A 69535-nucleotide genomic window follows, 5' to 3' on the forward strand; every position below is an offset into this window, starting at 1 on the left:
AACACCATCTGAATGCAGGAGCTGCAGTTCCATTTCTGCCTCGGTGTTTAGGTGAGAACAGATGCGGCGATTTATAAGTGTAGATGCACCTATGGACATGCAGCTTTGCACCATGTACAGGTGATAAAAGTAACAGCCCCTGTAAGTTTAAACACTTTGTGACACCTGCAGGCAATGAATTATACAGCTGAACTTTTTTTTCTTTTTTATATAGCTGCTGGTGTAGTTAGTTATTTTTATATACGTCCAAGAGTTTCTGCTAATGCAAGGACATGAGCTCCTGAATCCTGGGAAGAATTCAGAGGTAATAGTCATGTTTTTGTCATTTGTATTTTAATATACTACATTTTATTCTGCATCTACGTATACAGCAACACGCACGTTAACCCCTTTTCGATAATATTTAAATCTTGAGATAGAATGGCCATAGAATGACTCGTGATCTGAAGTTATGGTCTTTTCAGTTCATCCTGTTGCTGTGCAGGATATTTGCATGCATTGTCTGAATTTAGTTGCGAATACACACAAACAGAAAAAAAAAAAAAGACTAATAAAACATCTGAAATATAGTCAAGCCACAAAATGGTTATGGCCTCCACTGATGGCTTTGTTTTAATCTGCAGAATCCAGCAACAAAAACATTTTTCTGTTACTCATCAAATTTCACTTATTTTCTAAAATGCAAAGCACTTTTTAAGTGGCCAAATGGTGCTGATATTGATGACATAATTCACCAAGCCTCTGTGCTGCAGTCACTCCATGGGAAAGGCATAATGAGCAGAAAGGGGAGGAGGGGGAGCGCTGACAAATTTGCATGCCGTGCTCTCTGGTGTCGTAGGTGGGTAAATATTACAGTCTTTAGTTTGAACTTGGATGAGAAACAAAGTCTCCAGCGCTGACAGCTAAAACGGTGAAAAGTAGCAAGTGTTCCTGTGACTGTGATGACATGTGGTGACTCTCACTGCCATCGCTTCCTAAACAAAAGGAGTTGTCATGAGCTAAATTTTGACTTAGCGGGAGTTTCGCTTGAGCAGTCCAACCTGTGGCCCGTGCGTTGCTGACCCCTGACGACTACACTGTCAGCGTGCAAGCAGAGGTGGTCTACATTCTGTCAGCTGGGTCTTTTTAACAACGCTGGCCAGCTGACACAGGGGACGGCAGATTTTGACTGTGGCACAGCCAGAAGCTGTGTGCAGCTGAGAAGCCTTTTAACATCAATAAATGTCCCATTCATATTCTGGATGCATTATCCTGTGTGATTATGATGGATGCACAGGCGATGTGGAGCCAAAGGTCTGCGGTGTCGTTTGTGATTGGATGGTTTTTGGACCTGTTTCGTGCAGTCCCATGAGATCTTTCATCAGGAGGCCGTTAATTATCCAGACCATGTAGTGTTCACAGGCGAACACAGCAGCACAAAACCTCTCCTCCCCTGTACTGTGCTAAATGCACACTTTTTGTGTGTTTTTGGAAACCGCCTGCATTGACTGAGCAGAATGTAAAATTTAGCTGTGCCTTGTTTGAAGTCTGTGTGAATCATATTTCCACAAGCTTTTAAAGGAAAATAGGAGCTTTTAAGTTTCCTGTTGTCTTGAGTGCCCTTTTTAAAACCTGTATTTAATTAAAGTATGTCTGTGCATTAAGAGGACAATTCCATGCTGTGTTTTTGCCTCAAGGTCGCAGCCTAAGTGCTCCGTGTTCCCCTGTGGTTAGCTCAGGTACCATTCTGTTGTGACACAGAGTTAATTGACCTCTTAAGATCTTCAGTACTCTGCAGGTCCTAAAATGACCCCCCCCCCAACCTTTTGGTTTTTAGAAGGTCTACATTTCCTGCCACATTTTTTGCTCTTTATATTCTAAATGAGTTTATGCAGTTTTACCAGACTGCCAGCAAAGACTGTCAGTGGGTTTATATTCTGTTTCTATGCCTGTGTACTGACTACAGTACAGTACGATAGATCTAGGCAAAATTATGTGATGTAATCAATATCCATCCATCCATTATCTATACCCACTTAGTCCTAACCAGGGCTACAGGGACCTGCTGGAGCCTATCCCAGCTCTCTTTGGGTGAAAGGCAGGAGTCACATCCCTGGACAGGTCCCCAGTCCATCACAGGGCCACATAGAGACAAACAACCTCACACACTCACACTCACTCCTATGGGCAATTTAGAGTCACCAATCAACCTGACATACATGTTTTTGGACTGTGGGAGGAAACCAGAGTACCTGGAGAAAACCCACACAAGCACAGGGAGAACATGCAAACTCCACACAGAAAGGCCCCTGATGGGTTTCAAACCAGGAACCTTCTTGCTGTGAGGCAACAGTGCTAACCACTCATCCACTGTGCTGCCCTACATCATGCCAAAATTTATTTTAACAATTTTAGCCCCTAACCAAACTTAGACTAGCCTTATGAAAACTAAATTGGACTATAATCTCGCTTGTATTTGTTGCAAGATTCTACTTGAATCCTAAACCTGTATGTAATGGGGTGAATGTTTTTCTCCCATCTTACACAAACTGTTCCCAAATGTTTTATTACCTTATAATCACTGCAATATTCCAGCAAACAAAGCTGATATTTTTGCCATCAGTTTTCCTATTGCAATGTGATTTTAATGATCAAATTTATGGTGGCACATTGTCACAAAACCCAGATTTGGCTGGAGGAACATACAGTATTTCTCCGACTATAACTGTCTTTACTTCAGGTAACTGAGGTGAAAGTGATCTTGACTTGTGAATTATTTTCCTTTCTTGGTGCTGCAGCTTGTGTCATTACAGCAAGTCCTCTTGCTGTTCTCCCTAATGAGTTAATATTAGTGGCATGAATGCATCCCTCTCTGTAATTAATACCTTTTGACAACCACAGAGATTCTATCACCTGGATCATCAGAGTCCAGTTGCACAGGGGTGGACGGCAGACATATATTAAAGCTCCGTGTGTGGGAGAGAGGCTGGTCTCTGAATTAGCTTGACATCTCCAGCACCTCAATGCTTGACAAAGCAGGAGATGCTGAAGTTACCTCCTCTCTGCAGACAGAAGCATATTAATATCCATCAGAAATGTCACACGGTGAAGATGCAAATTTATGGTAATTAAACTGGCAGTGTTCCAGCTTCATTTAACAGAGAAATTATTGACTCACATTAAATTTCTAAACCTCAAATTATGTTGCTTTTTGCATCAAAGCAGCCCATTGACCAGGCTCAACATCTCATATCCATTGATTCACTTCTACTTTCTACCATTTGACAGTCAGAGCTTACAGTGGGTGCTGTTGGAGTCAGTGATAGAAGAAACAAATGGTAATAATGCAATAAAAATGCAAGATTTTAATTCAGGTAAAATGAAAGATAAACATACCTCAGGAAAAGACCAGTAGTTTCATTTTTACGTTGTTTGTTACTAAAATATCAGTATCAATTAAAATCTAACAGTAACTCAAACTCTTGACATTACAGTGACCCCCTAGTATTGGGTTGGATTGTTGTAGTTCAGAAGTGAGAGAAACCAAACCTCTGTCAGCCAAAACTGACAGCTCAAACAATTTAAAGGAACATTTAATAAACCCTAAAGTGTATCCAGAGTTAATGGAAAGGTAAAATATATGCCTGTTTCCCAGCATGCCCTGTCTATGATTAATTTCCCAACTTTTAGACGTCAGATTAGTCTACATGGCAGGGGCATTGTTACAAAGGCTTTTAACTCTCTGTGAAACAAAACTTCCTTTTTTCATTTTTGTAGTCCACATTAATAGTCTCAAATCTGTTGCCCTTCATAACAGCATATAGAGCAGGACGCAGGTAAGACACATAAAAGACATTATTTATACCACTTATGTTGTAAAGGGTCATGGGGGGGCTGGAGCTGATCCCAGCAGATATTGGGTGAGGAGACGACCCACACAGGCACAGAGACAACATGCAAACTCCACACAGAACATTTTTGCTGTGAGGCTAAACACTGCTGATCACTGCTCCACTGTGCCACCAAAAAAAAGACATCAAATAAAATATAAATATAAGGTGCATTTGTTTAAATCTGTAACTTAAAAAAAAGAGAAGCCTGGTGAATAAAATGTTCAATATGAACGGATTCATTTTGTGTAACCACAGTTTATAAAGTAGGTGCAAAAAGTAAAAAGAAAAAAAAACAAACAAAAGAAGAAAAAAACCATGAAAAAAACTAAACACTGATTCATTATTGTCTTTACAAACCATCGGACATAAATACTCAAACATTCAGAAAGTGCATTTCTCCCCACACCCAATAAAACCATTTTCATACCAACTTTATGAAAAGTACAATGTGCCATCTAACATCTCAACAGAACAGAAGACCGACATAAAGTCATCATTTTAGGATTTACATCATTAGATATTTATAATTGATTTACTGACACTGTGGACACATAAATTCAACACAGTTTTTGTCCATCTTTATAGAGTCTTTACAAAAACACAACCACAGAAGAAAAAAGGGAACAAGACAAACTAAGACACAACATGAGTGTCTCTTTCTGTTTGTATCTTTGTGTCTTGTTGAGCCACTACTCAAGTTCGGTCTGTAGGGTAAAGCACAGAGGCTTGACAAGGCAACTCTGTCTCTGTCCACTTCCTCAGCTCTAACGCTGCCGTGTGAGCAGCAGCTCGACCCGCCACCTAAATAAAATATTCCTTCTGGTTCTCACTCGGGCCGTTGTGTGTCTGGCTGCTGAACGGCAGCTCCGGGGTGTCTTCACGTTGTACTGTTTTTACATCCTGGCTCTGACACATCCCTTTCCTCCTGTAGAGGACTCTGGCCGTTATGGCTAATGCAGCCACGGTCACAAAAATAACCAGCGCTATCATACCTGCAAAGCAAGGAAACAGTGAAAGTAACAATGATTGAGCAGTGAAAATGTGAGCCTGTTACTGTCATATTCAAGAGTAAGTTTTCTTTGTGGATTAATAGTTTAGTCTAAGTCTTAGTCTAAGAGCAAATGTAGTACTGATCTCTCTACGGACTATTTCATATTTTGTTGTTTAAAAGAGAAGAAATATATAAATTGAGCTGAATAAAAGGATAAATTCACAACTATTTCTACCAATAATGAAACGTATCATTTTGATATTTCGGCTTTAATGACACAGCTGATTGACTCGCTTAGTGCTAAATTTAAACACTTGTAAACTGTGTCTAATATGGTAAAAGCATCTATATTGTGTCAGTTACACTAACTTACAATAAACAATATAGACAGTGTGAAATATGATCCCAATTTGGTTCATTTTAAATGTGAAATAATAAATGTGAATAACATGCAGCAGCAGATTGCAGTGCTCTGTGACTTCACAAGTTTTGTGCCCAGGCTTCCCTCAGCTATTAGAAGGTCTCTGCCCTGATGTTAGCAATAAAAAATGGACTGTCATTGTACTGGGGGTGTAAAGTCAGTTGTATCCTAATTAGTTGTGGTTTCCTTTGTGAACTCAGCCTCACTCATGCTTTCATTTGCTCAGCATGCAACCAGTTTTAAACATAATTTCACTGTCAGTTCTTCTGCACTGAGGTGTAAAAAAAAAAAGATTTGAATTTGTTAGGTGCATAAGTATTGAACTGTATCTTGTATGTTATTATTCCTGCTTGTTTTGCAGACAGTTTCTGTCTCATGAGGTGTGACAGAGAAACAGATTTCTGTTGCTGTACCTCCAATTAGAGCTGAATCACTTCTGATGGCATTGACTAAAGGCTGACCTGTTCCCACCGATCCAGACTGGCCTGCAGTGCAGTGAAATGAAAGAAACAGACGAAATAAACAGCACAAACGAATGTGTGGGGAGGAAAGGGGGGAAAAAAAACAGAGGACATGTTTACAGGAAGGATCACAGGAAAATATAAAGAGAAAGAAGAAATTAATTTGAACAGATGTGAACGGAAGAAAAGAAGAGAGGAGCAAGGAGGTCGTTAGTGACATGAAAAATAATAAACTGAGGCACTGCAGAGACATGCTCAGCAGACACGTGGAGGGAAACAGGAATCATATACAGTCGTACCATCAGTCAGAGCAGACAAGGCATATTGGAAACCACAGCACACTAACGATTATCTGTATGAGTGACCACAGGGGGAACATATAGCAAAAGAAACTCTTCCTTGGTCTGAATTAATTGCCTCTTCACTTGCTTTAACTGCCAGTGTCATAACCCAAAGTTTCCATCATGGAGTCTGAGAAGCACCCACACAGAAAGCTCAACAGTACTGCCTACAGTAACCTAAACAATGTTTATTAATTTAACCCCTTTGGACCTGTGAGCGCACTAATGAGAGATTAGGGTACGATTATATTTTCTGCAGAAACATTGCCAATCCCGAAGTTTGGGTTTCCAACTCTCAGGCCACTTTTTTCTATTATAGAAATTCCAAGTTTGAGATAAAATTAGACGCTTACTATAACAAGCTGTACCCACCACAGCTGAGACATGCCTGATAAGCAAACATACCTTCAAACACACCCCTCACACTTTTCTTTCATTCTTATCTTTGTCCATAAAGGACCATACTGATGGTTCTCTATGCTTTAGCCCATCAACTGCAAATGTATACATTTTATCTGGAGATTGATTGCCTGTCGTCCAAAGACATTGTGTTTTCCATGATGTCTGTGTTTGTCTTTCATTCCTCTACTGTGAAAATCAATGTGCAGGGACTTGAAACTCAGCCAAGCTATTGTCGGTAATCCATCACTGTGGATTTACACAATATGTGTGTGTTTTTTATGTATGGTTTAACACTGTTTGTTTTAGATTTGAGCGTATGCAGAGGAACAGCTCTGCATCCATGAAACCACTTTAGTTGACGGGCTAAACTTGGAAAACTTTTATGGTCCTTTGGATGTTGTTTCAGCAGTTTAGCAACTTCCACCATTTTTCACAGTTAACAAACAGCTTGAGTTGCATCACCTGTATGCAGCCCAGTAAAACAAAGACAGTATCAGGTTTGTGATCTGGCCAATTGAGGCGTGTCTTACAAAGTTTATTCAATTGCATCTGGATTTTTTCTAGTCAAAGGGCGCTTGAAATGTCCAGTGTAATGGGGCCTGAGGTGACAAGGGCAATGAAGAATGCAGAAAAATCGGACTCACCTGATAGGTGGTGAGTGGTTTCTGCTGCGTAGGGATTAGCTGAAGTGGAGCCACAAATGGACTGGGCCAGTTTTCCTGTGACAGTGACAGGGCTGGTGTCTGGGTGGAGTAGAGCAGCTTTCAGAGGGCTAATGGAGTTAAAGAGGACAGCAGACAGGCAGCCTGTGAAACCCAGAGAGCTGAGCCGGGCCAGCTCTGGATCCAGCTCACCAGAGTCTGAAGTGAAAGAAACACAGAGCATGGTGTTGATCCGAAGGCTGAAACGTCTTTGGATGTTTGATAGAGAAACACACACAGATTTCAGTGGAAAGATCATGTATCACATGAAACACTTTTTATTAAACTGATTTTATCTCAAAACCCTAAACCTTGTATATCAATGGCTGAATCAAAATATGCTGGTAAGGACACACAACAGGTGTTATAGTGGGTCTGCAGTGACTGTGCTGCACCTAAGGAAATCCCACAGCCTCTCACCCTATTAACAACCTATTTCTTAGTCTATTTGTGAAGACACCAAAGGAATATAACCAGGTCATGACAAAGTAGATTACAGCGGTCCTCGGCCTCTGGGACATGTCTGATCAGTTTAACAGGGACACCACAGGCGGAAGAAAATAAGGCTTTTATGCTGAAAAAGGAAAGTGTGCAGGTCATGCTGCTGATTTAGATGGATTTCATTTACTGTCTTAAAGATTTTATCAGAGGAACCTACAGTGGGTTTTTCTCCATGTCTACTCAGCACTGCAGTAAGCCTGTATACTGCAATGCACTCATTAGATCTAAGAGGTACCACACTATTAGTCCAATGATGATGCAATATGTATAAGGTGAAAGAGTCATGGGTGTCACTGAAGCACACATAACATCGTAAGAGAACACCCAGACATTAAAACTTTCATGCACCTAACTGTTATGAGTGCCCTGAAAAGTTGTTGTGCACAAACCGTATACAAACATCTAGAAAACATCTTGCTGAGCTGGCAAAGTTACCAGCGATGTTGTGGCTATTCATCGTAGCAATAAGGAAAGCTCGCTTTCTTTATTTGCACCTAAAGAAACTTTTATTCTATACTGAATAAATTCCTGCACTGACTGCTAAGTAGCAGCCCTGTGTTTTTGTTTGTCACATAGAGTCCTAAAAGCCTGGCGTAAGTGAAATGAAATGTGGAGTCCAATGCCTGGTAGACCATTATAAAGTAAAAAGGAGTCACAGCAGGAGTCACATGGTCACAGCAGGAATACTTCTAAAAGCCACGCTGGAGTGCAAGCTGAAGCCAAATCAATGAAAGCCAGATGCACAGTCACAACATAAACAACATCTTTTGTAAGTCAGGCGAGCACCATGGCTCTGTGAAAGGCTCTGTCAGTTTGGTATCCTGCTCACCAAACTCAGCAACTACTGGACAGATTGACATGACACGGATTAAATATGGACAAACTGTAACTGTAATAACAGATTATTTTGCCAACAGGTCATGTCACCAGTACCTCTTCTCTTTCAAAGTATGAACTTTCGTCTTTTCGTCATGAAAATCAAGATATATTTAGTGACAAAGCTAATATATAATTTGACTTGTTGAGTAGGTTGTATCTGAATTTTCAGTCTCTCTCATGTAAAATTGCTTCTCCTCTATCTAAGAAAATTATTTCACAGTCCATCAAAAAATGTGTAATTTATTTATTTATACATTTTGTTTGGTTATTTTCCTTGTTGAAAAACCATTGTAATGTTGTATTGCTTTATCCTAGATTTATGCTTTTCCAGACATCATGATGAAAGTTTCGTAAAGCGTCATTGTCTGATACAGTAAGGCAGAAAATGTCTGAAATTAGCCTGAGTGCTCTGCAGCTTGAAAGGCTTTGTCTGGGCTTTTGCAGCTGCCTCACTTACTGTGCACTCTGCCAAGAACCAGGAGCTTGATGGCATTGAATTCTACATCAGATGTGAGGTTAAACTCTTCTTTGCTGTTCTGGTCAACCTGAAAGACAATGAAACATCTGACTTCAAAATTACTTTTCCAAAACAAAAACACCTGAACATCACTGATCACTGATGTTCAGGTAGATGAGGGACTGCTCGAATGATTACACAACACAAAATGTTAGTCATCTGCAAAGAACTTTGCACACTTTGCAAAGAAGATGTCCCAGTTTTGTGTTCTTCATAACTGAACATTTGGGTATTTGGATATCTAAACACAAAAAACACTTTAAGGGGTGCAGTGTGTGTTTTTTTTATGTGTTACCTGCACAAAGACAGCTTCCGCCAGTCTGCTGATGGTAATAGTATGTAGCTGTCCGTTCGCGAGGTTCCTCACTTTACTCTTCAGGATCTCAGCATCTTTGCTGCTGTCCAGTCTGTATCTCACCTCCAGCATGTCTGTGCAGAAAAACAAAACAACTCACTGGCAGATTCACTGGTTGACGCAAATACAGAAAAAAACAGAAGTCCAAATATAAATACAGCAAAGCCGTCAGCCTTATATATATATATATATATATCCAAAGAGGGGATTTATGCACACAGCAGCTTTACTAACAATATGTTGACTGATTCATATGAGAATATTTTATATAATAATTGTGAAGTTTTTCTTGTGAGGCCATGATGCTAGAAAAAGTTTCATCTACATATACAGGAGAGAGAAAAAGAAAGGAAGAGTGAAAGCAGCAGACAAAAATAGTTTTTCTGAATTCTCAAATTATGCATGTTATAATAATATAACATATAATATCTAATCCCTGCCTTTTGTGTGGTCGTGAGAGGAAAGTGAGACGCAGTGTTACAGTGTGTTCACACTGTAGTGAGCACAATTAACAGGTTGCAGGAGGTGAGTGCACACTAAGAAAGAGACTGTCAGCAAGTTTGCAGAAAAATGTTGGTGATGGGTGAACTTTTCACCTTTCAATAACTGATAACATTTGAGATCCATGTTTGTGTTTTCAGTGAGAGGGACTTTCTCAGAACGGTCTTGTTTCATGTAACTTTCACAACAGAATAAGAGGAGCAAGATGTTGCTGTTCACCTTGATGGATTACTACACCGTGCTTCACTTCCCATAACAAACAAAAAAGGATCAACCGAGATGCAGTTTGAAGTTAAAACCTTCAAATGAGGCTAAAACCACCAGAATGATTCTTCAAAAAACAAGGATGGAAATAATTTTTTTTATAGTACACAAATCGTATAAAAACACCAAAATCAACAAAGTGTGTCTCTCAAATGTTTCCACAGGCTGTGCGTGGCATTGAAGCCCACTGATGTAAAGCTCTATATCAGACTTAAACCATGGACTGTTGTGTAGTTGATTTAAAATCTTTCCATAGGATTTATTGAGAATAACAAACTACAGAATTTCAACAGATATATCTTTTGAAAATATGGAAGAAAATACCAAATAAGAGAACAGCACATTTTCCTGCGTCTTGTGTTACATTACACCAACCCAGCTGTCCGACGTGTGTAATGGCCAAGAGAAACCTCTTCCAAGGCTTTAATGGTGTGCATCACTTTTAATGCAGCTACCTACCGACTACCTGATCACCATGGTAACGCTAATGACCTGCTGGCTGTCAGCTTCCTTCAGTCTAGGTTATTAAAGCAGCCTATTCACAGTCTATTTACAGCTAATCTAAGTGGAATCCTGTCTATAATAGGTTTATCAGCTTCCTTTGTCCTTTCCAATTCAAATGACCCCACTTTACACTCTGACTGAACTCATGTTATGGTAATTAAACACAGGAGTCAATGGCGGAGAGGAAAACTGAATGAAACACTAAAAAGAGCGGAGGGAGAACAGAAAGAAGTTGGGCGAGGAGGGTGACCAGCTACAACATCCTGACTGTGCACACACCAGTGTCTTTGGTGTATAGTAATGAATAATAATGTAATATAACTGCTTTCACCGTTGAAATATGGTAATTTAAAGGTTTTTTGTTACTGATGAAATACTGGATCATTCAGGCCGGTCCAGTGAGATTCAGTGTTTAACGGGGAAATCAAAAGAAGAGACAGGAAGAAAGAGATGATGCCACAAAGGTTAAATCAGATGCTTAAATAAAACATAACTACAACACACAAAAATACACAGTCCTTTTTAAAAACACGAGCCAAGTGCTCACCATCCCTGTTGAGCAGCAGAGCCAGGTACTCTCTGTGGTAGGAGCTGACATAGAGGAGCAGGGCAGGACTCTGGCTGGTTCTGAAGCTCAGGGAGATGTTTTCTGCTCTCAGGGTCATGTCAGAGTATATGGAGGATGGCACAACACTGCTGCTCCTGTTCAGCTCATTTACCACCTGCTCTTTGAAGGTGTAGCTGACAGATGTTCCCAACTTGAAGCTGGCTGAAATCTCTGCAGGTAGGGAGATGATGCCAAAGGTTTAATTACAAAGAGGAAATACAGCAGCTTTGTCGTCTGCAGCTGCATGGCAGGCAGTTATGTTGTGCATGTGGAGTGCATTTACAAGTTTAGCTAACAAAAGTTGAGTTTGAGTAAAGTGAAAGTTTGGTTTACACCTGCACTTCCTTTCTCCACTATTTTAATCTGTGTTTTGACTGGAAAGCCTCATTACTGCATCCAGTGCATACACTCACTTAACACTGCACTTTATCACGTCAACATTATTTCTCAGAGACAATATGAATGTGATTTGCATTTAAAGCCACACGAGCGAATACAATAAGTCTTCACATTCAATCTAAGTAACAACTTATCTCACGGGGGGTCCATTTGAAGGACTCATAAACTCTCTGTAAAGCACCTTGGCACCACTGACAACACCTAATTAGTGAGCTGGTGAACAGGCAGTCACAGAAAACCAGGGTGACAAGAACAATGTGAATTTTTGCTGCTAATTATAACATAGTGGTGCAGCTCAGTAGATATTTCTGTATTAGATATACCTGTGGAGCCCTGACAGCAACACCGCAGAACTTGTTAATTACTGAATACACCAGGCTGCATTAGTGTGTTGACGTGATGACTCAGTGGTCCTGTGATAACTTGAAAAACAAGAAACCAAGGTGTGTAGTCTTGATAAAAAGACAGTGTTTCCATCAGGATGTCCAATCAGGGTTAGGGTACTCCTTTAAAAACAATAAACTGTTGCTGGAAATGTGGAAAAAAATAACAGCATCTTAATTTAAAGCTTGCACACTACTTTTTGCATGTTAGTATTTTTTTTTGTTATTTAGTCATTATTTGCATATACAGGAGCAAATGCTGCAGTAATGTGTCTCCCTGATGCTCCCAGGTGCTGCTGGGAGACTGGTGCCAAAGCCTCAGTACCTCTGTCGCAGAAAGCTCCAGCGTAAGCGGACGGGGCACAGTCACAGGAAAAGCTGCTGGATCTCTCTACACAGCGGCCCTGGTTCTGGCAGAGGGAGCCGTAGCTGCTGCAGTGGCCTGGACATCCTGCCTGAACCCCAGGGGTGATCTTGGCTCTCTCTTCCAGGTCCAGGGTAATGCCATTCAGCTGCAGAGCCCGAATACAACCCCGAAATCCCTTCTGCCTGGACGCTGTGCCTCCTGAAGACACACATAAGGAACAGACTTGAACTGTTATATTGTTTTCTTTCATTCCCTCTTCCTGCATCCAGGCTACACACATAATCTATGGTTTAGTCTGGTTCATAGTTTTTGATTTCTCCATCACAGAGATTCAAACGCAGATTGAATGAGGTAGTGACACTGACTGATAACTGATTTCATTAACTGAACATACATGCATCCCTAGAAACAATGATTTGTTACCACCCGTGTCCTGAATCTTTTCACTGATTTAATGATGAAATACAGTGAAACACAAACCGTCAGGTGAAAAATACAACAAGTTGACATTTTACTGGCAATCTGTCTGCCAGCTGAGCACCATGCTGTTTGTTGATATGTTGAAAGTTGGTGAGCTGTCAATCTCTGACAGTCTGCTTGTCCTGCCTGGCTGGGTGACTGTGACAAGAAAACAGTTTTTTTTCTTCTCTTGCAGAATTTAAACTCCAAAAGTTATTGTTTTCCCAATTCTCACATTACAACCTCCAGCTATCCCCAGAGTTCACGCACTGCAACATTATAATTGTCTTGGAGTGCCCAAACTGGCAACCTCAAGACTCTCATGATGAGATAAACAGCTTTCCAGGACTGCAGTGTTGATGAGGTTCATATCTTGGCCTGGAGTTTCATCAGGAGCTGTCAGGAAAGGGCCAAATTAACTAATGGACTGGATTCAAACACTGTACCAAGGTTACTGCAAGGAAACTGACCACTACAAATCAACGTTCTCACTGCATCATCCAGAGGGTATATTGTATAAGTTTGTGGAAATGAAGTGTATACATAAATATTACTTCAATAAAGTGGGATTGTATTAGACAAGTATTAGACAAGTTTTTTGCTTAATATTGTATTTTCTTGGTTGATGAGGTTAAAAATCAAATCATCTTTAAATTGTTTAACTCCGTGCAGTAGTCCTATGACAAACACATTTGGCATTAAGAGAATGCACTCCTCCTCACTCTATCCTCACCTAAACCTAAACCCTGTCCTTACAACAGTGGTACAGAACAAAACTTTGTCCACACAAACACATCAAGACATGTACACACAGACACACACACACACACACCTATAAATAACTGGCTGTTCAGCTGTAAGTGGATGTGCCCATCAGCAGGAGCCTCCTGAGCAGCAGCAGGGAGCTCATCCAGGCGAAGCGACGCCTCTTTCACGTTCCGCTCGACTTGAACATGATGCCACCTGTTGTCATTCAGGGGGAAGGCAGCCTTCACACGAACCTCCAATGGACCATTACCCACGTCAAAGGAGAAGAGGACCTCAGTAAAAGCTGCATCAAGAAGCGATAAAATTGAGAAGTAGTCAGCAAGTACCTTTCTGTGCACCCATCATCATCAGTGTGTCCGTACAGCCTCTTGACTTGTAGCTATGGACAGGCTGCATGTAGGCCAGCACTCTCTCTCTCTCTCTCTTACAAGTATAAAGTATATTTATATGAACTATATTGTAAAGTAAAACCTAAGACATTCATTTAGCTCTACTGTACACTTTTCTCTTATTTGCATTTGTAAGGAAATTGTCACCACAAAGCACATGGCCCCGCTGTGCTTTGTGCTGTCTTTATTAATAGCTAAACCATAAGGGACCTTTTACCTTCATGAATCTTTTTTCCCTCCACATGTTACCCATTCACCAAGGACCAGGCTCACTCTAAAGCCCTTATTCCCTGTAAGAGTTTCACCACGTGTGCACGGAAGATGAAGTGATTTGGGCAGTAGCAGCAAAGTGCTGGAGTGCTGAGCCGGCTGACGTGTTAACATGAGCACTGCTGCAACACTGATAAGAAAATATATTCAGACTAAAGTAAGATTTCACTAAAGTGATGCAAACATAAACCTTTGTTCGTCAGGATGTCACACTAAAGAGCCGTCGTCATAGAAACCAGTTTCAATGACCCATGGACAGCTAAACCGCTGTAACTGTGACAAGCAACTACAAGCAGGAAGCTCAGCTTAAGGTAGTTTTCACCAAACAGCAGCAAAGACACAAAGCTGTCCGATTTAATGACAAACCACTTCACTGTGTTTAGGTGATTACAGTCTAAGTGACAACTGCTAGTTCTTAACCCCACAGCATCACTTCTGTCGGAGAATAAGTGCAGTTTCATTTGTTGATGATCTGTATATGTTTACATAAGCGAAAGGTCTTAAAGCTGCGGTGTCACACAGCAAACCTAAAATATATCACCGTTAGTTTAAAGGCTAGGAGGGATCGGACAGTCAGCTGCACCACAAACCGGATTCCTTGTGTGAATATATATCGTTTCTATCATGACTAGTACAATGGATGATTAGTTTCCTTTATTGAGAGCTGTTAAAGTACAACTTCAGTAGCACATACTATTTCAACTACTATAAAGCATTACAGTGCAAGGATATTTCAACACCAGTGCACTACGAAAGGCCCAAAAACAGTTGTAGTTACAAAGGAAATGCACTGCGGTGAGCTGGAACAATGACACTGCAATGATTTCCCAGAAGAGGAAAATTAAATGGTGGGGTTGTTGGAAAAGTGTGTATTTTTAAGGTTTAGAGGGACTGAGGTGCAGTCAGTTCCACACAGGACCGTCACAGAGTTCAATCCAGAGGAAACTTTAACTCTCAGGATGATCCTTCCTGCTCAGCTTGTACTCACATCTAAGTGCAGTCCGGATTAGACATGTGACCTGAAAGCTTTTACGTACAGCTGAGTTCGATCCGAATGAAGTCTTTGATGCCCAGGTTTTCCAGGAAGACACCAGAGGATGAAGTGGTTTTGAAGAGGAAGGAGATGTCTGCGCTCAGCTCTCCGTGGAATGTGGGAAAATGGAGGTACGACGTCTCCTTGTCAAAAAATGCAGCATTCCAGACATTTTCTACAAAATAAATGAAAATATCATAATCATTAAAACTGCTGACAATATCCGAGCCCATGACTTTACAATTCCATTAATACAACATTACAATTCTTCACTATTGAAATATTGCTAGTGTTTGGTGAGTATTGCACTGAAACACAACATGACTTCGTGTACAACGGGACACGGACAGCTCTGGATGGGACTTACTGTCTCCATGGCAACGAAGAGGTCCTACCCTGTAGGCGCTTTCTGAGCCAGGCCTGTGAAGATCACCCAGCACCAGAGATCTAACAGGGAGGGTCTCCTTATGGGTCAACAGGCCGGAGTCATTAGCCCTGGATGGTAGGGAGAGGGGAAAAGGAAGAAGAAGAAGCAGCAGCAACTTTTATCTCCAGTGGAGAAAAAGACAAAATCACTAACAAAAAAAAAAAAAAAAGGAAAAAGACAGAGCATTAAAAAGTTTGACTGTCATTATCCTCAGAGGGAGCAATACAGTGTTAAAGTGAAACAAAGAGAATAAGCATCAAGCCATATGTTGATAAATGTTTACAGAGTGTACTGAGCACTGTAACTATGGTGATCAGTAATGATGACCTGCCACACTTCATTTAATTTGCTAATCTGAGTATTGTTATAGGTGAAATCAGTTAGGCTTCTACCATTCAATGCGATCTGCGTCACAGTTGCAGGGGTGTTTTGGGTCCACACAGCTCCCCTGCAGGCTGCAGGCACACTGATGGCTGCCTGGTGGAGCACCGCCCCAGTAGGTCTGCACCTGTCCTGTCCCTGGACCCCCCACCCACCAGCTGAGTGGAGAACCATCTGAAACACAAAGACACTGGATTTGTCACACCAGGAACTTAAGTTAAGACTAATCCTTAACACGACATTGACATACGCCTAAATGGTTAACACTGACTGTTTCTCATCAAACCACATACTCACTTCCAAACAGTCTCTCCCAGCATCTATCCAAATTCAGCAGTGACAGAATATTAACAAACTTACCTGGTGTGTGGAGAAGACGTGACCTCCTGCAGTGGTAGGTCACTTCCTGTTCGCAGTGCTCTGATTGGCTGACTATGGCCGCCAGCTGTGCCTCTTCAGACGTGTATTCAAAGTGAACCGAGTGCTGGTTCTGTCCCGGCGACAGTCGAACTCTGGTCAGCTCTGTGTTGTTGTGTTGGATCACAGTCCACGTCTTGTCCTCTGGTGGTGAGAGGACAGAAGGAAAGAAACGGATCATTTCTGCGTGCGTCTGGACAATTCACCTTCAAGATGTCTTAGTCACAGGAATGGCAAAGAGAGGCAGGATGAAAGAGAGAGGGAGAGATGGGTACGACTCTGCTTGCATGGTTTGCTTTGATGTGTGCGTCACTTACCTGTCATGTTGCAGTATATTAGCTGTGGTCCGATGGGCCCGCTGCCATCCACATCAATGTAATAATAGCCTGACGTGTTGCCTTTGTGTTTGTATGCCTCACAGGACTGCTCGTATATCGCTGAGGAGAGACATATCATCGTGGTCATTTAAGGACGTTTTTATAAGCCCTTTATTGTCTCATGGACTTATCTCCAGATGTTACATTTCTTCTGTCCCACAAAGCCTGTAACATCTGCCCTGCTCAGCATTTTGAGGATTAACTGCACAGTGTTGCTATTTCAGCTTCAGTGTTTTGTTCACAGAGTAGATGAAAACTTTTTCAAATATTTCTCCAATAACAGACAGTGATGGAAGAAGTAAGCAGATACCACTGTGTAATAATATTCAGTTACAAGTAAATGTCATTGCACTCAAATGTACTCAGTGGCACATCTCACATTAATGGATTTTATATTATTGGATCACATTTATTGATGTATTATTGTGTTCATCACTTGACTGTTGCAGCTGGTAAGGATGGAGCTAATTTAACCTCGCCTTCTCCTGATAGGAACAGTGAGGAAACCTGTACTCTCAGTTTCCTCAGTCAACTCTTAGAGAGTAATAATCACACCTCCTAAAATGTTAAAGTCTTCCTACAGCATTTAATTAATGCAGAATCTCTGGTTTTCAGTCCCTGTGATCCGTCTAATAAAGCTGATGTACACATACCTACAAACAGTCATTCTTTGCTCAAAAGAGCTGGATGCCAAAGAAGCAAATAGCATCTTTTTCTAAAGAATCTGCTTTTTTCACTGTGAGTGCAGCGCTAATGAAAAGCCTCTTTTACAGCAGAGCTACAGTATGGAAGATTATTCTTTATTTGCATAGTTCTTTTCATCCACCTCCATCATCTTCATGTTCCTCTACATCTCTCTCTCTCTGTCTGTGTTGTCTTGTTTCCTCTTGGACTGAGACTTGTCAGCGCTCAGGAAAGAGGTTTGCTCTCAACTGCGATCTTAAGCTAGAAGCAGCAGGTTATCTCATTACTGGGAACACGTGAGCAGGAGTGCAAACACACAGGTGCACACAAGTATTGGAACAACAATAAGCAACATGGTGTCAGGCCCTCACAGCTATGACAGGTGGCTCCACTGTATCCAGTCCCGGAGCAGTTGCAGTGGAAGGTGCTCCATGATTGACTGCAGCTGCCTCCGTGTTCACAGTGACTGGGAGAACACCTGAGAAAGAAAAGCAATGATTAGCACACTTTACTCCCTTTAACCTCCCCCCTCGTGGTAGAGCCACCCCATTTAGCAGAGTTATGGTCCATGATGTGTTATTGACGAGGTGTTGTAGGCAGCTCTTGATGCCCAGTGTGCTGTGAAAACTGACCATTTTGACAGCATCCAAGCACCTCAACAAACACTTGAGAACTAAATGCAAAATCTAAAACAAAGATTCAATTAAGTTTCACAGATTATAAAATAAAAACTTAAACTAAATGTTTTCTACTTTAGCTGCAACCTGAACCCAGATCCCTAAAGATAAGACTAAACGTGTTTGTTAATCCACCGTCCCAACCTCAACACTAACGCTGTTCTCGGTAATCAAGACTGCAACTTTAATAACAGTGTTTGTGTGTGTGTTTACGTTTTCTTGTCCTGCATGGGCTTCAGAGTGGTTGTTATCCTGTTCATCAGTTCAGTGTTTCGCTGATTGGAAAAATGATCCTGCTGTTATTATCGTGTCGTCTAGCTTTGCAGCTTATAGCATGGGTCCATCCTAAAATACTGTCCACACAACAGGCAACTTTGCTGCTAACTGAGACTGTTTTCTTTTCCAATGCCAGCCCTGTGTAAGGACAGAGCTGGCAAAGGAGGAGGGAAAGAAAATAGCGAGAGAGAGGAAAGAGGAAAAAAAAAAAAAGAAATTCAGTAGAGAGAGAATTAAGATTAAGAGAGGGGCCGAAAAAGAGGACGGGGGTTAGGATGAATGGAGCTCAGCACTGACTGGGTAAACATGGGGGAAAATGAGGTCAGCAAATTGTGACTTTACAGAGAGACAAAAAGAGAAAGAGAGAGGGAGAGCAGCATGTATTTTTAATCTTTTAGAAGGTGGGAAATTCACTGCCTTAGTCAGCAGTCTTGTCAGATGCTAAAGTTTGGTTTTTAGGAGCAATTTCTCTGCCTGCCTTTTATCTAAAGTTGGTGTGTAGCCAGGTGCAGCACTTCATGCCAACACCGTGTGCTTTTAAATATATGTATTATAAATCCAGGCAGTGCATTGTTGGCCTGTTTATCTGAAAACATGCATATCTCACAAAACTAATGTCTTTTTCATGAGCAACCAATAAATTCACATACACATGATCAGTCAAGCAGCACATATTTCAAGAGATCATGGTGTAGGTTGGAAGGGGAGGGGTGGAAGAGTGTAAATCAATTTTTCAACTTGACATTTTATTGAAACAAAAGCTGCTCAGTGGATAAGATGTATGCCATTTACCAGTGAGCACTAATGATTTGGAAAAAGGTCTAATGTCATGTTGTGAGAGCAATGTGTTACTGCTCACACACAACCCAACATTAAACTGACACACTGGAGCTTGACTTGACATTTTCCACAGCAGAAAGAAAAAGAGACATATTAGAGGCTCCTGGTTCTGGTATTTAATAAAACAGAAATGTCTAGAATATTGATTCTGTCGATCCCATAACCAATAATGGCAGTAATGGATTTTTCAGTGCACAGTGTCTGTGTTAGTGCTCAGCGTGTGTATATTTGTATGTATAACAGTCTTATAAAATATAGTATTAATAGAGGCATGGGACTAGTCATTTTTTATAAATTATGTTTAATGTTAGTTAAACTGCACTTGCCATTAAGCTGCATTTATCACTGTGTTTATGTAAAACAAGCAAGCTCAAAAATTCTAATACACCAAATGCTTCTTCTGTTGAGGCATTTTTCATTTACTTATCCATTTTTCCATTTAGGGTGTATGAATTAAACTGATACACTGTGAATTATGCTTCATTCACAGTAGCATTAACTCTTAATCATACTGATTTTTTGTGTATATAGTCTGTCCAGAACAGACAGACTAACCGAAAAGACAGTAATTATAATGATGATCATCATCCAGTAGCAACAATTTGAAACAACAGATGTAGAAAGAAAGAAAAAAAAAAACCTTTACCAAACCTCCCAAAATCCATTATCCTCTGACAGTAACCAAGAAATAAAACCTCTCAGAATTTGTCCAACCACAATCACAAACTGAGACACAGAGTAATTCCGGACCAAGCAGATAAAACTCTGGCAGTGCAATCAGCAGAAAAGAAAAAATGTTTTGTTGAACTGTGCTCATTTCGCTCGGCTCCCAGCTGAACAATAACTCTAAATATTGTGTGTGTGCAAGTGGGTCTCCTGGATAGTGTTTTCTCTACATAACAGCTCGTACAGTATCACTGCTTCTCACAAACAACTCACACTTTCAAGACAAAGACAAAGAAAACCCAAGCTATGGCCTGCATGCTGAGAAGACACTCCACCTCAGGAGACGCTAGTTGACAAAAAAATAAAATAAAAAACAGGAGTCAGAAAGAAAAACACCATGAATGAACATGAACATTTGCTCCAGTTCCCTCTGTGCACCACCCACCAGTCTAATGATCTATATGTAAACCCATTTTACAGGAAACCAGTCACAGAACATCCAAAACATTAGTGCACATTTCTTACACTACAATCAATTAAATTTCACATTTAGTTAGTCTCCCCTTGATAAATATCAAATGGTGTTTTAATATCTGACCTGTCGATGATGCCACACATGTCAATCTGTACATGAGTGTAGTTTCCCAGCAGCCTCTGCTGCACCATGATCAGGTCCACCCGTTGGTTGTCCACAGTCAGCAGACGCATGCAGCCCTGGAAAGCTTTGAAGGGGTTCGTGCACTCCTGGCTGCGCCCTTCAGCAGGGCATCCTACATGGGAGAGGAAACAGTCAACAAAACCACACAGCGCAAACCACAATGTCCAACCCCAGCCTGTCAAAATAAAAGTCTTATATTTCTCAAATTACTGCAAGTTTATAATTCTTCAACTATTACACATTACTGTGACATCTCAAGAGAATACCCATACTAACTACTGAACAAAAAAGCATGGCGGTTTGTTTATCTCTGTCTTACCACCAAAGAAAAGTTGACCCCCTACAGTAAAAGAAAATGACGGACTGGTCTGAACAGTGGCTCCTTCTTCTCCATCCACTGTGAGGGTCAAACGCACTCGTCCGAAGGTCAGCTCCACAGAGTGCCACTGACCATCATTCAGAACAGCACCTGCAGTATGGACACACACAGATATACATACTTTGACTGTCTTTTCATGTCAGTTGCGTTTTAGCACTGACTCTGGGTCAGATACTTGACTAGCAGTCTTTTTGCTGGATGATAAGGGCGAAGTTTAGGCTAAACAGCCATCTGACCTTGATGTGGAGGTCACAGTAATTTGTACATCCTCTGATCCTCTGAATACTGGGTTACTGCTAGAAAGACTGCTTTTCACGTGTGATATGACACTGTGAATGATTGTGAGATTTAAGAGCACAGAAAACAGAAACTCTCGGGGTGCGTACTGTACTGCAGTACTGTGGGTACTGGGCAATGAAAGGTGAAGCTGGGGGTTGGTCTGACCTGTGGTGAGCTCCAGCGGTGCCCTGCCAGACTTGTGAATCAGTAAATGGAGCCTGGCTTTGCTCAGATACAGCCAGACTGCACCCCCCTGGTTTGGGAGAGCAAAGGTCAGCAGCAGCCCCGCCTTGTTCCACGTCCGAAACTGCAGCCCCACGGACGCGCCCACAGATGACAGCTCTGTCACCCTTGGCAACCAGAGGAAGCTCTGGGGGCTGGTGAACGTCATGGCAACAAAAACAGGTTCAGCACAAGAAAAGGTCACATTGCCCTGAGATAGATGGAGAGGAGGAGTGGAGAAAAGATATGAAGAGAGAGAAATTATTACAGCAAAAGAGAGAAAACACGATAACGCATGAATATGAATTAATTTCCGAGGCTGTGTGGCGGCGCCCTGATGCACAGAGATCTCATCAGCAAGTCTCCTTAAAGAGCTTGAGAGTATTACCATAATGATAATAGCCAGGCTTAAAATAAGCACCAGCAGACCAAACTGAACGCACCAATGTCACCCAACAGCTTTCTAAGGTCACGGAGCAAGTGCAAAGGAAGAGAACGAGCGAGAGACGAGAAAAGAGAGGAAGAGTGAGTGAGAAATAAGATGATGCTTAAATGACTGGGAGCAGTTGTTCATATCAGCGTTCAGACCAATACTTTGAAGATCTGGTAATTATAGTAAGTCCATTGCTGGGGCAGTAACAGTGATAAGTTACATTCCAGGCTTCCTTTTGGGAATACTGGGTTTCTATTTTCAGTGGAGTATGCAACACACAGACACTTGATCAAATCTAAAAGCTCTTAGTGGGGTAGTTAAAGAGATATACTGTACAGTAATGCAGACCAAAGAAGGAGAGTGCCTTAGAGATTCACGTAGCTGGACCCAGTATGTACGCAGACAGACACACGCCTTCTAATTATGAGCATTTACAGTAAAAGGGATGAAAGCAAAGAGGTGTATTCTTCGCCTCTTAAATATTTAATACGTGCACTTGACCAATTGCATTTTTACTTTTTCACAAAGTAAAATCCCAAGATGTTTGTTATGCAATTTAACAGTTTTTGCATTTAACTTTAACTATTTCCCCCTTTTATCATCATTTTTATTTATTTTAATAAAATTTATTTTATTTCATTTATTTTAATGACTTTCCAGCACAGACACACGTAAAGGATGTATGACATTTAAAAACAGTGGCAGTGATATTTAAAATAAAAGAGCCATATTTTTTAGTAAATATGTTTTTATCCATTTATGCAGCATCAAGCATAAGTATTGTTGCTATGGTTACCAGCAACTTCATATACAGTACCTTGTGCCATGATGTTGGAGTGGGGTTAAACTTTTGACTGGATGTTTGGGGTATGTCTGTACTTATTTGATATCTAAATTTACTTTGCAGGTAGAGACTGTGAATATAAAATAGCACCAATAAATAGTGCTAAAAGTGTCATTTTTGTTTGTGTACTGAAGATGTAGAGTAGAAGTTACCAGGCAGTATGTACAGTAAAATCTTTTCCATATTCTTCATATTTTGTAATTGGAAGTAATTTTGATTATGGTACTTTAGGAAAATATTAGATATAAAGTGCTAATTAAAGTAAAATATCTGAGTACTTCTCTTAATATTCTCAATAATTCACACTGTGCACCTTACAACATTTGTTAATATAAAATGTGTCATAGTTATTGCAGCTGGACTGAAGTTGGACCAGAATCTGTAAAAATTTCATTTCTGACTAAAAGGCCCTCCAACTGGAGGCACTACCAAAACCATTATATCTAGTGTGGCGACACTACACACAGACAGACACACACACACACACTTATCAGTAGCACATTGTAAGGCAGTGTACCTTCACAGTAACCCTTTGGTCTTTCTGTTTGGCGAGGTCTACCAGATTCAATCCGTTGTAAAGAAGGTTTTCCAAACAGCCGTAGAAATTTCTGTGTGACCCAACTGACCTGCTGGAGCCAAGGCCCTGGTCTGCTCCCACGCTCATCTGTACAGGCAAAACATGAGCATACAGACAAACCCAAACCAATTTTTTTTTTTTTTTTAAAGGAGTAGTTGTGAATGCAGGTGGGTGTTTTTCTGCACACGTACAAACACACCTGGTCATGGTCCCAGTAAATTAATCTTGGTGGGATCTGCACCCACAGTGTGCTTTTGTCCACAGTGAGGTTGAGGTGATTGCTGTGATGCTCCACTGCAACATGGTGCCAGTGCTGGTCGTCCAACAGGCTGCCCAGATACACAAGATGACGGCCGTCGGGAGACGAGCTCCTGCCTGGAGCACAAGAGGAAGATGAAACGATGAAGATGTGGTGATGGCAGATAAAAAGAGGACGAACTAAAACATCTCAAGCCACTTTTTAAATTATTATTTTTGAGGTTGACTTCACTGAATTTTCTTTTTTCTGGTTGGAAGAAGGAAGATAAAAATGCATCTTCTATTAATTTTTGAAGAGCTTTTCTAGTTTTTTTCTGTTCTAATATCTTTGTATTTTCAACAGCTCTGAAAGAAATGCAGCTCAGTCTCCTCCACTCTCTGGGAATAAACAGGCACAAACTATGGTTTCAAGGTCTCTGAACTGGTACAGTCACAAGCTTCATCACATCTCCGCACCAAAACCAAATCTAAAACCAACCAGAAAATCTATGTGATCGCTGAAGGGAAATGCCTCTGGTTCTTTGCACTCACTGTGTGTTAAAGCTCGTGTTGATACAAGGAAAGTGAAGATGGATCTAAATGTACTCAGCCATTAAATATGAATTAGATATTGTTTGAAAAGAGACCATGTCGTCTCTGTGGGAAAAGAAAAAATGAGAGAGGAGAAAGGGACAGACTGAGCGAATCTATCATCGTTGATCTGTCAGACAGGTACTTGGCATAGCAGAGGGAGAGACTAGAGAGAGGAGAGACAGCCAAAAAGAGTGAAGAGCACTTAATCCTCATTGATCAGCAGACTGGTGTTTCTACACCAACATAAAAGCAAAGTGTAATTACTTGTTACTGACAAAAGATGCTTATATTCTATTCATTTGTAAAACAATTTGCAGGAAAATGTATTTGCTGCCTGGATTTTGTTCTGTAGCAACATTTTCACATCTCATGCTTCTTGATTTGCAGGGAATACACACACACACACACACACACTTTACTGGTTCAGTCTCTGGTGTGGGCGTGTACCAGTGGTGTGGCAGTAAACAGAACAGAGCGTCACTACGTGGTGGAGTTATTGACCAGTGGTTTCACACACTGATCTATGGGTGGGGCAGTAATGTGCCAGATCATGCAACACCTGGTCATCTAGTAAATCTAGAAAACATGGATGAAGTTTTCACACTGTTCAGGGAACCAGCTTTTTTTTATGTTTTATGATGAAGGAATTGATTCTTTACATCTGATGAATCAAATAAATATGCAGTTGATATGAGTTTAATATGAGTTTTGTTTGTTTTCTAGGGAAACTTTGCACTTTTTGCCCCAACCCTCAAATATGACACAGAGGAGTGTCTTATGAAAGGCACAAAAACAACTTTTGGGTTAAAATAAGAACATTATTATGGTTAGAGGACCTTTGTTGTCATGGTTACAATAATAAACACAATAATGCTACGGTTTCAAATGGGCTCCTGTGTGAAAGTGCTGTGTTTTGTAAGCCCATCTATCCACTATTCCTCTGTAAATGGACTTTGTTGGTCTCCCAGTCATCTGATTTCCTCCTTTGCTCCTCCTCTGTCACTAGCAGCCCCTACAAGTAATAACCTGCATCCACAGATGATCTATAGGGTTGTTTTGTTAGAGGAGGACAGTCTCTTTAGGAAGGTTGAGGTCATAAAAATAAGGTGATTTTAATAAAGTTCAGAATATTATTTTATACCCTGCAGAAAAAGCTCTCTCACTCTCACTCTCTCTTTTTTTTTTTTTCTTCACCAGTACGCTATAGAAGATTTCTCTTCCTGTCTGAAGAAACTTTTGGGACTTGCCCTGTGTAACGTCCAGCGTCACTACTGGTTCACACTGAGGTCATCTAAATTTCAGTGACTATCCTTGAAATTCAAGCAGGTCCCCTCTTCAAAGAACTCTCTCAATAGCTCTTTTTGTTATGACCCTAGAAGTAGAAATAGTCCCTCCAAGCCTTTTAACTTTTTGCAGTGTAGTCTCCTGTGTTATATCATTCCAGACAGTTCCCCAAGGCAATATCACCTAATCATCTTCTGTCTGCTTCTGCATTATGGCTCTTCGCTGCAACTCTAAATCTAATTTTGTTGGAAGACAATGACAGGCCCTATCAGATGACAGAACACTGTAATTGTTTCAACATTTTCATTTTATTCCATTCAGCTTAAATGATTGAGATGGTAGACACAATCAGTCAACACAGGTGTTGGCACATCTGAAGCTGCTCTGGGAGGACCTTTCTAAAATCTTCATTTAAGGAGTTTTTTTTTTTAAAGTCTGCCTGAAAAACAGAAGAAAAACAAACAAAAACACAGATGGTCTTTTAAAAACTGAAAAATTAGTAAACTGCCTCCAGGACACTGCCTGTCCACAAAATCAGCCAAGTCATTCTGCACATTTAAACTTGTTTGTATCTGCATATTATCCATATACACTTGGACTTGAGTTATAGGTAGAACACGTAGCTAAATGCAGGACCAGTCACCCCTGTGTTACTAGACTGAGTCAGCTGTGAGCACAACTGGCTCTGATTGAGATGAGCTGTGTTGCTTCTAGGATGAAGACTAAGCTGTTACAACTTCACAAGACTGAAAACAATATTGTAATTGAGCAAGACCAGATCAACATGATGGTACAGTTGTTTGTACTGCCAAAAAGCAAGAAGCTTCTGGGTTTGAACCTCACTGACCTGGGCCCACAACCTGGTTCTCCCTGTGCCTGTGAGAGTTTTCTTTTACTAAAGTCCAAACATGCAGGTTAGGTTGACTGGTGACTGAAATGGTGGATATTTGTCTGTCGCTGTGTGTCAGACCTGTAACAGACAGGTGACCTGTCCAGGGTGGACCCCGTCTCTCGTGTGATACGGCTGTGATCGGCTCCAATGACCTTCTCTCTCATCAACTTCAACCTGAAACCCTGAGCTTCACTGGCACCAACTCTCAGCTCCTTTAGGGAAGGATGGGAGTCCTTTCCTTCAGGTCATACTTTAAACATGTGGATTCAACCTTCACATTCAAACTGCATCCCTTTGTGCAAACAAACTTCCTATTTGAGAGTAAATTAGCCTGCAATCAGAGTTTAAACAGAGTAGCATGCTGAACATCAGCAGAGCATCCCTGCACTTCAGCAAACGGCAAGATTTCATTTATATTGCTGTTCAAACTTTATATCTGGCAGGTTGTGCTTTTTGTTTTATTGGGTGAAGACACTAACTCTCATCCTCTCTGCCTTCATCACAGCTTTTTCCAACCAAAGTGCCCCCTGAATGCACATGAGATTTTACTTTCATAAAATATTCTGGTGGTTCAATAATGAACTATTGTGATACAGAACTGGAGTATAAACTGACATTTTGACGACTGTGTAGCGACACTGAAACTGGATGCTTCATTTAAAAAAGCAGGTTTACTCATTTAAACAGCTTGAACATTTTGAGGCCAACAGAGCAGAACTAAGTGTCTTCTGTTAAGTGTGGTTGAAGGCTGTTTAGTGGATAAAAGATCAAGATCCTCATAAATGGTTGTTGTGGTGTTGGCCACATTCATACACTGCGAGAATGTAGCCTAATTCAAGCTAATGTGCAAATTGGGTTGCACTGATGTTGGCCCTTCAGTCGTCATCACAGAAGAAACAACTGAGGCTCTATAACTAAACTCGGGACTTATCAGTGTGCAAGGAACCAGTTACACAGGGAAACACAAGCAACAACCAAATGTGGTTCAGGCCACGACGCAAACAAATCACAGAGCGCTGCTTCTAACAACAAGGCCCCCAGACTGAGCAGCCCAGGATGATGCCTGTTTTCTGTGCAGCAGCAACAAAAGAAGAGATAATGCCACACAAATACCTTTATTGTTACTCTTTACCGAACTACGTGAAGTTCACACTTTAATTTTACTACCCTCACCCAGCAGTTTGCATAGCAAACACAGAAACTGGTTAACACTTTATTTTCCTAAATTGTTGGGACACACACATGCAAATATTTAGAAATTTGTTTAATCAAATCATTGAGCAAATAGTTTTCCAATAGTTTTGCTGTTTTCCTGCCAGTCAGTGATCTGTAATGCGAGTTGAATCGCATCATCCTGTACATAAAGTTTGATTGAATGCTGCTGCCTCACTCTTTGGTTCATATTTTGTTGATTTTCAACAAGATATAAAATTCAAAATGTCCATGAGCTTTGCTCTAATAAAAATTGTGGACAAAAAAAACAAAAAAAAAAAAACAACACATTATGTGTTTACTTACTCACTCACTCAAAAGTAATGTTCTGTTGCTGCAGAAATCTGAATTATACAGAGAAATCATGAAACATGAACTTTATGTGTATTATTCAAGCTGAGGACTTTAATGCTCTACAGACGGGCAGGGAATTTGTTACCACATGTGAAAACCCATCTGACACCTATAAACTATAAAATAACTCACTGAAACACTGAATACAGAGTAAGCACAAAGGAAAGGTAGATTAATGTGCATATATCCAGGATTTTAAGTGTCATATTATGATCCATTGCAGGGACCACATGACGTTGTTTTAAATGCTGAATAAAAAGGAAAGGAGGAAGAAGAGAAGAGAGAATAAAGTGGAGAAATAAACCCAACGGTTCACCTATTGAGAGGCAAATAACTCCATTTGAAAACAAAACATAAAAAGAAAGGCAAGCAAAGAACTGCCATGGCATTTTCGAATGATGATAACAAATTAGAAACGCAGAACTATAAAAGCAGAAAAGGACGAAGAAGAATGTGGGAGCAGAGGACACAAGGACTGTGGCCAAAGGGAGAGGACAAGCATGAAAACAGGCAATTACAAAGTTTTAACAGAGAAATAAATGTGGTCTGTCAGAATTCAGAGTTGCTATTTAGTTTTATTTAGTGGTTTTAGTCTATCAGCCCAGAATCACCAACATTAGATATTAGTTCTGCAGAGACTGGGCAGTGATGAAAACTTCTCTCCTACAACTGAGATACAGAGGTCAAACCTGCTGTCCTGTGTACAGGCCATGAACCAGCCATTACATGGATGAAAAGAGAATTCAAATGAATAAAATTAATATATGCATATTAAAACTGTGAAAGTCAGTATTTTTCTAATTCTACCATGAATATTTGACCACAACATAAATCTACAGCATGAAAAATATGCATGACTCATAAAAAGAAGCAGTCCAGCAATTTAGTTTTACAACTTTATGAACTCAAAGGAAGTAGGTTACAAAAAGAACAGTATCCTGAATTTGTGGTCTCTAGATTGGTTCAAACAGCAAAACACTAGATCTTTTATTCAACCGTCCTAAATGCAGATGTCTTTTAAACCCCACACATTGCTTTTGAGACTCTGAAACAGTAAAGAGATAAAGAAGACATTATAGCCAGCAGTAAACTGGGGGCATAATCCCTCTCATCTCGAGCATTAATGAGTCAGTAATGGGAATGTGTCAGGAAACCTGCAGCATTTGTAAAGTTTTCATGGAACTTCATTTAGCAACACTGGTGAACTACAATAAGCAAATAAAATGAAAGCTTGCACCACTTTGACTTTATGCAACTGCAACACTGTGTGTATTTCAGACCGTTACCTTTGCGGAGCAGCAGGAGAAGCTTTCCTTTCTCTAACTGGAGGGTGAGACTGTGCTCGCTCCCTCCCTCTGCATGGAGCAATATCCCAGAGTTCATCAGGGTTTTAAATTTCAGAGAGATGCTCTCCCGGGTCATCTGCCTCAGCCTGGGACTCAACCTGTAGTGGAGGCTGCTGTGGCCATCGAAGCTCACAACGTCAGAATCTGCAGAACAGAAAGGACGGAGAGGTGCATGGATGTCAGATGTACAGTGCAGACTCATACAGTATATATATATATATATATATATATATATATATATATATATATATATATATATATATGTGTATACTGTATATATATTTCAGCAAAGTTTAGATTCTCCTGTGTCTTTGCACAGCTGTAGAGCTGTTTCTCACCGTTCCACCCATGGGACACTTTAGCCTTAATAGCACCGCTTTATGTGTGTTTGACTCTGTCCTGGACTGTAGGTCTTGATTCTATTTGTTCTTCTAAACCAGACAGGAAGCTCATTTTTGTGCCAATATAAACTACTTTTATACAGAATTACTTCTGGCATGTGGCTCCCAATCAAAAGGTACTACTCCAACAAAACGTAGTTACCTTTCAGAACATACCACAGTTACAAATGTAACAGTTCAGCAGTAACGTTCTTTGTTTTGGGTGTGTGATTTTAGAGCTTATGCACAAAAGTGGTTGATGTCTGATAAATCTCTTTCCTAATCCATCTCCTTACAGAGGAGTTGGCACTGTTCACGGAGGACTGGGATCCAATTTATTAAACCATAAATCATTTCCCTGCACCTCAGAATAAACAAAAAAATCTACATTCTAATAATTTATAGGTATTGTCTTATAATAACTAAAGAGTTAGAATAATAAACTTGTTTTATGTCTCCACTGATCATCAGTAACAATATAGGCTTGTCATGTGTTTATCACGGGATTATCACTGTAAAACATCGATTGTTTAAATTTACTTTAAATTACACAAAATCCATGACAATTTGAGTGTTTTCAGTAAATAAGGTTTAATTTTTACATGTCTTTATAATGATATCTCATTTCTGTTCAGACTCATGAACAAAGTGCAGGTTTTCCCACAAAGGCCCAGTGAGAGATCAGACACCAGAGTGAGAAGCTGGTCTTTTGGCTCATATCTGAATATGAGAAGCAGATTACAGATCTTTCACGTCACGCTGAAGAAAATAATACAACAACATTACCCATCGTGTTGCAGAGCGTGGTTGTGCTGATGCTACAGATCTCCTTTTTACAGCGTCACTGTTGAAGCCTTAAATTAGAAATGTCAGCTAAGAAGCATCAATTACTGCAGTGGCTGTGTTTGGGGCTTTACTGCTGACAGGAAAGGAAACAATACAAACCACAAACTTTAAATTATTCACAAGTCAAAGCAACAGAAGTTTTTTTTCCTCTGTACCTTTTGGGTAAAACAAGGAAGTGCTGCCAGCATCCTCGGAGTCTAATTAAAGCCCATTTCTTGCAGCTAAAAGCAACCCTTAAATCAAACTGAAGCAGCAGAGAGCCACACTATTCTTTCAGAGATAATTCATCTTTGCACATAGTTACAAAAGTTGTTTTATAAAGGTTTCATGCATTGCATTGTTTCCACAGTGTCATTTAATTTGCTTGGTTTTGCTTCTTTTTAAGATAAATCAGCTGGTTCAACCAGGTATTTTCTCATTTTTATTGCATTTGTGTACAGAGTTGGACTGTTTTTCTTTCACTAACTGCATAGATGGATTTTCATGTCAAGTTTGTGGAAAAACTGTTTGGGGGCAAAAAGGAACTCATTAACTTTCACACTGGCTTGACTTCTCACTTCTTACTTCTGCATGTATTGATGTGACATAATGAAACTTTCTCTGACCAAACAGCAGATATAGAAAACTGTCATGGCCACAGCTCTTCTCTCCTGCCTGTACTGTTTCTGGTATTTCTATTCACTCTGACCAGCCCTGAACTTCTGTTTATTTACCGGCTGCTCCCCATTTCCAATACGTGCTGTGTATATTGCTTACATTCTGCCTAAGGTATGTCTCCATTGACTTTATAGGTGTAATTTTCATTTGCATATTCAAGCCTGAAATTTGACATGCTGCATATTTTCACATATAAACAACTACTACAAAACATTTTTACACTTAGGCAATGTAGAAAACTATTGCATCTGTAAAGAAATATCTGTTGAAGGCTGATGGAACGGTGGATGAACAAAAAACAAGAACTGACCATAAGGACATCCGTAGGTCTCCAGCCTGAGTCCGATCCTACCACTGGGATTCCAGTTCAGGGGGATCAGGCGGACGTAGCGAGCAATCACTGGACGCTGGAGCTTGTGCTGGATCACACTGTCTGCATTACTGTTCCCTGGAAAGGCCTGGAGAACAAATCAACAGAATATTTTCTGGATTTTCATCCATGCACCTCTCCATCCTCTGCTTGGAACAGAGATTTCTCCCTCTGGATCTTTATTGTAGTCAACTTTAATACTAAATAAGTGAACATATGCTGTCATGTTCCCACTGTGCAGTCCCTGGGGTCTCTGAAGTGCTATGTTTGATTTCCTTCTTAATGACAGGAATATTGTGGAGACAGCCCCATGTTCCTGGTGAATGGTTTCTCAATCAGGTAGAAGATTAGATTTGTGAAGCACTAGATGTAGTTTTATATGTATTAAACGCTTTGGTAAGCACGTGCTCTATGGAGAATAACATTTATTAACCTCCACAATCTAACAACTCTGCTTTTTTTTATCCATAAGCTTCAAGTTGGACTTTATCTTAAGCCTTTTTTTAAAAATCCACTTTTCTTATAAACCCATTTCACCACATTTCATCAACTTTTAGTCCATTATTTTACTTTTTGCAAACACACAAAGCTCATCAATAAAACTGCAGAACTTCAGTGCCCTCAGGAAGCAATGTGGCTGCAGGATCACCTAGTGGCTTATGTCCTTAAGCTGAAATGCCCTTGAAGAAGAATTCTTACCAGCTGCAGGCTGCTGCTTCATCCATATGAACCCACGACTGTGCTGGAGAGTCACGGTACATGTCTGATATTTGCCACATACACAAAATTGCATTGTAATCTTCTGTTGTGACCATCTATCTTTAAATGTGACAACACACAGTTTAGTTTCATGTAAAACAACAATTGGTTGTTGGATGCGAGTCTTAGAGGTGAACCAGTCACAGGTGTACCAAACCTTGATCATCATGGTAAACATCAATGTGGGTAAATGTCATGGAACGGTTACTTAGAACCCAAACCATGACCTTTCCCTAAATCCGCTCAGTTGGTTTCTTTGCCCAAAGAAAAGCAAACCAAAGATTTACCAAAGCATTGTCACACCAGGAAAGTCTTCTAACAGTGTGTATGTGGCATAGCTCCTGCTGCACATAGCAGCGCTATTTCAGTAAACACCCTCAAGGGTCATATCAGAGGGTAAAAACAAACAACCTCATGCCAGCTGGAGAACAGTTTTGGTCAGAAAACAAACTGGATTACTGATCAAAAGCTTACCACTGCTCAAGCATTAATCCAAGTTAAAGTTTGACAACAGTGTATTATCAATTATTAGTCCTAAACAGCTGTTTTTATCTCTCTGTGTGTATCGTACGCAGAGAACTGTCTACACTTTGGTTGGTGCTGAGAAATATGTGAAACCTAACCAGAGAGAAAAGTACAGACCCAAATGGAAATCTCCCATGTAACTCTTACAGAAAATCACTCAGTAAGAAGCTCGGTGAGAGAACAGATTTCCAGGGCCTGTAATGTTTCCACCTCATGTGTGTAAGAATGAAAACGTATTGATCATTTAAAACATTTTTAGCAAAGGCCCATGCAACTAAATCAATAGAGGTAAATGTTTCCCACTTCCACCTTGACTTGTTTCTGCCAGTTTCTAGCCGCTCTCGCTTTGGCACATACTGTAGTGCACACACTTGCACTTCTCACTTATGCTCATTAAAAATAATCTATGCTGCCCTTCCCCTCCCTTTACCTCTCAACATTTAATGACACTACTTTCAAAGGATAGCCTGGATATTTGCAGCACCTGATCTTTCACACCTTTGCTGCCGATGTGATGACAGAAAGAAAGATGATAGAGAAGAGCCTCACAAACACTGCCATCTGAGCTTAAAGGAAAGAGAAGTCCTGGAGGAATTGTGACCGATGAAACAGCTCAGCAGCCAACTCTGTTCCCCAAACGCCACAATAAACTGGGCCGACTAATATGTGGAGCTTTAGGAGGACTTTTGAGGCATGCTGTGGATTTATCCCGATTTATGCTGAGTGTGAAATCAACAAGCTTTTAAGCCATGGGAAGCTCTCTTCTGTTCTCTCTCTGAAGAGGTCTTATCCTGACATTAGTTTCACCCTCGCTGTGAGAGTCTTACCTCTCATCATCTTTAAACCGAAGCTGCTCGTCACTGCATCCCAGTAATAGGATGAATATTCTATACCAGGAGCTGCAAGGAAACACTTGACTGCACCTTCCCACTGAATGAGATGGTGGTTAACACAGCAAGTGTGAGAGAGAAAAACTGCATTAAGTAAACGAGATGCTCAGCCCTTTGGATTTAGTGATTTTCAATAAATGGAAGAGTGTTTCTTAGTGTACAGCTTGTTTAACCAGGCAGAGTGGCAAAGCTGAATAAACTGAATGAAGTCGTGTTAAGCTTTCAGGTGCAGGTGTCCATAATCTTCTCATGGTTCACAGTCGTGTAGCGTTATTTACTATGCTTTTTAATAATCCTGCTCTGTACTGTCTATTGTTTAGGTGGTGTGTGTTACAGATGATCTGAAGTAATTTTATTATATCAGAAGCTACTTTTAAAGGTTTTGAACACCAATGTCTTTACGATTGAGTGAGCACATTTGTGCCACTTGTGCAGTGTGTGGTAAATACTTGCAGTAAATATTGGGTATATTGATATCTACTTGTGCAAACACGACTCTAGTTTTTTAAAATTTAGTCGACATTATAGTCAAGGTACTGAAATATGATGCTGAATATCAACCCCTAGTATAATCTGATAGCTCATTACTGTGCGAGAATTAATGTTGTAATAGTTCTTCCCTTTCTCACAGAGGACATTTTGACATGTCATGTTGGAAAAGTACTAATAAATCATTTCTACCAATGTTTATGACACAATCTACACAGCTGTCAGGGTATTTTTATTACAGTGCACTCACCCCTATACTGTCCTCCTGCCGATACTGTTTCCAGTTGTGTCCTGTGTCGCTGAACATCAGCAGGTAGGCCGTCAGCCAATCAGAGCTGCCGTAGCGGCCTTGCGTGGCAACAGCGGTGATTTGCGTCCTCCCACCCAGGTCGACCTCCAACCACTGATACCTGTCTGAGCTCAGAGGGGACCAACCTCCAGCTCCTGCACACAGCGAGGCAAAAGGGAAAGAGAAATGCTTCTCAGTGATAAAGCTGACTTTTTCTTTCTGGACATAAGGAGCATATGGACAGATGGAACGAATACTGACAACAGCAATAACTGCAGGGCACATTTCCTGCATTGTAGCATGGCTAAAAACCATGGGGGAATAATTAAAACCCACCAACACTCAGCTATATGTAAACATCTGCTGAATCCTTTTAATACTATCTCTGCATTAAGAACAACAACGGTTTTCACACAATAGATGAAAAGCCATAATTTTCAGTTGAAAGGAGGCAGATCTTATTTAATCAGACTGTTTAATTTGGAACAGTCAGAAGAGCTTAACCTGTAGCTTAAGGACTGCTCTGTACATAATGAGCTGCAGCCAAAGCATCTATGCAAACACCACAGGCCTTATACAATATTAAAAGTGGCTAGTACATAGCAGACCTTCATATAACGTGAGCACCAGAGCCGAGGACCATAAGACACAAACATGCTAAATAATTAAAATTATATCAAAAAGGTGTGGATGTGTGTGTGCTAAAGTGTAAGAACTGACCATATCAAATATCTACTTTGTTAGGACATTTATTACTTCATGTATTCCCTAAACCCCAATTGCTTTTCTTTTCTCTGACAGCCAGTAATTCCTTCACCAGGCCTCATGGTTGGCACTAACTTTACCTATGACTTGGGTGCCTACCCCTGAAGAAACCCTGTGGAGTTTTGAAACAATGCTAAACTCTATGGAGGAGTTTTTATCTCGGGTTTCTTTGGTCTGTCTAAGACATGACGATGCAGATGCATGAACCTACAACTGCCGATGCTGACAATCGTGCCACTAAAAGGAAAGGAAAGATGTCTGCTGTGGCAGTATGGATGTAAACAATGCAGGGTTTGAAATATTTAGAAAACTGCAAATATTTCATGAGTCTGCACCCAACATGTTTCTTACACTCAAAGGATACAAGCAGGTTATTCTTTGTTTACAAGACAATTCCTCAGGGAATTCCCAAAAGCCCTGCAGCATCCTCTGAGCATCTTATCCCATCGATCAGCTTCTCCTGACCTAAACTATTGTTATTTTAATGGATAACTGCAAACATCTTATTCTTAGAGTATCTACAAATCTTATCTACACCACCACTACCTTCACAATCTCCTTCTAGGTCTGTAAGTAAAGCCGACCTCATTGTCCCTTTCCAAATGGACTTTCTTGGGCAAAGCAGTGAGAGACCAAGTCCTAAAACCTGGTCTGAAAATCACAAAACAGCTCCGTGAACAGGCCACAAGTCACGCTGATAAAAGTGCATGTGAGATGTGCTTTTTATTTCATATGGCTGCTCATTTTGGGTGACTTTGAAGACATATCCCTAATTACTTTTTTCTACAACCTGTAATCAGTGTCTTCTTTTTGTCATCACTGTTCTTTTTATGCTGACAGCCATAGATTAGAGCCAGAAATGTCTGATGTCTGATTTTTTTATTTTACAAAGAACATTTGAGTCTGGTTGAGGAGCCTTTGGGGAAAATGACCTGGTGCTACTGCAAATTAAGTCCACATTGGAGGAATCAGTCACCAACCTCATCTTGAAAAACATAAAGAACTTGTTGGTGCTTTTATTTACTCGTATGCAGCTGAGTGTTTGCTGTTATAATAATTAGAGCAGTCATGTTGGAACTTTGGTTCCCAGCTTTGACAACTTCCTACATCACCAAGTGTCTGTCAGTGTCTGCCCAGTATGATGAAATTCCCCTGGTGTGTTTTTGGTTTGTTTTGGATTTCTGGGATATGACGCCTGAATATAAACTGTTGCAGGAGAAGCAGAATTCCTACATACTTTAACTACAGTCCCAGTCAACTTGACAGCTTCACCACAAGCAACAGATAAGGAATGAAAAGCCCCTTTGGCCATCAATATTGCACCTTTATTCTGACAGTCAGCAAAACAGTTTAAACTGCACAGTCCAAGATGAAATGGACAAACAGGAAAGTCCTTTATTTAGTCTGTACCATGTGAGATTTGACTTGGTTTATTTTTAAGACAATAAAAACAGACTGTAATGAGAGTGACAGTATTTGCAGCTGCATAATTGGACATTGCAGTCTGTGATTGTTTAATAAGCATTCACAGTGTACAGGACCAAAATGTCCTCCAGAGAGTCCTGCAATTAGCACAGAGTTACTAGGTACAATATTTTTTATTTTGTGGGCCATTTATTAAAAAAGACAGTCCTGGTGCTGGAAGTGAAATTTTGACAAATGGCATCTCTTTTTGTACGGACATCGTGATCACCATTTAATGCTTGATCGCCTTTTTCAAATTCTTCTGATGGCAGTAGGTTTTTGTGAGAAAATGAAGCAACCCAAGTGCTGTCTGTCTCGTTTTCCATCCCCTCAATTGGAGTGTAATTTGTATTCTTAAAGCTCTCCGGGTTAATACTCAGGTTAATAGTGCAACAAGGAAAGTGTAGAGTGTACAGAATAAGCTAAATTAGCTTGGTGTCTCTCCTAAACAGAGCTGTGTGTTGTGTGGGTCTCTGCTCATTTTGTTAGAGAATTAACTCTGAATGAGGCGACTCCTGAGAAAATGAGGCAAGGATGAGAAGTGTAGCAGCAGCTGGAGGAGACAAGCAGGGCTTTACAGAGAACAGCTGGGCTTCTGGAATTAAAGCAGTTTTGTTTTTTTACTTCTATGATGCATTTTGTTGTATTATGAGCTTCTTCTGAACTGTGAATTCAGCTTATTGAAAACTCTAATTAAACTCCCATCCCTGGCATGGTGAGGTGTTATTGAATGCAAGAAATAATTGATAAGGAATTGAAAAAACTAATTACTCAAACCCTCCCCAGTGTGAAACAGAAGACTTCGTATCAGCGAACGCTCGGGGCTTTCAGGCATTTTATTTCAGAGACTCTATAGTATGCATCTTTGAAATATTCAGGATACTTTACATGGAAATTAAATCTTCATGCAACCATGTCCCCTAGACTAAGTATTTGAAACTTTCCAAATGCAGTATGTAATTTGCAATATTTCATTAACTTATTAACTTAATAGAAATGTAATCCAGTTGCAGTTATTTCTCCTATAAAACCTGCTGATGCAGTTTAATTGTACATAAAATGGAATTTCTAGATGACAGGTTGGTTTTCTGCGTAAATGAAGTTTTCATTTATTAGCATCATTAAATAAATAATAAATACAAAACCAGAAGAACATCATCTTTGGCGTTCCTTTCAGTTTCCGTCTTTTATCACTCCTACTTCCTGTCTTAGCTTCTCTATTCAGCTATACAAAAAAAAAGCTAATGTTTTTCCATTTAGAAGCATCTGATCTCCTGTTAGAAGTATCACATCCTCCTTTATGCAGATCAAACTCAGACGGCTGAACAGACAGAGCAGTTTGGCTGCAGTGAGCGAACACAGCGGGTGAATTCACTCGCAGCTTTTTCCATCAAACACACCAAGAAAACAGCAACCTGCAGGCTGTTCTTCCTGCCATTTGCCAAGCAGAGAAAATCATACGGATCCTGTGCGGTGTTGAAAACAAAGACATCCCACCACTTTCATCTGATCCCTGTGTAAAGCAAACAACTCCTCCTGCCAGAATGTGCCCAAAAAAAATAAAAACTCACCACCCCAGACACTGTTTTTGTTTTCCCTCATTAATTTAATTATTTTTGTGAAAAAAGTTTTTGCTAAGTCTCTGATACACTTGATGGATAAATTCAGCAAAAAGCAGAGCAGGAAACAGGCATTAAACACTGAATGCTGGTCGGGCTTTGCCTGCCTGTCCATCGTTCATCACATGTGGCGTCTATCAGTTTGTGTGAATCCAGCTGCGACTCGACATTTGATGTCATGTGCTGTGTGTCCTGCGGGGAAGTGAATCATAAGGTGAGCACATAAGAACCGAAACTGGAGGGGAGTTTCCCTTTAGAGCTTATTTTATCTGCACAACTGCAGGAAAACAGGAGATGAAAGAAAAAACAAAGATGTAAAAAAAGACAATGAGAATCCAGCGATAATTTATTGATGTTAAAATGCAAAATATATGTGTGAATATCAGGCTTCGCCAAGCTGAATATCACAGAGAGAGACGGAATAGCTGAAAGATGCCTATTTCAGTCAATGATGAACCATCACCACCGTCAATACCATCACCACCAAGCCTTAATGTACAGTACCTGAATCTAGAAAACCTCAGTATATTCTGCATAAAGCTGGAAAAAACAGCTCTATGTTGGGTCACTAAAAAATAAATAAATAAATAAAAAGACCAAGTAAAGTGTTGGTGGTCACCTGAATATTAGTCTAATATCTGTGTGATTAAAAGCTGTAGTTTGGTCCAACAACATCCTTCATTGATCACGTTTCCTCATTTTAAAATCTTATTGGCTCTTTTGTTAAATTCTGTTTTTACCCAAATGATTTTCTCTATTGAGACCTCAGCCATCAGCTGGGATAGATGCAACCCATCACACTGAACAGTTCTTAGCTGTGTAGTAAAATATGCCTCCACACAGATTTATGAACCAAAAACCATTAGACACATGAGCCATGATGGTTTGTAGCTGTTACTGACCTTCTCTGCGGTTCAGCTTGGCGAAGCCGGGCCCATGGCTGCTCGACAGCTGTGATGAGCTTCTGAATGATGACGGCAGGAGACTGGATAGCAGTGGATTGTCACACACCTCTGTGAACCACAGAACAAAGAGAAAAAGTCAGGACATAAATCACCAAAAACAAGATTCTGCTGGAAACTAAGGTCCTTCACCTTTGGGTGTCTAAAAATAAAAATGCCCCAGTTCAATTACAGAGCTGAAAAAGTCAAAGATTTACAGAGCCCAACCCTCAGTTATTAGGCTCATATCAGCCTTGTGTAAACAGGTTTTTGGCTATAATGAGACCCTGCTGGATAAACAATGAATTGTGTCCTTACAGCCTGACAGAGCAGACACATTAATGAGACAAACTGGCCACTAGTGCAATGGATCAGCGATGTCAGAGGAGACTTTTCATACAGATTTTATAACTTGGATGAGAGGTGTCCAATTCTGGCCCTCGAGGGCCACCGTCCTGCTTGTTTTCTAACTATCCCTGCCCTACCCACTGCTGATTACCTGGATCAGGTAACACACATCTACCTCTACCTCTCGATTCACAGCTGCATACATGTTAACACAGTTGCACATTGTGCTGGTAAACTGTGCAAGTGCATGTTAAAATGAGGAAAACCTCAGGTTGAGGCCACATTGGTAGTCTTTAGAGAAATCTATGAATTCATAAGAGTTTATGTTTGATTTAATTGATTGATTTTTTCTTGTAATTCACTGCACTACACTCATTCAAACTTAAATGACCTGGTGGAGCTTTCAGCTGGATCCTCCCTGTTGATGAACGTTTCCTCTATCGCCGAGTCAAATATGTCAGAGAGCTGAGATATCTCTTGGTGAGATTATATTAATGAAGGATCTTGAGCCGTCTTTACTTTGTTTAATCGAGATTTAATCAGACTTGGCCTCATTACTTTAATATTGGATTTCTGCCTGTTAAGGGAATTTACTCAGAAAGTTTGACTTTGGTCTCTCTTTCCTGGGACTTTGATTTTATCTGGATTTTGCTAATTGAGTATACTCATTATTCATAAAAATAATGGAATAACAAAATAATGTTATTTATTATTTGTTTAAACACACATTTGCTGTTATTTTTAAGTTTACAAGACGCCATAATTCTAATTGTAAATGAGGCTATAAGAAATGAAACACTGAATCAAAGGGTGAACTAAGCCATTTGTTGTTGGGACACAGTAAGTATATTTATACAATGTTTAAGAATATTAATCTTAAGAAACTGCTTAGTCAGCTTTTAATTTGTAATGTTATTTTAAAAAAATGTTTGTATATAATATGTAGACACCCTATTATAAAACTCCAAGCACTTCATACCCAAAAAAACAAAAAACAAAACACATATTATTGGCAGTACGTACAGCACAACTATAGATACTAAAGAGAATATCTGATTATAAAACTCTAAGAATGCCAGGTTGATATGTGCAGTGTTTCTCCTAGCTGTCTACAGAAAATTAAATCAAGTCAATGCAGAGAAACTGTTAAAGTTAGAATTCCTCTCTCTGCCTATGACAAATGTTATTTCACAATAAATCTTTGTGTTTCTTCTCGCATGAGCCAAGTTGCCATCTAATATACCCTTATGCACCTCTAAGGTTTTTTTAGGTTTTTATCATCTCCTGTCCCTGCCATTCGCTGGTGCAGGAATTATATATTACCCATGGGTTTATTTTTAATCAGATGAGCTCTGGTGGTAGGGATTGAATGCAATAACAAAAATAACCAAATGAACAGGGGAAAAAATGCCCATATACATACACTGCCAAGCATTATCTCCTCTTAGAATAAGCACGACAAAATCTCATATCGGGGTATCTTCAAGCATTATAACCTGCAGTGCATTTTTATCAAACTGCACAGACTAGAATTTGCTTAAAAACCTAAAACATGCTCGAGGTTTGCTGGTTACTTACGTCCATATTGGTAGATATCAGAAATGGGGGAACCAAAAGAGTTTGTGTATTTATACCCTCATTTTCAGCCGCAGATGGGTCTTAAACTTCTGCAGTATGAGTGAGGAATGTGTCATTTTCCCACTCTAGGCCGCCCAAAGAAATGTAAAAATCATTTTAAAAATGTTTAATATTTTGTTTCACTTTATCTAATTGATCTTTAATCTGCAGATCTTTGTGCGTCTCAATTCGGAAAGAATTTACATGCATCAGAAATCAATTTCATTTTTATGCAAAAAGTTATTTCTCATTTAAAAAGTGAATCATTTTCTGTGGTTTGAAATTAAATGGTTATATTCACAACACTGGGGGGAAAAAAAAGAAATGACCCTGTACATGATAACTTCAGTGGATTTTAAACCCAGCACAGAAAGCACTTGACCATCGCAGCCAACAATGGACACCAACCTCTTTTTTCTCTGTCCCCTCTTTCAGAGCTTTGCTTCACTAATTAATACAAGACATGTAGGAGCAATGAACATTATTTCACAGTAACAAAAAAAGATCGTTATCACTGCACCGACTATTAATTATTAATTAATTCATTTTACAATCCTTAAGTGGTCCAGGGGCTGACAGACAGAGGAAAACAGTATAAGGAAGAAAATTTGTTGTAGTTTATATGAGACGTAGAAAATACAGAGGATTTCCAAAACAAGAATATCTTCCCTTGAGTTCAGTTGGCTCAAGGAAACAAGCCAACTAAACTGCTGAGTCTCAAATCTAAATGTTCTGAAATGAGAAATTTGCATTTTAATAACTTTAATCAGGAAATATAGACATATGAGATTTACAAATTATTAATCAAATACATTTTCCCAAAGCTAATTTCCATCATTTTAAGTAACCATTATCATGTAGATTTGCATACAAATTGTGTATTTTGTGATAAATTTTTAATAAGTTTTAAAAATGTGTGTACTTGGGATGATTTATGTCCCGTGACTGGCAGCCTGACCAGCTACTGTGCAGAATCTGGTTGCGAAGTGCTGCACAACAGCAAGATCGCAGCCTGCAGCTTCACGCAACTTTGGCTTCAATTTGACATAATGACAAAAAAATGGTGACACAGCAGCCCAACCTCATTTACAGCTAGTGAGTCTGACCCAAACAAAAAGGGTAAAAACACAACAAGGCTGTGTAAAATCAGCTTTAGAACTAATTACAGAAAAAAACAGAATGACAACTATGAAACAGAATAAATCGAACACACAATAGTTGGCAGCTAAAATAGGCAAAATGATAAACTAAATACCAAAAAATAAATACTGCTGTATAGTCGTAGGTAATAATCTGCTGTTCGAACGCTGCTTGTTCCTCAGAGTTTCAGGTCCTGTCACTGTGAAAAGTCTCTGTGCCCCTCCTTAGTTTTTCCTCGGAGGTATTTTTAAGCTCACCTAACATTTTCACATTCACAGCTTCACACACTGTAAAGGTGTTTCATGGGGCACACAGAGGACTGAGTGTTGCAGCTGCTAATGGAGTGTCAGCCCAACATCTCTTGGCCTAAACAGAAATATTGGGAATGATTAGTGTTTCCCAGCTTGTCAACTCACACTCAAAGCTCTGTAGGTTTGAGAGCATTGTAAACTGATAAACCCTCCCCTGACATGTGCTTAATCATCATTTATCCTCTCATCCACCTTTCTCTCCATCTATAGCACTCACTTTATCATGTCGCCGTCCCCGAGCCCCCACAGAACTCATGATTAAATGAAGCCACTGAGCAGCTTCCTCCACTTCAATAAAAAAATCAGCAATCAGAAGATTTACAGCTTCGGCTCTTTGCAGGTCCAGTCACAGTTCAGCGCTGCTCAGTGATGCTACTGTTAAGTCCTACATCCCACCAAGGCTGGTCTGTGCCCTCCAACATTAACTATCATACTCAAACAGAAAACTGCATCGATATTTCTGCACAGCTGCACAACTTCAATCCAAAGCCTTCAATCCAATAAACAGGTTATTTGTTCTACTAATGAGAAAAACTGACTGGAATCGGTTTCAGCTACTGTATGTAAGAAATATGCCATTATCCACGTCACAGATTTCTCTTTTTAAAAGTAACATCAAGACGAAAGGAGAAAGGCCATATCAGTTCATTTGCACTGCATTTTAAATGACTGGGTTTTATGTCTGTTTTACCCAGAGACACAGTGAGTGGTTAGAAGATGTGGGAGCAAAGCCCTCCTCTGCTGCTCAGAGGACGATACATGAGAACCTCTAGATATTACAAGCACAAATTATATCTATATTACATATATACATTTTATTAAAAAATAAATAAATAAAGAGATCTCAGGAACGTTAATTAAGATCATGAAAGCTGTGCAGGCACTGCATGGGTGGAAAAACAATATGTTAACTGAAATAATTAGGCTGTGGATGTTCCCTCCCACTCCAAGACCTTTGAATTACCCAGAGAACGTTTTTGACAATCGAAGGGAAGCAGTGGTGACTCATATACGTTGATGTCAGCTTGATGTGTGAGCATTAATTGTTTAATTAATGAAGAAAGGAGCAGTTATGGGGAACTCATCTGACTTGGTGTGATTTGTCAAACCGTGTCTCATCGGACTGGTCCGTGTTTCTGCTCTGACCTGACTGCCTACATCAGAGCACCACTCTGGCTGGAGAAGGAACCTGCTTGTCTAACAGCTACTGAGCTGTGAGGACCAGCATTCCCAGTCTGGATCCTGAAGAGCAACGTCCTCAGGCTGTCACGCACATCGACTGTTCTCTATAGCTGTTCTCCGAAGTCTATTGACTAGTTTAATTATACAAAACAACATGAACACAAGCACAATTCAGGCAAATCCACTGCTATAGTGAAGCTTGTGATGTTAAACTGCTGTTTTTTTTAAAAGGAATCAGGTCAGTGCTTGCATTGTTATGTTGGACTGTATTATAATGTGTAAACATAAATAAAGCATTGAAATAATCTGACATATAGACAAAAACTGTTTGGAAAGAAAAATAAAATAATTATAGAGAAGCTCAAGTTCCTGATTATGTCCTTCTGGGCTGTGGCACACAGATTAAAATCCACCTGGCTGCTGCTCTGAGCAGAAAGTCTTTGCAGTCTCCTCCCCTGGTGGGAGGACCTGACCCTCTGCATGGTGGAGAATTTTAACGCTGTACAAGTGTCCACACCCTATGCAGGAAATTGTAAACAACAGGGAAGGTACGAGTCCTTGCTGTTGGTGCTGCTCTCGTGTTCAACGATGCATGTCTTATTGTAAGTTTACTCACTGCCTTGCCCACATATTATTCAGGACAAGGTCATTCAAAAACATTAGCAGCACCTTGGGGAGCACACGTAATGAAGAACTTCTGTTCAACCACTTCAGTGGCTTAAAAATTCACTATGATTCTGACAACATGGCAACAGTGCCAACATTCATCACAATCGCTTTCACATCTTTTCTTTGAGAAGATGCAAACAAACAGAAAAGTTCTAATAATTCGCTTTAGATTGAAATGTTTTCCAGCTATTTTCTGATATCAGCACTTATATCTCGCAGATTAGATGTCATCTACAGAGACAGAAAACTGAGAGGCCCATGGCTGCAGTGCTGGAGAAACTGACATGTGGGATTAGTGCATTAGTGCATTGGGTGAAGAATTTCAGGATCATTTTTTAATATCAAAAAAAGTCTTAAAAACAGGTGGTCACTACTAGTTAATGATATAAACAGGACATGATCAGTTTCCGTCTAATCCACAGGTAGATCCCTGCAGATTACTGATCCAAGTCCTTACAGTATCCACTACTGCACCTACAGTTCATCCAAACCAGGAGCCAGTCTGATGCAGAGTGACAGAGCACCCTGACCTTAGCAGAGTTTGACAGGTTCTTGATCCAGCTATAAGTCATCTAATGTGATGCCAGGGCCAAGTGATGAATGAGTGTGTGTTTAGGGAGTCAAAGCTCCTATGGGACTGGCCTTGAGCAAATACCAACGTGTCACAAATTCAGATGGATTGACTGCAGGCTTCTGTCAGTTTTATCACTTAACTACTTGTCCCTGGGTTAATAAATCCAGATTTCTGACTGACGGCTCCAAGTTTACCCTGATGGCCGCTCCTGCTGTAATGTAGCCTTGATTTCATCAGATTGCATTCATGGCATCTCTTCTCTGAGCACACATTTTCCTAAATGACACTAAAGAAGAAATATGAGATCTTCTTCTGAATTTTTTCATTTCCACTGTCACAAACTCCAGCGTCAGCAGGATTTTGCAGGAAAATACAAAATGCATCCACTGTTTTTAAATTATATTTACAAGTTTTACCCAACACCCCAGTTCACTAAAAAAAAAAAAAAAAGATACTGTGGTGGAAATTAGCAGCACAGTGAATCAGAGTCTGGATTCAAAACATGACAATTTTATTGACCTACAGTGCAGCAACACACAGTCCACCAACATTAATTAACACCAGACCAATCAAACCTCCATCAGGAGGCAACAACCTGTTATCAAAAGCTTCCACCGTGTTTATTTGAATGTGTTCAACATTACCAAAATCAGGAAAAATCTATTTTCCACACATTCACTTTTCTGTGTCATCGTCTGAGCGCAGGAAAACAAAACCCGCCACCTGCTCTTTGTGTGAAAATGGATGGATGAGGATGAGTGAGATGTAAAATAAACTTCTGAGCGTTTTATTATCCTTCAATCGTCGCTCACTCCCAATAGAGTCTCTTATCTGATGCAAACTGATTTCAGTAAGACTGCCTGTTGTAGTTCATAAGAACTGAAAGAGTAATGATGCGAAGCTGCAATTCGTCTCTTCACACAAAAAGCACAGACCACACAGTGTCACCAGAGCTGGAGGATCCAGCAGGATAAAGGTTCAGTCTGGCTTTCTCTCCTCACTTTTCCTGCAGTCAAGGTGCTCTTGACCAGACCACAAAATCATGCCACTGTCGTCAACTGTTATAAAGTGAGAGCATGATAGCTTGAAATGGACTTTGCTCCATTCATGGAAAGTGAAAAATCATTTTCCTTCATGAAAGGGTTGTATGGCAGAGTTGAGAGAGGACGACATGGCAGGTAATTCTCTCCAACTCCTCTAAAACACTGAGCAAGACACATTTTTCCTTTGTAAACATGAGGAAAAGAAAAAAAAAACTTTATTCTCACCTATCTTGTTTTGCTGGCTAACATTATGTATATGCTCTAATGGCTAAGTTACTCATCTATACTATGCTGCTACTGCTGTGCTGACATTTCAATTTCCCTGCATGAGACCAACGCGACTAACCATAATCTTAACTCAAACCACAGTCCGTCTATTAGTCTAAACTATTATCCAGCCTGGAGCCTTAACATTTGTTTTTATCCCCCATATATCATAACACTCAACATAACCTTCACACAACAACGCACCTAAAACATTATTCGTCCTGGTAAAGGGTTTAAAGAGTCCGATTTATTTATTTTATTTTATGCTGTTGTCTTTGAATCACATCCTGACTGCTGCCTCTCACAGACCAAATATCTCAGTGCCTTAGTCATATTACGTCTGTAACCAAGGGCACCCCCAGCTACAGTTGCCAGGAGAAAATATACTGGATGTTGTTTCTTGCTGCTAATGAGTCTTGACTCTTGTTCTTACATCACTGGTTGTACATGCTCATTTCTAAAATACAGTTTTCAGGCCCATTTGCTGTTTTCCACTCTTCATTAATGGTTTTTCCAAGTTGCACTGTGGTCCTGCTGAACAGCCCTTCATTTCCCTGTATGTGTGAACATGGCACTAATGTAATGTGTTTGTACAGAAGTAGTTTACTAAAACATATAATATTTAACACTACAGGAAAACTGCCTTTATCACCTAGACTCTTGGACAATTACCTTACGGTCCAGAAGCTGCAGCTCAGCATTCATCATCAGCCAACGGTCCCCACCTCTAAACAGTCTGTGACAAACCAGCTGACTCTGAACTGAGACATGACAACGCTGCTTCTGCCTTTTCTCTCTCTGACATATTAGTTTGAGCTTGAGAACCTCTCTCCTCAGAGGCCGGTCACAGAGTGGTGAGTCATTCATTGTCTGAGCACAACATGTACACACACACGTGTTTATACTGCAGGCATTGGGTGCACACACACACACACACACACACACACACACACACACACACACACAGACGTGTTTATACTGCAGGCATTGGTTACACTGGTTATTGAGGTGCTGCTTAGCATTCGCTCATATTCCTCATATGGACACGGGTCGGAAGAGAACCTGGTATTATCTCATTAGGCTGCGATTAGAACACACACTCTACTGACACCAGATCAGCTGAAAGAAGAGATAACAATCCCTTGGAGAACCTCTGCAAACATGCTGAGGAGACAAAGTGGGAAAATTTAACAAACCCTCATTCGCCTCCTTTGTGTGTGTTTCTCTGGTGGACAGAGCATCTTGCAGGCAATCATCAGAAGCACTCTGTATGTAGCAGGGAGGAGTGTTGCTGCTTATTGTGTATACATTTGAATATTTTGCTGATAATTGAACGAGATATGATAAGTGCTTGTGCATTCAGCTGGACTCGGTTCACACAGTTTGTGAGGGCCAATTTGCTGGAAAATGGAAAATTGTGTGTAAACAGCATGCGTGTGTTAAAAAGGTAGCCCCTGGTTGGGTAGGAGAAATAACTAGACTGAAAAGACTTTGGAAAAGACCACCACAAATGATTTTGAATATTTCTGAGTTTTTAAGCTCTTCATGTCTGTAAAACCAGATCTCATTTGTGGAAGAGCTTGTATTCTGACAGACAAAGCTGAAAATAAAGCTGCATGCTGAAACACAAGTAACAAGCAACAATGGCTTCTTCTCTGTTGGACTCTTTACTCCATTAAAGGCCACTTGCTGTCAGGGTGATGTGCTATAGGTCAGTGTTTTAAATTTATGTGTCAAAATTCACCAAAAGTGAACTGAACACATGATTGAAATCTACAGGCAGAGAAAACCCAAATGTAGACACAAAGTTATGCAGGCAGGTGCAGTAAAAAGGTTTTGTTAAAGAAAAGAACAAACAGACTTACTGGTAGTTCAGGCAAATCAATACAACAGGTATACAAAGACTGGTGTAAACAAGAGACCATGTCAGAGAGCAGGCAGGAAACAGGTGGACAAATCATCCAAAACAAACAGACACAAAGTCTGTAGATGAACCAAGAGTCCAAAAACTACTAGGATGTAATTGGGGAATGAAAAGCAGGTGTGTGGGACAGTCAGGTGACTGGAAATGAAAGGAAAGTACGAGGACATCTGGTGGCTGGGTTGAGAATCGCAGGGAACATAAATCAGACTGAGACCAAGTCTAGTTGTTGCTGCTGTTCCACCGAAATGACATGAACTGACCCTGCTGTTTGAAATACTGGTGTAACTGAGCCTTTAATGTAGGACGACGTAGCATATGAGGTTTGGGAACCACAACCACAATGACTGAAAACATCTGCATGGGTTTGTCTTCAGTTCCGGTAAATGAATAAAAATAACTTTTAGAAAGGAAAAGAGCCACAGTGATAAATGATCACGGTGTCTGACTGTTTCACACTGTAACACCAGACAAGGCAGGGATGAGGGATTGTTCTGTGGTTGTGCACTTGATGTGAATTGCCAGGTAACTGTAGGACACTAACTGTGCTCTTTGCGTTCACCGACATTTACCTCAATATTCTAGTGAGACATCCACCATATCAACACCATCTCCTGCCTCCACCTGCATCGCTCAGAGCTTCTGCAGCGTTTCTCGCTCAGTCCTGCTCTCTCTCTGCTCTGCTGTTCCACAATCATAACTTCATTAAACCGTTTCTCTGCAGCAAATTACTTCTTTTCTGAGCTTGATGATTTCACTCAAATCCCGCTGCCAAACTGCATGTGAGCTCACAGAATCTCCTGAAGGCAGTCACAGGTGCTGATTGAGCTGCTGCGTTAGTGCATCACAAGCAAATTACACACAGATTGGGAACACAAATTGAATGAAATGCACAGCACAAATTCGTTCTGTGTAGGTTACTGTTCTCCAGACAGACACACATGACTACAAATGGAAATATTATGTGTTCAGTAATGTATCTCTAGACGGTATATAGACATAGCAAAGGGTGTCAGTAGGCAGTAAAGGGTTGAGCTGCGGTAACTGTTTACACACTTTTACATCATCACTACTTAAAGGAGGTTTCTCTTCTCTGCAGGACAGACAAAGATATGTTTATCACCTGATAATGGCTAAAACAGAAATACTCCACCTTACAACTTTCAGGATGCACCTGCAGCTTTGACGTTGCCGTGTGATACATTCCCTCCTCTCCTGCTGTTCCTAATGAATGTCTCCTCAAATGGTCCAGATCAGGTGTCTCTAATGCGATCTCCCCAAATTTATTTTTATATATAACCATATATATATATATATATATATATATATATATATACAGTATATATATATATATATATGCTGAGCAGGGTCACTGTGAACAGCTATTCCCAAACAGAAACATCTGCCCTCTCATGACAGTTTTACCTCCTCTGTTCACGCTGACAAATAGCCTGAGTCAGACCTTGCCTGTGGCACTGGTGAGGCACAAACACAAAGTCAAATAACATGTGGAGAAAGGTCTGGCATCGGAGATTATTAAGTGGATGATGTACTGTATGTTTGTTCTCTACGAGGGCAAAAAGGGTTTCAAGCACTACTTACTGATCTTGAGAGAGCAGCATTTTCCTTTATTTTAGTTTTTATGGTTTCTGATACGCACTCTCAAAATCCAAACCGCTTCTTTCAAGGCCAAGAAATCTCTTTTCCTTTATTTCGCTCTTTTAAAGCCCATAATATGCGTCTCTCTCCAGCAGCTTCTGCCTGTCAGGAGGAATATAAACCTGACATGGTAATATCTACCATTTATCTGTCTGTCCACACTTTGCCCATGCCGAATGCTTTAGTGGCATTTTATTTTCTGAAATGTTTAATAAATCCTATTTGTCCAGGGATGCTGACTCAAAATACAATTTAACACAGCACCCGCTTCACGCTAGATAAACATTTATCCTCTGACACCCATTTTATTAGGCTGGGTTAGCAGTATTTTCACTGGTGCCAGTGTTTGGCACATGCAAACAGCTCCTATGTCAAATGATCCCATCAACACAGGATATGATCAGTGCATGAGTACAAAAATTGGACTGAATGGATTTATATGACCCAAGCATTTTAGGATACTTGTGTTAAGTACAGAGTAAATACTAAGTCTGATTTTAAAAATACAGTTGACATGTCACTTTGTGCTAGACCCCTGGTCCTTTGCTAGGTTGCAAAGAAATTAGACTAAAATGTAAAATGATTTCAAAGTGGAAAGGCAAAGAAAATTTTAAAAATTACAGGAAAAACTAGATGAACAGTCCCCAGGGGCCTGTGAAATCCCCCACAACAAAAGAACACAGGCCAATAGGGAAAAAAGATGAAGATCATTCCTTCATTCATTGTTTTTATTCTTCTTCAGACTAGAAACAAATGAAAAGTTTTTCTCTTTTTATTTTGTTACATATAAACAATACTTTTGTGTTTTGGTCATTACAGTCAGCAACAAACACACTCAAAAAAAAAAAAGATATTATGAAGGATCAAATTACAGAACGCCTCTTTATTAATAATGATGCTCTGCTTCACATTCATGCAACCACTGGAGCAGCTGAGTGCCTTGCTCAAGGACAGCAGTTTAATAAGCTGAGGGAAAGTGTTTCTCGTTCACTCGCTGACCCACCCACATGGTGTCTGTGCACTGACTCTCCCTGCTTCATTGAAGAGCAGCGTATGGAAATTTGTGCATGAAATTTAATGTTTCACTGTGAGTGTTAGCTCCGGTTCCTGCTGCAGAAGACAAATGAGCTATAGTACACTTTTTCAAACATTTGAAATGAGCGTTAACTTATCAGAACTCCACACGTAAAATATAAACGTCACAGTCCTCACCTCCTTTTGTTGCACCTCCGTATGAGCTGTAAAGTATCAGGACAACGTGTGTAATAATTCCCTGGACTTTTTTACTCCAGAGATCCATGGTGTAGAAAGATACTGCAGAACAGCCTGCCAGGTAAAGGAGGGAAACAGCCTATCCTCTCTTCTTTCCTCCACTCCAGCTCCACCTTCACACTCTCACTATTTCCAGATCCCTGATGAATTTTGCACTTCTGGGTCCGCAGCACTCAGCAACATCCGCCTGGCTCCACAGTGGTGACAGCAGAGGCAAGAGGCTGCTTTCAGTTCAGCTGCACTCTGCAGAGTGAGGATAGAAGAGGGAGAGAGAGAGAGAGAGGGAGAGAGAGAAAGATAGAGAGAGCTTGACTACTGTCATTTCTCCACTGGAAGGTGCTTTAGTTATTAAAAGGACTTGAAGGTGTTCGTCTGCCACGGTTCCTCAGCAGAAACCCCTCTGCAGGCAGCAATGTTCTGCTCTGGCTTTGTTTGGAAAAGGTCTCATCTCAGGTCCCATTAGGCTCAGGGCTGCTGCTCACAGTCTGTTTGTCATCATGTAATGCAGCAGTTCAGGTCCGGTGGTGATGGAGGGGATCCCCAGCACAGTGTCTCTGTCACTGCTAATTAGCTGAAAGTAGCCCACAGAGAGGATGCAGGAAATAAAATTTCAATTCACAGTCTAATTATTGGTTATGTTCTCTGTACTGTTGTGTCTGCACAGCTTCCACTGTCTATTATCTCATACATTAACCTTTAGATATGGAACTAAAGTGATCACTTCGTTAACTATGAGATATTTACAGCTTCCTTAGAAACAAATTGAGCGAAATTTGCATTTGCTTCATTTACTTTTTTGAACAATGTTGATTAAAATCTCTCTTTAAAGACCTGCAGCGTCATTCCTCTGAGAATAAAGTCAGTACAAACAATATAACAGCGTACAGACAACATCAGCATACAGGTGTTTGAATTTTCCACATCCATCGAAATGAAATGGAAACATTCACCAACAGGATGATTGGCCAACCATGATAAACCTCACAGCGCTTCACATAACATTCAGTAAACGTATTGTTTACATAAGGAAATTGCTTTAAATAACATTTTGAACTTTTTCATGTGTTCTGAAGCTGCACCTGCTGTTCATTTGTGCAGCAGTAAGTACACCTGCAACTTATCTGTCTCGAAACTTTTCACATCAGAGCTCCTCTTTAATTCCAGTGGATTTCATTAGGATAGCAGAACAATGCAAACTGAGACCAGCTAAGAAGCATGCTCAACATTTCTTTCAGTACTTATGATTTGATCCAAGCAGAGAAGACAGATAGGATTTCTCTTTTGGGCAAGTGTACAGTGTGTCCTGCAGCCCTGTTGTTCACACACTTATGACGTATCCTGTAACATTAAAGTGTCTGTGCTCGGATTCACTTCAGCTTTAATAAATACTGACATTAAATAACACCATGTGAAGAAAACTATTAAGATATATATAGATATTTCACTCCATTCACTTGTCACTGCTGTAGCTGGAAGTGTGTGGAATATATAAATTCAATGATAGACATAAAACCTATAAAAAGCCTAGAAACAGACTTTAAAATGTATTAAAATGAGAGAAGTCACTTCCAGGCTCTGTGAGTAAACGTAGACTAAGGATGTGTCCCGTCTGTCATTTAAAAACTGCCACACAATAAAGTGACAGAAGTAGTTTCTCTAACTAAACTGAGTTTCCACACTTTTGTTTGAATCTAAATATCTCAGTTGTGCTGACTGAAGAAAGAGAACTTGCTGCAGTCTTTTATCAGTATTATCACAGCTAATATAACTGTTCCTGGATCAGGTCACTGTGCTGGTTTTATCTGCCATGATGATTTACCATGCAGGGACGTTAGAGAGGCTTTTCAGGAGCAGAGAGGCAGGCGGCCTGTGAATGAGGCAGGTGTCTGTGTGGTGTGGGAGTAAAGACAGGGACTGATACTGCCTGCATTGTACTGTGCTTTTTGTTTTAAACACTTTAGGAAGCAAGAAAGAGAGAGCAGCAGACAGGAAAATGCGATTTGTGCATCTGTGTGTCTGGAAAAAGGAGGCAAAACAAAGAAATAAAATGACGCTGACCCACACCCGTAGTTTGCTTATCGCCTCTTTCATCTCTGGACTTTGTGCCAACATTTGGATGGATTTCAAGAAGGTGTCTGCTCAGTAAACTTTGTCTAAGCAGTGCTACTGTAGATTAATGCCCGGGCACACAGTGAATATTTGCACGGACAACATTTACTCAGCATTTGTAAATAATTCAACGTGTCATCAGCTGATTCACTGTCTAAATACTGATGTAGGACAGAAACCAACCAGTCGATTCATTTCATTACATTTTTATATGATAATGTCCAACCTAAGAAGATAATACATAATGCATACAGCATGATGTCAACAGCTCCACTGTGCCACTGCATGGTTGTTGACTCTTCCTCTTGTTTAAACATGCATTTGTTCATGTTGTTGTACCTGCTGCTTTTTTGCAAAGTAACTGACAAACCTGCTGATAACTACAGTACAGACAGTACCCCAGTCTCTCCTACGCTAATTTCTGTTCTTGCTTTCACTTGAATCAAACTTCATTTTCACCAGAATATTTTTGATATGTTGCAGTTTTTTTTAAACTTTTGTTTGTCCATAAAAAAGGTTTCGATTTAAAGAGGCAGGTTAACTGCACAGAGTGTCCTGCAGTGCCCAGGCCTCCCTTAAATCTAAAGGGATTGCTAAAGTGATTTTTTCCCCCTGGCAGGAGCATATTACTGTAGATAATAAAATTAGATGTAAATTCAATAAACCCATTTTTACAGCTGCTTTACACTTTTTAAATAGTACTCTAATGCATTAGAAATTTAGGCTGAAAGTTATGGAAACTTATATATTACACTCACAAAGAGTCTCTGATTCAAAGGTGTGTTTGAGATCTGAGTCCTCAGGAAAGAAACACACACACAGACGTAAATAACTTCAGAGCTTCACTTTACAACTGAAACAGCCAGTGAACTCAGGTGACTTGTTTTTGCGTACAACAAATTACTTTGCTTTAATTTTCTGTGTTTTTTTATTCATTTATTCTTTGATTGTTTTTGGTAAATAACAGCTTGTTTTACTTTGACTTTGTCACTTTGCTTTGCAGCTGTATTTGAGCCCCTCTGCTGCCTCCCGCTTGGCCTTGTTTTGTATAACTCATTTTTATTTTGCATACCAAATGAAGCCAACCAATGACTGATGCACTCCCCCTCTACTTTACATTCACAACACCTGCTGCAGCCTGTGTGGGGCTGGTGGCTTCGGCCAGCAAACCGATCAGCCAAAACAAAAAAGACTCTTAGAGTTTGTTTAAGAGATGCTCAGGAAAGTTTTACCCTCGGTGGAAGAGGGGAAAGTAAATACAACAATTTGCTATTTCTAAACCAAGTGTGGAAGCATTTTGTGAGAGATGAACCCTTTTCATGGTTACACCAGTGAATGTGGTCAACGTGAAAGGGACAGTGAGCTGTGCAGCTGTCTTATATTTCCGAGGTCAAACAAATACTCATATTCATAGTTGAGTATTGAAGGTCCATTATGAGCTATCATACTCCGACTCTATTGTCAGGCTGCAGCTAAAGAGCAGTTTGATATGATAAAATATTGAGACTTTGCAGTCAGCTCAGATTCTGGATCCTTTTTGGAAAACTCTATCAAAAGTTTTATGTTTTTGTTCCCAATTACAGCAAAAATGCAAAGACAGAGATTACTGCAGCTCTGATTCACTCACTAGATGCTTCTCCATAATAAAAGCAGAGAACACTCCTGGGTAAGAAGATGTTTAGAGGGTCTACATCAACTAAAGACAAAAAAGTAACAGACTTGAAAATGAAAATTGGTGACGTGAGACGCTAATAGCGTTTTTGAGTCATCCATATGTTTTTCACTGTGACACACAGACTCAACCTCGTGTCAAAATTCTTTGTGAAAATGCTAAAAAAGAGGAAATGAAATGCTAACACTCAGTCCTCGGTCACCTTGAATATGAATGAAAGATTATCCTGCGACATGCAGACGGACTTGTTTACCAGGGGTCTCTACAGGAGCCATGTTTATCAGGCTGCCACACTGAAAAGTGTATCCTCATGCAGTTTTTCCAATGAATTGCACAGCCTTCAGTCCAAACTGCATAGCAAAGCAAAGGTCCTCCACATAAGGGCTTTTGGTTTTTATTTGCAGCTCTGCCAGTGCTGCCAGGTGAGGCTTTGTTTCCATCATCAATCCAATTTTTTTTTACATTATTGACCATTAGAAATGTTTGTTTTCTTTGTGCTGCAGCTGACCTCCAAACAGATACCTTGGATTCTGAGGCCTCATGAATAATCTTAATAAATAGGGAATGATTCAGACTCTTGCTCTCTAACTTTTAGAAAACCATCACTGAAAACTCCATGCATGCTTACTGTACAGTAGGTACCATCGCTCTGGGAATTTCAGTGCATTGCAGGAGGAGGTTAGTATATGATGTGTTGCAGTTTGTTTTTCTATCAGCCTGTTTTGAAAAGTGGGGGGGCAAGAGCAACAGATGGCATGTGAGTATTTTACATTACAGGAACCGACAGCAGCAGTGTTGGAGGTTTGGTGAAGCTAATCAAAACACAGTGGAAGTGGAGGAGCAGTGGATAGATTTATTGCCAACAAGAGTCCCCTGGAGACGTAAACAGCCGCTGCATTCAGGTCTTTTTTAGCCGCTGCCACCTCTGCATCTCTGTGACTTTCAAGCATTAAATGGGTTGTTCAAAAATATCATGGATTTATTGATTTCTTATGTGTTTTTTTCTGTGCAGATGGTGGCCAGACCTTTGCAGTTAGTTATTTTATTCTCTTTTTGTTTGTTTGGTATTTGCTATTCCTTTGTTTTTATTGTCTGCTTTGTATTTCTTTCTCTATATGACACTTGTTTTTAAGAAACCTACCACATACAGCTACTATTTTTGTTTCTGTGACGTGTTCTCATGATCTTTGACTGCAGGTGGAAAATCACAAACCTAAAGCAAACACACCAAGCATGTGAGTTCTTTTCTGTTTTAGGCCACAGCTTTTTTCAGCCAGTGCATCAGTCTCATGTGTAATACAGCTCCATTACTTTCAAGCTGAGGTTGTTCCAAGCAGACTCATGCAGTCGCCAGTGAAAGTGTAGACCAGCTAATTATTAATGACTAATTGTATAAAGAACTGGTGAGTTACGACAGGGTGTGGCAACAAACCAAGAAACTCTCGACTCAGCTCCACACGTTTTTCCTCTATAACAAATGAACTGCTTTAGCAGCTAACAGGCTGTCATACTGGCTGAATGTCTGACTGCCCTGCCTGCTGACTGACTGTTCTTTAACCTCACTGAGCAACAGGGTGAATGAGTGTTGTCTTTTGTTGTTCTGGGAGTGTTTAGGTTGAGCTGGACTCTTTCATGGTGCTGTGGTGTATTGATGGGGCTGTGAAGCGTGATATTAGGTGCAGGTCTTTGCCCCAGGACACCTTAGAGCCTTAACGATCTCAAAGCATCGCTGACCCGTCGACAGTGACTGACAGGAGCAGCTCAGAGGGAAGAAATTGATTTTGATTCATCTAAATGAATCAAAATCCCATGTGCAAACAAAATGCACATGGGTCTTAATTTATGCAAACAAACCCTCCCTGAACTGCCACCTTATCGTGGTGGAGGGGTTTGAGTGCCAGAATGACCACAGGGGACCACAGGATTTCATCTCTGCTTTTTGCAGATGATGTTGTCCTGTTGGCTCCATTGAGCCAGGACCTCCAGCGTGGGGCAGTTTGCAACGGGTGTGAAGCGGCTGGGATGAGAATCAGCACCTCCAAGTCCAAGGTCATGGTTCTCAACCTGAAAAAGGTGGCTTGCCATGTCCAAGCCACAGGAGAAATGCTGCCTCAGGTGGAGGAGTTTAACATATCTTGGGATCTTGTTCACGAGTGAGGGAAGGACGGAACGAGAGATTGACAGACGGATCGGGGCATCAGCAACAGTAATGTGGTCGGTGTATCGGTCCATCGTAGTGAAGAAGGAGCTGAGCCGAAAGGCAAAGCTCTCGATTTACCAGTCAATCCACTTTCCTTCTCTCACCTATGGTCATGAGCTTTGGGTCATGACTGAAAGGACAAGCTCTCGGATACAAGCAGCTGAAATGAGCTTCCTTCGCAGGGTGGTCTGGCGCTCCCTTAGAGATAGGGTGAGGAGCTCAGTCACCCAGGGGGAGCTCGGAGTAAAGCCGCTTAGGTGGCTCGGGCATCTGTTCTGGATACATCCTGGGCGCCTCCCTGGGCATGTCCCACCAGGAGGAGACCCCGGGGAAGACCCAGAACATGCTGGAGGGACTATGTCTCCCAGCTGGCCTGGGAATGCCTCAGTGTCCCCCCGGTAGAGCTGGAGGGAGTTCAGGGAAAAGGAAGTCTGGGTATCCCTGCTTAAGCTACTGCCGCCGCGACCCGGCCCCGGATACACGGAAGAAGATAGATGGATGGATGGATGGATGGATGGATGGATGCAAACAAAATGCAATTAAAGTCTTCTTCTTGCTTTGCTTTTAGAGCAGAGTGGCTGATTTACTTTGCATCTAAAAACTTTTTGAATTTGAATTGGGCTTTTTAGCCAATAAAACTAGGAACGAATTGAGCAGCTCACGTCTCACACTCCTTATTCCCTGCACAGGTTTTACCAGTATATGACATTTTAACCAGTAGTTCTCTGCTGTATTGTGCACATCTTAGTTAGTGTTCTACAACACACCTCATCAAAGAGATGTAATCATTTTCGACAAACATCGTACCACCTAGTGAAATAGGTCTAATATCACTCAGATCAGAATGGGTCACAGCGGTGACCTCTGATCTCTGCGGTTGGTTAGTTCGCTGTCTAATCATTTTGTGATTCTGACCCCACAGATTTCTCTTTCTCTGATTTCTTTTTCTCACTGTCAGGTGCAGCAGCACTATAAATATCCTGCATCTCTGGCTCTGGCTCCATTGCTTTGTGAGTGCTGCAGTAAATTTATGAAGGTAGTAAATATCTCCGTGGAACTGCTCTGCACATTTCTCCACACTGCACATATCTCTGTGGCCCAGCTCAGGACACTGTGATCAGGAACAGGGGAATTTATAACAGAGACAGAAATAACCTTTGCTCTCCAACCCTCTCACCATCCATATCCAGGCTAACGATTCCCTTTCTGTCCGCCTCAGTCCTTTGTTGATGATGTCTCTGTGTCTCTGTTTTTGCCTTATTTCCTCAACATCCTTCTTGTCTGTCACTGATGACACCTGTTCCCTCTCAGCCAATCCCCTGCTGACAAGACAAGTGTTAACCTGCACAAACTGACTTTAATGAAAGGAAATACAGCAGGGATTTCTTTTTACTTTTGCTTTTAATTAAAATAAATCTTGTAACACAGAGATTTCAGTGCAGGTTAAGTTGTAAAGCCATGTATGTATGACATCAAATATAAACGCACAGGTCAAGTGTACTTGCACACTTGATTTCTATTTCTCTTGTGGGACCACAGTACAGTAGATACACAAAACTAGTAGACAGACTAGACTGATTTGTTTATTTGTTGTTGTTTTTTTTTAGAATTAATAAATAATCACCTGAACTGCCACCTACAGAAAACTGGCATCAGAAACCAGCAATAAGGTCTGTGATTATCATCTGTTGTACAAAAACCTCTTGGCAGAAGTACAATAGGTCTTTGAGAAATCCCACTCCTTCTTTCTCATCAAAATGTGAATCCCATGTGTGACTTTGAATTTGATGCTCAGCTGTATTAGACAAATGAAGCAAAAAAACTAGATTAAACACCTCAAATTGTTTCCAGTCAGTCAACACATTACAGGCTCTCTGTTGTTAATTCAGCATTTCAGTCTTCTAAAAGCCGCACAGCGCGCCTCTGCCTCCCAGCCTGATGCTATGGGGCCCTGAAATAGTCTTTTGCAACCAGATCCATCTCAATCATTGATGTGCATGTTTAATCACTGTTTGAAATGCCTACTGCTGGCAGATTATTGTGGCAAACCAGCAGAGTGTGGAGGTGAAGAATTAATGGAGAGCCAAACAACTGTATGGGATATAATGGTGCTCTTTGTGCATCAGGCTTCAGGTTCACAGGGTTAATGGGGTATTACTCATCACATGGGAAGTAATCTGGTATAGAGGGCTGAGACCAATGCAGAGAGGGAAAAGATGAACATGTGGAGGTGAAGAGAGGAGAGGAGAGGAGAGGAGAGGAGTCAAAGAATAAAAATGGAAGAGGAGGTGTACAGAGGAAAGAGCTGAGGAGAAACGTGAACACAACTGAAAAATGAAGTATTTTTGTTTACAATGACAAATTAAAATTTGTCCCAAGTTGTAGATTTGCAAAATCCTGACATCATATACATTTCTTTTCTTTTTCCTGTCTTAGTGATAGAAAATACCGTATTTCATAATTCACACGCTAGATACTCAAAGATTCATTTCACACTTGTACTTTGTTTTCATTGTCCAGACTCCAGACAAAATAAACCTAAAAGTCCAGACAGAGCATTTTCGACCCAGCTTTTTGTGTCCAAACACTGCCCAGACCTAATTAATGGGATATGTTTTCTACCCAGAGGAAGGAGTTTTGTGAAAGTCCTCAAGGTTTAAACCTTGAGCTAGTGCTGCCCTTTAATTAGACTACACATACAGTATATGCTGTTTTTTCTGGTCACTGTTGCACTGAAGGACATCTTGTGGGCAATTTTTCATCTGTGCTGAAATTAATTTTAGCTGCCTGCCTCTACCTCTATCTCTCTGTCTGTGTGGAAGAACAGGACAATAAATCAGATAACTTTTCCTTTCAACAGCGTGGGCCAGAGAGGTCTGCAGAAGACAGGAAAAAAACTTTATTTTCGTTGAAGTGAGACAGTGACAGATTTTATTGCAGTTCCATCATATATACTGAAGTGTTGTCGCCGAGTGTGAGCTGCTGGATTGTTTCGGTTTGTTCGTCATCATGCTAGGATCATGCTCAAATCAAGGCCGTGTTCATCCAGATACTTTGCTAGGATGGTCTAAATGTTGTGTGACCTGTTTATGGTGAAACATATTTAAAGATCTTAAAGTATTTATTTATTTAGATTTGGATGTGAAAGTCATTTTGAAAGTAATAAGTGAAATGGGATAAATGCTTAGGAAACCTTTGCAGCTCAAACAGATTAGCGGTTCAGAGTTTGGTTAATTGGCTTTGCACCTGATGGTATGTTCAGTCTGTCAGTCACGTTGTTGAAACATGTAAAAAATAAATTATTGAAAATTGGTTTCAAACAATGTCAACATTAAAGGATTAAATCATCAATAAACAGCTAAAGGGGCCCTTTATGTTCATTTAATTCTAATCAGCGAGCAGTCTGTCTAATGTATTCCTGCCCCTTTGTAAATTTGTCATTTATTCCATTTCACTTTGTTGCTTCCAAACACTGATAAAGGAACTGGATGAGGGAGGCTGTGGTCTCCTTCAGGTTGTTAAGACTGTTTTTTCCATCATGTCGTCCATGATGGAAAATGTTGGGGTTTAAGGGATCATGCTGGAGTTTTGGCTGTTTCTTCTCAGTTTGGTGAAGAACAATATATCTTTTAGATAAACTTCATTTTTTTATATATTTGCCTTGAGCACACTACGTGAGACAAATATTTTGAATAAATGTTTATTGACTCTAAAACGTTCCCTTCAAGAATTCCTACATTATCATAATATCACAGCTACGAAGAGAGAGAAACATTTGCTTTGGTCTGGTATCAGAGGCGAACTCTCTAAATGTTCTTCAAAGTCTTTTCGCTTCCAGAGTGCAGCTGCTCCACATTGCCATTTCGTATTCTGTTTATGACTGTGGAAACAGAAACTGTGTCATTTTGGCTGTTCTGCACAATCAAAGCCTATGCAAGAGCTTTGATTACATTCTGAAAACAAAAATTACTGTTCTTGTCAGGAGCTGGCCTGCCTCATCGTGATTTAGCCTCTTTTGTTTGCTCGGAGGAATCTGAGCTTGTGTGTTTACCTGTCATCAGCATGCTCATGCACGCGCACAAATTGGTCCTACTATAGCTGTGAGGACACATGATGACACAGTGCCTTCCTGAGCATCTTAACCAAATCCCTAATTCCTAAGCTTAACCCCAAAACCAAGTCCACAACATCCTCCTTCAGTAAATGTCCTCACTCCCATGGTATGAAGCTGGTCCTCACACTGCTGGCCATACAAGAACACACACACGCAGACCAATCAGCAGTCGGAGCGGCCGTCTGCACTGCCCCATTAGTGGACTATGAAATGGAAGTTACCAGATTTGTACCATGAAATATTCCCAGCAAAGGCCAAGTTTGAGGGGAATGTGCTGAATGGCTACTAAAACTCCTCAGTCTGAATGACCCATGTCAGAACTTTACTTAACTCACTCCCATAGGTACTCTGCGTCTCTCACTAATTTGCTCCTTCCTGCTGTGCATATTTAAATTAGTGATGAAAAATAATGGAATAGAAAACAGTAGCTGCCATAAAGCTAAAAAAAAGAGCCTTAAATCACATGGTCTGAAGCCACTTGTGTGAGCATGTAAATGGCTATGTGATCCAATCACATGATCATTAGACTGTTCAAACACACTGTTACCATTTTAGTTCTGATATTGAAATGACTGTCTGTGCTCTCTGCCTGTTTCTTCAGCTTCCCTGGTGCTTTTACTGAAGCTGTCACTTCAGATTCTGCAAGGCAGGCAGCCAATCAAGATGAGTGACAGGAGGAACGTGAGCTACTGAGGTCAAGTATAACTGGAGCCACACAATCAGTGGTTCAAGGCAAAAAGCTGCATTAAGTGGCTTTAATCATAATAATCTATTTTATTCCTCCCTGTGGAGAATTTCTCTTTATACTTGTCCTGCTCCAGGGGATTCACAGTCACAACCAGGAGGAGAAAAGCACCACTGGAGCTGCAAGAGATTCAGATTCCTGCTCAAAGACACTCCAGCAGCAGGGACAGGGAGTATAAGGGAGTATAGGCAAGCTGTGACTTCCTCCATACTTAGTCCATTTTTAGGCAGACGCGAGATGCGATGGTACGGCACATATGCAAACACAACATCATGCATATCATCAATATTTATTGCAAGAAGACAGTTTTTATTTTATTTTTATTTAGGTTATATATCCTGGAGTGCAGAACATGATAAAGTGTGACCAGGTCAAGACCTCTTGAGAGCTGTGTGAGCACGTGGTCAGAAAATCACTCCAAATTGTAGGTATCAAGCTTGTTAAACCAAAATGTCTTGCTTTCTGTTTCTACATGTGATAATTACAAAAGACTGGATGTGTGACTGGATCTGTTCAAAGGTGATTGCCCAGCTCTATCCAAAGTACAGCAATGAGTGATACCTTTGCTGTCATTTGTAAACTAAAATAATTACATTTTTGACTGTGTAATAAGTAATTTTGCTTTCATTGTGTATACTTTAGTATAAAGTTTGAGAAGGCCTCATCATCAAACCTCCCCACTGTCTGACTGTCCTCTGGCCTGCAGCTGAATCTGGTTAACTTCAAGGTTTGATTCCTTGCTGCTGAATAAATAACTGGATCTTCCCCTGAGTATAATGCAGAACTTTCATCATGCTTCAGATCTATATTCAAAGCTCTTTCACACAGATCGAGTGTGGAATATGGATTAAAGGTGATAAGGCTTCAGGGGACTCCTGTCATATTAACACATCTGTATCATTTTCTAGGGCAGACATGAATATGCATTAGTTTTTTAAGGTTTTATTTTGTGAAAGGTTTGTGCAGTGTGAGAGGTGGAAATCATAAACTCAAAAGGTATAATTAAAGTGAGAGCGTTATCAAGCTGACTTTGAAAAGGACATGAACAAAAGTGAAACAGTTTTGATTTGATAGAAAGACTCATCATTTAATAAACCTTTATGTTTATTGGTATGAGAGAACTCTTTATCATTCATTGCAACCCTGTTTGCCATTTAGTATTCAAGTTTTCACTGGTCTGCATGTCAGTTATAATGCAAGCAGAGCAAAACTCCTTTTAAGCAGTGCACCTGATTCATTTTGCAAACACCTCACTGGTCAGTCGGAGACAGATTTACAGTTTGAGACGATTTATTCCTCAGAAACCTCTTTTGTACAGATGTACTGAAGCTTTGAGAGAGTTTTTCCGTCTGCTTTTATTCTTCTATGTGAGACTGTTGTTTCTTTCAGTTTTGTTTTTCAACATCACTGCACTCGATCTATGATCTTTGTGTTTCCTGAGCCAAACGGCCCCTTGATGCTTTTCTCTAAATATCATTGAAACGCCAATTCCATCTTTCTAGACAAATCACCATGAGCTCCAGGAGTGATTTACATGACTCAACTGGTATTTCAGACTCAATAGCAGCATTATTATTTTCTTTATTCTAGTATCAGCATGTCGGAAGCAGCTGACTAATTGTGTTTGATGTCTGTTTCTCACTGAGCCCTGGAGATCTGATGCAGTTTAATTAATGATTTGATAACTCTTGAGGCGCTAAGAGGAGCACAGGCATGAAATACGACTGAGGAGTGGAAGCAGAGCAAAGTGGGATTTCTTTCCACCTGCTCGTCCATATGCTCTGTGTGTGTTGTTGTGTTCACACTGTCTCTTTCCTGCTTTCTCTGTTTTCCATCTGTCTCAGTGTTTTGCTTATTGTACCTCCTGCTCCCGCACGTTGTCTCACACACATCAGCGACTCGAGCAGCAGGAGGCAAGAAACCGCGTAGGAAATGTGTTAAGGGCTTTGAAGACACTTAAAGAGCTAAAAGGATGTGAGTGTGTTGTTTTGTGTCATTAAAAGCAGCAGTTGTTCCACTTGTATCAGGACAGTGTCAACACAGTGTCAGCGATGGCGTCCATGAGTCAACTTGGTGGAATAAACAGCACCGCACAGTGAGGGTGAGAGACGATTACTAACTGTGGGGCTGAATTTGTGGTATCAGACTTCATCAGTGTGAAGTAGTAAAGAGGAGAAACATGGCTATTTCTGTTGAAGGTGATCACTGTGTTTGACCTTTTGACAGCTGAATCAGTTCCTCTACTGAACAAGACATTTCACATCTGTGTGAATCCGTCTCTTGTGGAACTGTTTTCATCTTAGATGCACAAAAATGATTCCATAATAATGTTAATACTTTATATTTGGTCTAATCTTGTGGCACAACCTGCATAGTATGTGCCGGTGCAGACTGCAACCACTTACAACTATAGACTTGAATAAAAGCTGATGATACTGTGTTACAAAAGTGTGAAGACACTTAAATGCACTAAAATACAAAGACCATTGTTTGCAGCAAACACTGCTGTAAAAACAAATATAAATGAAAGAGAAAGCACAGCACTGCCCACTGTAAAATAACATCAGGACACCTCTCCAGATCAGGATGATGAAGAAGAAGAAAGTATTAAAATTACTGAATGTGCGTGATGTAAGTTTGCACATTGCATCTTTGAACTAACCAGACTGCCCACACAGCAAATCACTTTCTAGCTTTGGCTTCGTTTCCTCATTATATTCAATATTTCATATTCTATTTCATTATCTATGCACAGAAAAGGCTTCACTGTTGCATTTTACTGCCTGTGATTCCAGTGCTGTGTTTATAGTGTGGACTAAGGGTAGGGCACCTACAAACTTCTCTTCCACACCTACACACAAACCTAAAGCCATGAACATCCTAATCCCACTGGTTGCTGGATACCTTGGCCTGAATCTCTCTCCACTTTGCCCTCACTGTCTCTGTGTGTTTGCCTTTGGCTGAAACAGCCCATACTTTCATTCTGTTTCAGAAAACTCATCAAATTGTCATTAAAGAGCTTGTTGAAATCTCATGCTGGTTTGGTTGCTGCTGTTTTGGGTCCAGACTAGATTTTGTGTAAAACAAAAACCCTGAATAGGAGCCTTTTGTTGAGCCAGTGATCTATGTATTTACCATGTAATTAAGAGAGCCAGGGTTTGAGTCCAGCTGGGGACCATGGTATGTTTTCCTTTTTCATATACAATATTTGTTGTTGTATTAAATGATCAACTATCCCACAAAGGTCGTACAAATAAAAACATTAAGAATATCCATTGAAACTCTCAGTTATGATATGGTTTACAGTAATTTGAATCATTTACAAACTATCTACGGAGCCACTACGACAATCTGTGCAAAAATTAATTCAGAAATAAATAAAGCAACCGACCAAAAATGTGATAATTATGATTTTTACACTTTTGTTTTGTTCAGATGTGCTGGTAAGTTGATTACTACCATCCCATTTCCACTTCTTCATGCTGAGCTAAGCTAACCAACTTCATGTCCCAGCTACACATTTATCATATGTAATATTAAGTAATATCTTTATCTCCAAGCCTGTTTAACTTTTGACAAATACATCAGGAAACAGCAGCTTCTACACTGCATCGTGCTTCTCTGTCCTGCTTCATTTGCATAAAGTCACACAGAACAGTTGCAATTTCAAACCAAAGCTGACAAACTCTTTTAGGGAAGGAATAATGATATTTATGCTAATGAGCCAAATGATGGTTTTGTTTACAGTAATTACACCAATGAATCACACGTAATTTGATGGTAATTCTGTTTATTGGTGTTTAAAAAAGCTGCACATTTAGCAACTTTGGCAGTAATTATGTCAAGTTCTCTAAGTATCACACCAACTCTGGTCTGGACAACTTTCACTGAAGGGTCACTGTCTCTGAGGCTGAGATGGAAAATAGGATGCATAAAGAAAATAAATATCCAGTCTCACCTCATTATATAGCTGCTCTGCACAACAGCGGTTTAAGATCAGAAGCACACAATTATAAATGTGCGCTCTCCACCTGCTCTGTGCTGCATGAAAACATCTTCTGCTGCCAACTAGTCACTGTTAATACAAGCTTGCATTACATTGCTATGAAAGCACTTCAACATCAAAACAAATTACCAACATAATGTGTCATGTGTTGATATTTCATCTTATATTCTGTTGGAAACCTACTGTCACATCTTTCTGATCAAAGTAAGCTGACCGAAAAGTTTGTGAATATGTCTAAAAAAATGCAGTGGTTCTGATATGCCTAGTTAATGGTCTGTTAAACAGACAGACGTTTTTGTGCTTTGCTTTTACTGAATAAATCCCTGAATGCATCTGATACACGTCTGCTACAAATTGCGTAAATAGTTTGACAAGAATTAGATCCAATATCTCAAAGCAATGTTAATGTTACAAGAGCAGAAATTAAATAATACCCAACCTGATACTGTGGGATGACTCAGCATGTACAATAATATTATTATGTTTGTGCTGGCACAACATGCCCTTCAAATAACTCATATCGACCTGAATCTCAGAGGCATTTCACTACAACTTATAAAAACCGTGTTGGACTATCTGAGAAAACTGTCGCAGTCTAAGATGCTGAAGTTTAATGGGAGACTTTGTTGTATCTTGGGAACTCTATTGGTTCTTATTTGCTGAATCCTGTATATTATTCAGCAATTAAGCTCCACTGTGGCTTCATTAACTGCCATTAATTTCATTAATTATAGTTTCAACAGATCCTCCTTTATTGTACCATGTATTTTCTGGAAGTGCCAGATTCTATCTAATCACCTCACCCTCAGTCCTCAACGGTTACTCTATAAAACATTATTGTGCTTTGGGTCATTGAAAACCTTTCACAGGGGCCTTAGAAGTACTTGTTAATTATTTATTCTGAGCAGCTTAAAGTCACAAAGGCATTAAACAGCTCTGTCCTCTGTACTAAGCCTAAACCATCTGAATGGAAATCACTCAGTGCAGAGACTGTTTCTTGGAAAATCTAACTGACGAAGGTGCATTTTATTAAAAAGGATTTAAAGCTCAAAGGAGCAGAGATGGAGGCAGTGAGGAGTCTGAGGTGACATTGTGCTTCTGTCAAGAACTGCATCAATTCCCACCAGGCAGAAAGAGAGGACCCAAAATGCAGACACAGACTAGCAGGCTGGCAGGTAATGTTTAGAAAACAAGAAAGAGCACATGAAATGTACTGACAATTAACAGAAAACTAAGCAGGGAAATCAGAGGCCGAGTGGGTTTGGGAGTCTGGCCTGGATAATGAGGGAATGGGAGCCAGGTGTGCCTGGCAAAGTCAGAAGGAAAACCTGGAGAAACCTGCAGCCTGGACTGTAGATGCCAGTCCAGAAGGTAACAGGGCCAAGAAAACATGGAGCATAGACAAAGACTGGGCCAGCTTCAGTAACAGGCAAAGTGTTGAAGAACTGTTTATGAGTGATGGCAGCAGTAGCAGTGACAGAATAAGGATTTGAAGTGACAGCAGTGTGTCATGGACATTATCAGTAACTCACGTTGGCCACCTGAACTACCTCAGAGGCTACACAGCATTTTAGCATTTTCAGACAGAATAAACCAAGTGAAAGATAAATTTCAGCTCCAGTTGTCTGAGACATACCTTCACATCTACAGGTCTAACCGCAAACTGCATGTCTTTGGACTGTGGGAGGAAGCCAGAGCACACAGGGAAAACCCAGACGGGTGTGCAACCTCCACACAGAAAGGAAAACAGGATTCAAACTCAGAACCTTCTTGCATTGAGGCATGAGTGCTAACCAGCGTTCCATCATGCCACCCACAGTTTACCTTATTTTTAAATAAATAATTTTTTTATTTATTGTCCCTATTATAGGGACATTTTTTGCTTTTGTTACTAATGTTTGTCTTGGACAGGCAGGTAGGAAACAGGCAGAGCGAAATCATGGGGAGACCCACAACAAATGTCCTTGGTCGAGCTTGAACCTGAACACTGTGCGTACATTCGGGACGCCCACATTTTGGTATTAAAAATAACCTCACTGACGAGGGGGAAATGAAATGAGTTTTGCCTAAAACACACAAGAACAACATTACAGGCATCACAGACTGCTACATGTAGGTGCTCTATGCTTGGCAGCTTGGCAGCAGCAGTGTGGTAAAGTGGAACCAGCTAATCAGTCCTCAACTAATCCTCACTAAAATAGCTTCTCTTCAGCAGTGCTGTCTATCCTTGAAACTGTTAACGTGTCTTACATGAAGCAAATTGATTTTTTCAGCCTGATTAAACTCACCGTGCCTGTGATTGGTGCTGGTGATTGACTGCTCAGTGATTTCCCAGACTGATTCAGGTTGCTGTGATTGCCGGAGCCTCTTGTGTTGGTAGAAACTTCATGTAAGCACAGATTAGTAAAAGAGAACTTAGAGAATACACCTTCTTACTCTAGTTTCCAGTTTATAGAGGTCTCCTCTGCAGACAACCCTCTTCCATTTGTACATTTGCTGTGTGCTTTGTTTTCTATTCATTGTAAACTACACCACATGTAAACATATGAAGCATATGAAATGAAGAGTGGAACACTAAAACAACTTTAACTATAAACATCACCTAAATCCATCCCAGCTCTCTTTGGGTGAAAGGCAGGGGTACACCCTGGACAGGTCACCAGTCCAATCACTTAAGTCTAATCCCAAATCTAGACCACAAATGTGACTCCATTCTTTCTCCATTTGTGTTTGTTAAGGCACTGAAACACAAGGATACACACATGCATACACACTTTTGTACACAGCGATCATGCAGATGATTATGCAGAAGACATGTCTGCTTTCACCTGTAGAATTTGTTGTGACCAGTGACTGGAGGAGGGAAACGAGGTGAAATAATCACCAGATGAGGCCGAGACACTGCTCTCACATGTGAACAAGCTTCTGAGAGGTTGTAAAATCACAACACGTCCTTGACCTCAGACACGCACACAAACACTAACAGATGGCAGGTGCTGTGCAGATTCGTGATATTATTTCCGTACCTTACTTTTAACAGGTTCTACTTTCCAATAAATCACAACTCCAATTTCTTGGAGTTTCAACAATTCATCATGAAGATGTGCTATAGAGACATTTTTTGTAGAATCTCATGCAATAAATTATTGTTTTTTTGTTTGTTTGTTGTCTTTGTTACATTTCAGGCTTCATAGAAAAGAATAATGTTGATAATATTGGTTAGTGCTGGATTAATATGATAAGGCATGATT

At 40.3% G+C, this 69535-nt stretch overlaps 1 protein-coding gene across 1 annotated transcript; it reads right to left on the reverse strand.

The window, feature by feature from the left end:
* Positions 1 to 4673: 4673 nt before the first annotated feature.
* Positions 4674 to 51481, reverse strand: LOC113131699 (contactin-associated protein-like 4). The gene is made up of 24 exons (XM_026309267.1): positions 51379 to 51481; positions 39397 to 39507; positions 34608 to 34801; positions 31635 to 31782; positions 29382 to 29585; positions 23722 to 23897; positions 23463 to 23609; positions 21612 to 21879; positions 21108 to 21257; positions 20729 to 20900; positions 18043 to 18149; positions 16928 to 17047; positions 16554 to 16754; positions 16205 to 16367; positions 15753 to 15880; positions 15390 to 15560; positions 13758 to 13976; positions 12425 to 12664; positions 11258 to 11488; positions 9382 to 9515; positions 9027 to 9114; positions 7133 to 7348; positions 5698 to 5769; positions 4674 to 4864 (listed from the first exon to the last, which is right to left on the reverse strand). The coding sequence occupies exons 1-24, from the start codon at positions 51464 to 51466 to the stop codon at positions 4674 to 4676; spliced, it is 3939 nt and encodes a 1312-aa protein (XP_026165052.1). The 5' UTR covers positions 51467 to 51481.
* Between the last annotated feature and the right edge of the window lie 18054 nt (positions 51482 to 69535).

This window comes from Mastacembelus armatus, chromosome 15 (assembly GCF_900324485.2).
Source record: "Mastacembelus armatus chromosome 15, fMasArm1.2, whole genome shotgun sequence".
NCBI classification, from domain to species: Eukaryota; Metazoa; Chordata; class Actinopteri; order Synbranchiformes; family Mastacembelidae; genus Mastacembelus; species Mastacembelus armatus.

What these genes read in the sequence shown, in the direction of transcription:
- LOC113131699 (XM_026309267.1), bottom strand. Translation starts at nt 51,466, where the DNA reads ATGGATCTCTGGAGTAAAAAAGTCCAGGGAATTATTACACACGTTGTC. An exon ending in ACGTCTTCTCCACACACCAG is followed by an intron (nt 16,368 to 16,553) that starts GTAAGTTTGTTA and finishes TTTGTGTTTCAG; the next exon opens with ATGGTTCTCCACTCAGCTGG. An exon ending in TCTGCTGCTCAACAGGGATG is followed by an intron (nt 9,516 to 11,257) that starts GTGAGCACTTGG and finishes TTTTCTGCACAG; the next exon opens with ACATGCTGGAGGTGAGATAC.